At 44.0% G+C, this 72089-nt stretch overlaps 1 protein-coding gene across 1 annotated transcript; it reads left to right on the top strand.

The window, feature by feature from the left end:
- Positions 1–17178: 17178 nt before the first annotated feature.
- Positions 17179–63944, top strand: MC5R (melanocortin 5 receptor). The gene is made up of 2 exons (XM_063924976.1): positions 17179–17423; positions 62844–63944. The coding sequence occupies exon 2, from the start codon at positions 62929–62931 to the stop codon at positions 63904–63906; it is 978 nt and encodes a 325-aa protein (XP_063781046.1). The 5' UTR covers positions 17179–17423; positions 62844–62928; the 3' UTR covers positions 63907–63944.
- The last annotated feature ends 8145 nt before the right edge of the window (positions 63945–72089 follow it).

Here is a 72089-nt window from a genome sequence, read left to right as displayed (position 1 = left end):
CAGGCTTATGTCATTGTCTCAACAGTGATCTTTTTAATTAAGTACATCACTTGCCAGGATTTTAGTGTCACCTCATAGTGGCTGGACTGCCAAACAAATCAGTTTCATCTTTGCGGGATATTGAGGGATTGACCACCTTGATCACTCTAGCCGGTTATTATTCATCTGCGACACAACCATATTTGAACTATTTGAATGAAGTGGTTCTTGACTGGGCTAATTAGAATACATTTAACACTTTATGGTCACTTATGCCCATTTTTTATACATTGATACTTTCATATGAACTGTTTTGATATATTTGCATTATTGTTTGATATGTCTGACCCCTTATTATTTTTTTTATTATTGAGTATTATTTCTAGAGCAGCACTGCTAGTGTTGGTTTCATTCTTTATATATCAATTATATACATTGCCTCAATGGTTTTGCCTTATTTTTTTAATGCAAATGCAATGCTAGTAGATACAGCAATAGCTCTTATTTTACTGTGTATGACACTATAAAAGTATCATCTCGTGAGAATAAGGCAAGTGCTCACTCACATAAAATTTGCATTAAAATACAAATGCAAAAAGCATGTAAAATTGTATTTCTATTCTGATTTTATGTGTATTCTTTTGATATGCAATTTACATGCAATAAACACACAGCACCCTGTCTGTTATGTACACCCACTCTATGACCTGGTTATGTGCCCTTCATCTCTTCATTATTTTAGAAGACCCTCATCGCATACTTTACTATATGTGGCATTAGTATAGTGAATCATAGAATACTTTCTTGCATACCATATAAACCAAATTAGGATTCATGTGTCATATTTTAACCGAATAATAAAAATTGTATTTCCCATTATAAACTTTTTAATGGTTCTAATGTATAGTACACAAAATAGAAAATGTTGTTACTCTTACAAAACTGTCTTTCTCCTGAGATGATTATAATGGCATTATGGGGTCTATTTATTGAGGCTTGGAGAAAAATAAAGTGGATAAAGGTAAAGTACCAGCCAACCAGCTCCTGTCATTATCCAAACACAGCCTGCAACATGGCATTTCGGAGCTGATTGGCAAGTACTTTGTCTCTGTCCACTTTATCTCTCTCCAAGGCTTAGTACATAGACCCCATAATGCTATTATAATTATGTCAGGAATAAGGCAGCTTTGTAACAGTAACAACATTTTCTGTGTCTGTTATTTTGGACTGCACTGCATTGTGGTGTTTGCTGAGTGCGATAAGGAACCCTGTGACTTGTGACTCTCTTGAATACAAGAGAAAGAAAAGCCTGTCGGTGAACACAATTCTTAAATGACGTCCTTCTGATATCTAGAATGTTAGGAGGTATGAAAGATTGATGATTGCATTCATGTTTGAAAAGGACCATTCTGGTTAAGCATTTATATATTCACAATCATAGACTGCACAAAACGTATTCCACATGCACATTTTTTTATGCGTTTATTTATGGTTTCACAAATAAGGAACATACAGTGACATGCACACAAACCGACAGTTCCACAATAATATGCAGAATACCAAGAATAAAATTACATATAAACGTATAAAAACTAGAAATGTGTGGCTGGCACTTTTTCGCGTTTTGTGTTTTGGTAATGGTTCTAATTCCACTTTCGTCTTTTGGTTTTGGATCTGGATGATTTTTGATAAAAACAGCTATAATCACAGAATTTGGGGGTAATTTTGCTCCTACAGTATTAATAACCTCAATAACATTAATTTCCACTCATTTTCAGTCTGTTCTGAAAACCTCACACCACACAATATTGTTTTTAGTCACCAAGGTGGCTGAATTACCAAGCTAAGCGACACAGACCTGGCCTATCTAGGAGTGGCACTGCAGTGTCAGACAGTGTGGCACTTTTCAAAAACTAGGCCCCAAACAGCACCTCATGCAAAGATGTAGAAGAGATGCAATGAGGTAGCTGTATGACTAAGCTAAGTGACACAAACAATTCCCACTGGAATTATACGTCCAAATCACTGGAATTATATGTCCAAATCACTGGAATTAAATGGCAGAATCACTGGAATTATACGTCCAAATCACTGGAAAAATACGTCCAAATAACTGGAATTATAAGGCAAAATCACTGGAATTATATTCCCAAATCACTGGAATTATACGTCCAAATCACTGGAATTATACATCCAAATCACTGGAATTAAATGGCAAAATCACTGGAATTATACGTCCAAATCACTGGAATTAAATGGCAGAATCACTGGAATTATACTTCCAAATCACTGGAATTATACATCCAAATCACTAGAATTATACGGCAAAATCACTGGAATTATAAGGCAAAATCACTGTAATTATATCACTGGAATTATACATCCAAATCACTGGAATTATACATCCAAATCACTGGAATTAAATGGCATAATCACTGGAATTATACATCCAAATCACTGGAATTATACGTCCAAATCACTGGAATAAAATGGCAAAATCACTGGAATTATACGTTAAAATCACTGGAGTTATACGTTCTAATCACTTGAATTAAATGGCAAAATCACTGGAATTAAATGGCAAAATCACTGGAATTATATGTCCAAATCACTGGAATTAAATGGCAAAATCACTGGAATTATACGTCCAAATCACTGGAATTAAATGGCATAATCACTGGAATTATACTGCAAAATCACTGTAATAATACGGCAAAATCACTGTAATTATACATCCAAATCAGTGGAATTATACGTTCAAATCACTGGAATTAAATGGCAAAATCACTGGAATTAAATGGCAAAATCACTGGAATTATACATCCAAATCATTGGAATTAAATGGCAAAATCTCGGTATCGCCTGCTTAGTGAAGTATAATCTAGATGGGATTTGGTACCGGTGACACAATACCTCCATCAATTGTCTAAATCCCACTGCACTATTAGCGGATACCAGATGCACGTCTAACACCAACATAAGTGTTAAGGCCTCTGTTATGAGGGCTTCCATCATCACGTGAAGCTGAACCACTAGTCATGAACATAGGCCAGGGTCTCAGCTGTTCCTTGCCGCTCTGAATCGTAAATGGCATATTAGCAAGTTTACGTTTCGCCTCAGACCATTGAAATGTCTTTTTTTGTGTATTTTTACTGAACTTTGACTTTTTGGATTTTACATGCCCTCTACTATCACATTGGGTATCAACCTTGGCAGACGACGTTGATGGCATTTCATCGTCTATGTCATGGCTAGTGGCAGCAGCTTCAGCACTAGGAGAAAGTGGTTCTTGATCTTTCCCTATTTTATCCTCCAAATTTTTGTTCTCCATTATTTTTTTGGAGTTATATAACACAATATGCGGCACAGGAATGACTTATGGCTGATGGCCAGGACACTACCACTGGTCTGATGTAGCACAACACAGCAACACTGTAAGGTACTTGTTGTTGTTGTTGTTGTTGTTGTTGTTATTATTATTATTATTATAATACGGCAGCAGTGGACATATAGCAGCAGTGTATAACACTCTGACTGTCTGGTCACTGGAATGACTGATGGCCAGGACACTACCACTGGTCTGATGAAGCACAGCACAGCAACACTGTAAGGGACTTGTTGTTGTTGTTGTTATTATTATTATTATACGGCAGCAGTGGACATATTGCAGCAGTGTATACCACTGTGACTGCCTGGTCACTGGAATGACTGATGGTCAGGACACTACCACTGGTCTGATGCAGAACAACACAGCAACACTGAACTGATGCAGCACAACACAGCAGCAATGGACATATGGCAGCAAGAGGACACAAACACTGTGACTGGACAAATGCAGCACAAGACACTACCACAGAGGACACTGAGGACGGAGACACATCCTCTCTCTACACTCTCCAATGTCGGAGTGAAAATGGCAGAGACGCATGGCTCCTTATAAGGAATCCAAACCCTGCGAGAATCCGACAGCAGGATGATGACGTTTTTGCCTCGTTCTGGTTTCCGAGTCAGGCGGGAAAACCTGAGCCTGGCTCGGAACCGGACTTGAATGGTGACATTTGGTATGGTTCGGTTATCTGAGAACCGAACCTGCTCATCTCTAATAAAAACATATAATAAAGAACTAGACTAAAGTAGTTAAAAGAGCAGGGAAACAGGGAGAACCTGAAAATTAATGTACATGTTAATTATAATCCAGGACATTGAACATAATGGAAAGATGTGTAGAAAACACGGAGGACAGAGGAAAAGGAAATGAAAAGGCATAGGAATGGGAAAGAGGGATAGAAAAGGGGAGAGGCGGGGGTAAGTGGTAGAAAGAGAGAGTAGTTGGGTGGATAAGGATGAGAAAGCTAAAACAAGGTGGTTTTATCTTCTAGACATTGAACAAACCACCTATGTAGTTGTATTAAGGTCATTCTTTGAACCACAACAGGGAAGGCCTGGAAGAAGTAGAGCAGTCGTCAGGGTCAGTCTAGTCATCAGAGTTATATGGGAAACCCCCAGTGAGCCCCACTACCTCCGAGGGAACAGGCTACATATTGTGCATTTGAAATATACATTTTGCTTATGTTACAGTATAATGCACATGACTATGGTGTATTTTCTACAGTGCATTGCTGTTATAAATTTGGTACATTATCAAGGGGCCCAGACCATGCTATAATGGTTAGCCAAGCCAGTAAGAATGGGCCCCCACCACTGCATTTCCCTGATAGGCCCTTCAAGCCGTAGTCCGACACTGTCAGTCAGTGCATAAGATTCATCTTGTTTGTCACTATTCTACCTAAGAAAGTAATAAGAAGGTCTTGCCAATGAAGAAAATCCAGTTTAATGGTCTTAATCAAAGGTGTAAAGTTTGCCACATATAAAGATCTGCATCAGCTTGTAATATAGACTCTCAGATATTTAATTTCAGAGGGACGGTCAGTGAAAATTATATTTGAGGAGATTGAAGACTGAGGGCAGTATGTGAAGGGCAAGTGATTCTGTTTGAGAAAAGGTCTATCCTATAACAAATTTGAGCTTGAAGTGGCTCAATGACTAAAGCAGAGCTCAGGGATGACAAAGGGCACCCCTGTCTGGTACCATTACTTATTGAAAAAGGAGATAAGAGAAGCCTATTCACAGAGACCCTGGCTGAAGGGTTGGAGTATAGAGCCTGGATGCCATGGAGAGGCATGCAGTGTTTGTATCAGAAAAAGTAAACTGATTTGGTTAAATGTCTACTCGGCGTCCAGAGAGAGCACTAAGGCTAGATTGCAAGAACTGTTAATAAAGCCGATGAGGCTAATCCCCTGCCTGGTATTATCACAGGTCTTTCTCCCACTTATAAAGCTCACCTGATCATTTTGGATCAAACCAGGTAAAACCAAGTTCAGGCAATTAGGTTTAGAAGTGAGATGGGCCTGTAATGAGCACATTTGGAGGGGCCTTTCCCTTATTTGGGGATACTGATAATTCAAGCCCCTATGGAGATGGAGACCCTAGAATTCCCATAATTGAACACCTCAACGAGATAAGGGGAGAGTATGGGTTAAATGTTTTGTAATAGATGGAAGCCAATTGGGCCTGGGGCCTTATTAGCTTTTAGGCCCTTAAAACATCAGAGACCTCCTGCACCTCAGCATTGGCACAAGGAGATTCAAGGGCTGTGGAAGACAATTTAGGGAGATAGCATTCAGCCAGAAAGTTCTGTATAGAGTCCTTGGTTTGGGGTATGGTATTTGCTGAGAACATGATATTATACAGTGACACCTCTACCAAACTCTATCTGATATGTTCATTGTCAGTGATTAGTGTAGTAGGCTACTTCCTCAAAATGTGGAAAAGATGATCTTCATCAAAATGAACTGGAAATTCCATGAGGAAGACCTTTACTGGCAATTAAGTCAAAGTACAGAGAATTCTGAAATGGTGGATTCCAGCGGGGATGAATTAATATTGTGTGAGGATGATGTACATACTGATGAAGGTAAGGATGAGGATGATAATGACGATGACATCTTGGCACTGTAGAGCTATTAGCATAGCTGCCTTAAGTCGATTGGTAGCTTATTTTGTGGGGGGCCAAGCAAACCAAGCACTTCAGTCACAAAAGTGGCAGTCCCTTTTGCTGAAGTGCTTGATTTGTTAAACTGTGTCAGGAAACCCTGAGTCACAGATTAGATAATCTTGGATCCCAGAAGGTTCAGATTTCTGGTGCTCCAAATTGCTCTTCTCTTATATAAACTGAATAAACTTTCAAAAGCATTTTTTTATTCATTCTCTTCAGCATCGCTATTATGACATGGTGATAACAGGTGGAAGAATCTTGTTTCATATACCACCAGAACAGGGATGCCTTGACACAGCCTGGTGGCTTAAACATATTTTTGCAAATGGGTTGGGTTCAAAATGCCTGTGGTCAGGATGCCGGCAATCAGAATACAGGCCGCGGCATCCCAACAGTGAGGATCGAGACAGAAGAAAAGTAAGCATACTTACCATCCCCCAAGGTCCCCTTAAATATTACCCTCCCTTCCCACTGCCTAAACCTAACCCTGCCCTGTACAGCCTAACCCTCCCCGGTGGTGCATAAAGCTTATCCACCCTTCCCGTGCACTAAACCTAACCCTTCACTCCCTGAAGCCTTACCCTAACCTTCCTCAGGGGAGTGTGGCTAAACCTAGCCCCCCTCCCCACATCCCCACATCCTAAAGCAAACCCCTTACTGTGGTCTAACCCTAACTCTCCCCCACAACCTAAACCTAATATCCCCCTGCGTCTTACTTTTCCAGTTTCCTGGCAGTGTCTCATTCGGGATCCTGGGTGTCGGGATGCTGGCACTGGGATTGTGATCCCAGTTGTGATGCTGGTCCCAACATTCCAAGCTGTGTTGAGATTCCGGAATTGGCATTTCGACTGCCGAGAACCTGACCATCTAGATCCTGACCGGATGCCTTTGAAAATATATGCAATCTAAGATCTCAATATTTCTATTATCATGTAGTAGTAAAATCTCATTTCTGGTCCTTTGCAGTGTGCTGGGAAAATATGCTTTCCTTTATTTCTTGTCTAGATTAGCCTTTCCCTGTCATGCACCTGTGGAGGACGAATAAATTGTTTTAAACAATCACCATTTTATATTACTGTTCTGAGAGGTATGGATGAGATAAGCATTTGGACGGTGTACTAGTCCTTCTATTTGCATTTGGAGGATCTTGGGGAAGATCTTCTCCAGGGGAGTTGGCTCACAATTTAGGAATATAGTAATATACTGTATGTGCTACTATCATGCAGTATAACAAAATGCAATTATATAACTCAAAGTCAATGCTATTATTACATAGAAGATCAGAGAAGCCTTGACGCGACCTGGTGGCTTAAACATATTTTTGGAAATATATTCAAACTGAGATCTCTGTATTTCTATTATCATGTAGTATTCACATTTCATTTTGCTGGGGGAATATATATTTCCTTTTTTCTTGTCTGGATTAACCTTTCGCTTTCATGCACCTGTGAAGGACCAATACTGTAAAATTGATTTGAGCAAGCATCATTTTAATAAAAAACCCAGATTTTTCCCAAGTTTTCCAGGTTTGCCAAATAGACAAGAAAATCTCTCCTTTTGTCAAAACAAGCATTTCTTGATTTAATAAATAGGCCCATACAGTATACTGTAACTTAAAAGAGATTATAATCAATGCATTCTGGGTCCATGTAAATTCCTCTGATATAAAGTAGAATCTTGCTCTGATTCTGACCTAAATCTGATAATTTATAAACTTCCTGTCAAAATAGAATGGTCGTAATATTTATTTCTGAATAAAATTCACACAAAACAATAAAAGTCATGAGAAATCCTACATTTCACGGCAACGTTCTTTACAAGTGGGAATTTAGGATAGTGTAGTTGACTTACAATGAAAATGCATTATACCTGTATTTACTCTTTACAGTCATTTAATAAAGTATAAGACATCAGTAAATCTCTATATGAGTCATGAAAAACTCAGTCAGCAGCCAATTCTTCTTGAAACCCAGAAGGAGAAGATTTATGATTGTACACATCTGGGGAAAGAGGTGAAATTATGCACATATAGCTCTGTAAAGTACTCAATGGCTTAGAAAGGATGATATTTACTTTCTTCTCTGTGTCTATTTTTGTCACTGAAAAGCACTGATTAAACACATCCATGCCTCAGACACGCTGATCCTTCAATGATCACTTCTCCAGAGACATGCCGAGCACTGATTAAACTGTTCACTGCCACATGCTGGTGATCTGGTGATTAAGAGGTTAATTGATGGTGTGCAGGTGGTTGTTGTGCACAGACAGGAATGTTTTATTATTATTATTATTATTATTATTATTATCCATTTTTAGATGAGAATATTAATCTACTCAATTGTAAATCCACTGCAATACATTAATTTGTGAATATAGGAACATTATTATATGGCATGTAGCTACACAACAGCAAAATATAATAGCTACAGCCAGGGGTTTGGCCACAAGAATTAGCGGGACGATTCCCGGGAGGCCGGCTCCTCTGTGGGAGGCTCCTGTCAATAATTAAGTTGCTGCTCTGCAGCCGTGAATAGACGATGTCCGCATGCGAGCGCTGGTCATGCCCCCACGGTGATGAATATGGGAGGCAAGGCTTGAGATAGTGTAGTCCTGCTGTGCCACGCTACATTTTACAAAGGCCATGCTCCTTTTCGGGATGCACGCGCTACGTTCGCACAGGAGTCCTGCATCCGGCATTTAGATTGTTGGGAGGTATGTATGTCACATGTGTTTACTTAAACTTTCTGCCTGAGACTGAGTGAGTGCTGCCAGACAGAGGTGCAGAGCTGCAAAAGAGCTCAATATGGGATACAGCAAAAACGTACAATGATAGCTGGATTAGCGGAACACAGCCCAGTGTATAAAACACTTCTCCCCTATCTGTGTGTGTGACTGTGTGTGTGTGCGCACGTCAGCCCAGCCCTGTATGTGTGCCAGCCCCCTCTCCTGTACCCAGCCCTGTATGTGTGCCAGCCAACTCTCCTGTATCAGCCCTGTATGTGAGCAAGCTCCCTCTCCTGTACCCAGCCCTGTATGTATGTCAGCCCCCTCTTGTGTGCCAGCCCCTGCTCCTATACCCAGCCCCTGTACCCAGCCCTGTATGTGTGCCAGCCCCTGCTCCTGTATCCAGCCCTGTATTTGTGCCAGCCCCTGCTCCTATGTACAGCCCTGTATATGTTCCAGCCCGCTCTCCTGTACCCAGCCCTGTATGTGTGCCAGCCCCCTCTCATGTACCAGCCCCTGCTCCTGTAACCAGCCCCTTCTCCTTTACCCAACCCCTGCTCCTGTACCCAGCCCTGTATGTGTGCCAGCCCCTTCTCCTGTACCTAGCCCTGTGTGTGTGCCAGCTCCTGCTTCTCTACTCAGCTCTGTGTGTCAGCCCATGTACCCAACACTGTGTGTGCGCCAGCCCCTTCTCCTCTACCCAGCCCTGTATGTGTGCCAGCCCGTGCTCCTGTATCCAGCCCTGTATATGTGCCAGCACCCTCTCCTGTACCCAGCCCTATATATGTGCCAGCCCCCTCTCATGTACCAGCCCCTGCTCCTGTACCCAACCCCTTCTCCTTTACCCAACCCCTGCTCCTGTACCCTGTCCTATATGTGTGCCAGCCCCTGCTCCTATATCCAGCCCTCTATATGTTCCAGCCCCCTCTCCTGTGCCCAGCCCTGTATGTGTGCCAGCCCCCTCTCATGTACCAGCCCCTGCTAATCTACCCAGCCCCTTCTCCTTTACCCAACCCCTGCTCCTGTACCCAGCCCTGTATGTGCGCCAGCCCCTTCTCCTGTACCCAGCCCTGTGTGTGTGCCAGCTCCTGCTTCTCTACTCAGCTCTGTGTGTCAGCCCCTGCACCCAACACTGTGTGTGTGTGTGCCAGCCCCTTCTCCTTTACCCAGTCCTGTATGTGTGCCAGCCCCTGCTCCTGTATCCAGCCGTGTATGTGTGCCAGCCCCCTCTCATGTACCAGCCCCTGCTCCTGTAACCAGCCCCTTCTCCTTTACCCAACCCCTGCTCCTGTACCCAGCCCTGTATGTGTGCCAGCCCCTTCTCCTGTACCTAGCCCTGTGTGTGTGCCAGCTCCTGCTTCTCTACTCAGCTCTGTGTGTCAGCCCATGTACCCAACACTGTGTGTGCGCCAGCCCCTTCTCCTCTACCCAGCCCTGTATGTGTGCCAGCCCGTGCTCCTGTATCCAGCCCTGTATATGTGCCAGCACCCTCTCCTGTACCCAGCCCTATATATGTGCCAGCCCCCTCTCATGTACCAGCCCCTGCTCCTGTACCCAACCCCTTCTCCTTTACCCAACCCCTGCTCCTGTACCCTGTCCTATATGTGTGCCAGCCCCTGCTCCTATATCCAGCCCTCTATATGTTCCAGCCCCCTCTCCTGTGCCCAGCCCTGTATGTGTGCCAGCCCCCTCTCATGTACCAGCCCCTGCTAATCTACCCAGCCCCTTCTCCTTTACCCAACCCCTGCTCCTGTACCCAGCCCTGTATGTGCGCCAGCCCCTTCTCCTGTACCCAGCCCTGTGTGTGTGCCAGCTCCACGCTTCTCTACTCAGCTCTGTGTGTCAGCCCCTGCACCCAACACTGTGTGTGTGTGTGCCAGCCCCTTCTCCTTTACCCAGTCCTGTATGTGTGCCAGCCCCTGCTCCTGTATCCAGCCGTGTATGTGTGCCAGCCCCTGCTCCTCTACCCAGCCCTGTGTGTGTGCTAGCCCTGCTTCTCTACCCAGTCCTGTGTGTCAGCCCCTGCACCCAGCTCTGTGTGTGCCAGCCCCTGTTCCTCTACCCAGACTTATATACTGTGTGTGCCAGCCCCGGCTCATCTACCCAGTTCTGTGTGTGTGCCAGCCCCTGCTTCTCTACCCAGCCCTGTGTGTCAGCCCCTGCACCAAGCCCTGTGTGTGCCAGTCCTCTCCCTTATGCAGCCCTGTATGTGTGCCAGGCCCTGGCTATTCTTCCCAGCCCTGCGTGTGCCGGCCCCTGCTCCTGTACCCAGCCCTGTGTGTGTGCCAGCGCCCTCTCCTGTACCAGCCCTGTATGTGTGCCAGTTCCTGCTTTTCTACCCATCCCTGTGCATGTGCCAGCCCCTGCTCCTTTACCCAGCCATGTATGTGTGCCAGCCGCTGCTTCTTTACCCAGCCCTGTGTGTGTATCAGTCCCTGCTTCTCTACCCAGCCCTGTGTGTCAGCCCCTGCACCAAGCCCTGTGTGTGCCTGCCACCTCCATTACACAGCCCTGTATGTGTGCCATCCCCTGCTCCTCTACCCAGTCCTGTGTGTGTGTCAGCCCCTGATCCTCTACCCAGCCCTGTGAATGTGCCAGCCCCGGCTTCTCTTCCCAGTCCTATGTGCCAGCCCCTGCTCCTGTACCCAGCCTGGTGTGTGTGTGCCAGCTCACTCTCCTGTACCCAGCCCTGTGTGTGTGCCAGCTCACTCTCCTGTACCCAGCCCTGTGTGTGTGCCAGCCCCTGCTTTTCTACCCAGCCCTGTGTGTGTCAGACCCTGCACCCAGCCCTGTGTTTGTGCCAGACCCACTCCTGTACCCAGCCCTGTGTGTGTGTCAGCCCCTGTTTCTCTACCCAGCCTTGTGTGTGTTCCAGCCCCCACTCCTATACCAAGCTCTGTGTGTGCACGCCAGCCCTTGCGTCTCTAACCAGCCCTGTGTGTGTGCCAGCCCCCACTCCTATACCCAGCTCTGTGTGTGCATGCCAGTCCTTGCGTCTCTACCCAGCCCTGTGTGTGTGTCAGCCCCCACTCCTGTACCCAGTCCTGTGTGTGTGCCAGCCCCTGCTAGAGGGTCAGGAGGTGGTATTAACTGGATTTGTAACAATTTCTGGGGTGATTCCTGGCTCTACAGGTGGGAGGTGATGATATTTGTGATGTTTGGGCAATGAGTTTGAGCTCTCTGTTTTAATGATTGTGGGCTAGATGCGTTATCACTTGGAGAGTGATAAAATGGAGAAAGGAAAAGTACCAGCTAATCAGCTCCTAACTGCCATGTTACAGGCTGTGTTTGAAAAATGACAGCTATGAGCTGATTGGCTGATAATTTTTCTCTCTCCATTTGATCACTCTCTAACCGATGATGCATCTAACCCTGTGTGTTTATTTGCTGGAGGTTTTGGGGTCTGTGGTCTTGGTGGTGGTGTTATTTGGAATATGTAGGTTTGGTGTTTGTAACTGCAGGTTAAATGTCTTTGAATGTTGGGGCCATGACTACCAATAATATTGAAACCAACAACTTCCACACAAGTGTAGTGATGTACTAATCCCACCTATTTTGGTGTTGGTCCCGTCTACAGTTCATTTGGTTGCCGCCCATGGCCCTCATTCCGAGTTGTTCGCTCGCTAGATACTTTTAGCAGCATTGCAAACACTAGGCTGCCGCCCTCTGGGAGTGTATCTTAGCTTAGCAGAATAGCGAACGAAAGATTAGCAGAACTGCTACTAAATAATTCCCTGCAGTTTCTGAGTAGCTCCAGACCTACTCACAGATTGCGGTCACCTCAGTCCATTTAGTTCCTGGTTTGACGTCACAAACACGCCCTGCATTCGGCCAGCCACTCCCCCGTTTCTCCAGCTACTCCTGCGTTTTTACCTAGCACGCCTGCGTTTTTTTAGCACACTCCCTGAGAACGGCCAGTTTCCACCCAAAAACACTCACTTCCTGTCAATCACACTACGATCACTCGAGTGATGAGAAAACGTCACTCGAGCTTGTGTAAATCTCCAAAGTTTTGTGTAAAATTACTAAGCGCATGCGCGCTGCGTACCATGCGCATTCGCATTTTCCACCTAATCGCTCCGTTGCGAAAAACGGCAACGAGCGAACAACTTGGAATGACCACCCATGTGAGGCCACTTCTAGAAATTTTTCCAGGGCTACTTTTAGTTCCCAATCCACCCCTGGCTACAGTAGCTGAAGTTAATACTGTATTTGATTCATGTGGAGGTGCTTAGATCACAGGCAGAAGCTAAATGAGGAAAGAGTATTAAGGACTTTTGTGATATATTTTCTGGTAGGAACAAGATGCAAATAGACCACTAGGAGAATATTGCCAGTACTAGCCAACCAAAAAACTGACTTTAGAATATCAGACCACATAGTCATGAGAAGCACTTTTTACTAGGGTATGCATCATCGGAGAGGCATGGCTATAATCACCCCAACATATTGTGTGATGCTGTCGGTGAAGGTCAACCGCAGTGTGTAATTATATATATTTCGGACTCTTTTGTGCGACACTGTAACCGCTGGTGTGTGATATAAAAAATACTTCGACATATTTATGACTCATTTGTGCGATGCTTTCAGTGAAGTCATTCACAGTGTGTAATTATTATATATATTTCTGACTCATTTGTGCGACACTGTAACCGCCGATGTATGATATAAAAAATACTTCGACATATTTCTGACTCATTTGTGCTACGCTGTCAGTGAAGTCAACCGCAGTGTGTAATTATTATATATATTTTTGGCTCATTTGTCCGACACTGTAACCACCGGTGTATGATATAAAAAATACTTCTACATATTGGTCATGAGTACAATGTGGATGAATAGTCTTTATTTATAAAGGAAATAAATGTACCTTTTGCATATGGTAGAAAAATGTTAGAGTCATGCTACATGACATCATGAAGTTGACTTTAGAAATGGTTCAGTAGCAGTATACGCAGAATATCTGGACAGAGCTAAAGGTCATTGCACTTTTGCCTTTGAATGCAACAATGTTAAACCAAGTACTGTTGTGTTTTGTTTGAGTGGGCCAGTAGGGACAAGTAAAACCACTATGTTCTGAAGTATTACATCCCGCTGTCGGATTCTTGCGGGTATGTATTCCATATAAAGAGCCGTGTGTCACTGCCATTTTCACTCCGGACTTGGAGAGTGAGGGAGACAGACCTCTGTCCCTCTGTGGGTGGTGGCATTGGATGGGTCACTGTGTGCTCTTTAGGGGTCACTTGTTCCAGGCAAGAAAAATGTTGTGAACAGTTCACTTGTTGACTTTGGTAAAGTGTACCTTAGCTCTTTTAAACATCAAGTTTGGACTTAAGAATCACTTTGTTAAAGCAGTGGATAAAACGCAAAGTGGATTCACATACTGTACTTTAGAAATAAGTTTCCCTGGATCAATGATGCTAAGAATGAAAATGTATTTTTTGTCGGCCCTCAGATCAGAAATGGGAGATTTGAAGGAGAGTTGAATGAAGCTGAGAAAGCTGTGTGTCGGAGTGTCAGAATTGTTTACATAAACTTTCTGGGGTTCAGAAGGCCAAAAACTATTCTGAAATAGTGATTGACCTTTTTGCGTCTTATAAATCAATAGGGTGCTAAGTTTAATTTCTACTACAATTTTGTCTTTTTGATCAGATTTGAATTAGTATGTAAATACTGTATGTGGGTTTTTATTAATGAATCACATGTCACTCAAAGACCTTAGCTTATAGAAAAATGTCACAAGATATTTGAATTCAGCATTACAGCAGGCATAATTTCAATTATTCACATTTTCATAACAATTGTAATTTTGGGGTATTAGTAAGCTTTATTCTGGAAGATATGTGATTAGTGTATGTCAGCATGTTATTCTGGAAGATATGTGATTAGTGTATGTCAGCATGTTATTCTGGAAGATATGTGATTAGTGTATGTCAGCATGTTATTCTGGAAGATATGTGATTAGTGTATGTCAGCATGTTATTCTGGAAGATATGTGATTAGTGTATGTCAGCATGTTATTCTGGAAGATATGTGATTAGTGTATGTCAACATGTCATTCTGGAAGATATGTGATTAGTGTATGTCAGCATGTTATTCTGGAAGATATGTGATTAGTGTATGTCAGCATGTTATTCTGGAAGATATGTGATTAGTGTATGTCAGCATATTATTCTGGAAGATATGTGATTAGTGTATGTCAGAATGTTATTCTGGAAGATATGTGATTAGTGTATGTCAGAATGTTATTCTGGAAGATATGTGATTAGTGTATGTCAGCATGTTATTCTGGAAGATCTGTGATTAGTGTATGTCAGCATGTTATTCTGGAAGATCTGTGATTAGTGTATGTCAGCATGTTATTCTGGAAGATATGTGATTAGTGTATGTCAGCATGTTATTCTGGAAGATATGTGATTAGTGTATGTCAGCATGTTATAATTCACACCCTTAATGCGTTAATTGTAGTTGAACCTGATTTGGGTATAAATGTTCCCAAATCCTGAAATATGAGTTAGACTTTGTGGAAGGGTCATACAGTAGCTAGACCTATGCGGGCAGCAATGAGGAGGCAACCACCACCCCATAACACACAGCCACATGCTGCTGCTCTGAGCATAGGGTGAGCCTCAGATAGACAGACAGCAGTCAGTCAGTCAGTCAGTCAGTCAGTCAGTCAGCCAGTCAGCCATACATACTGTACATACATTCAAATAGAAAAGAGAACACAAACGTCTGCATACATACAATCTATCTGGAACAGTGTTAAATTAACCTGCATTACTTATAAAGCGAATGTATATCAATCTGGGGGCGCTGCCTAACGACAGCTAGCAGACTAACAAGACAATAAGAAGGTGCTGTCTTTGAGTGCTGCACTCTTTATGTAAAACTTCACTTTTATTGTTTGCATATAAACTAAATCCATATTGTGCATATTGGGCTCCATTCTATTGATCATACTGCATGTTGTGGCTACAACTCTTATATGATTCAAGCTGTTGGCCATGCCAGTGGTGTGTTTGGGCAATGGAAGCTCCTCCCCTTCTGTGTGTTTGCCTTTACAAGCAGAATCCAAGTTTAGCAGGAGGTGATGGAAGCTGAGATTATAGGCAGGAGAAAGCGAGACGGTATGCAAACAGTCCTGATTCTGGTAATCCTATCTGTAATGCATGCAACACTGTCTGCGTAACTCAAGTGGTTGTCAATGGTTTGGAAAGCCACCTAGCACTGGTTAATATTAGATCTGTGACCCTTGCATGATAGATATATTGTTAACAATTTTAAAATGTACTTATATAGTGTCAGCCAGGGATGTGAGGTGAGGTAAATGGCTAAGAAGCCACTGGCTAGCACCAGAGCCAGATTTACACACAATATATGAGCCAAAGGGTCCATTTGGGCATTATACACAGGTGTAGCAGTATAAACTCTTGGAAATTTGGTGAGTTTTGATCAGAGATGTGCGGACAAGATTAGAAGGTGAGGCACTGCCACACCTGCCATAAACTTTTTGCTCCAGAGTTTTGACTATAAAATGATTAGAATATACAAAGAAGATATTTATAACAAAAACTCTGGCATATACTGGGTATGACAGGAAAGGCTCTGCCTCACCTGCCTCACCTCAGCGCACGCCACTGGTGTCAGCATATTCCGTTGTGCTTTACAATTGGAAAATGGATAACTAGACATAAAACACTATCATCTATCTATCTATCTATCTATCTATCTATCTATCTATCTATCTATCTATCGTCCAATATAACAGTAAGAATATTTTCTTCTGAGGATGTGGATGTGTTGTGATAAAATTGTCCTAATCTGCAATGCGATAATTGATTGCATCGCTTGGATGTATCAATTATAGCATGCAGGGACAGAGCTTGTGAGAAAGCTCTGTCTCTGCGATGCCACTCTGCAGCCAAATCTGGGTATTTTCTTGAAAAATACGCCAATTATTTGCTTTTCAATTATTTATTTATTATATAAATATATGCTACAAGATCTGAGGGCGCAAATATACAACTTCCCAATTTAAGCCATTCAATATTGCCAACACTTTTTTTTTAAAACAATTTTACAATTAAAAGATACTTTCTTATACATAAAAAAATGTATACACAATAAAACAGATAAGAGTTGCAATGGATTCGGTTTACTTCCACACAGATCATTTGTCATTAGGATTTACAGCAGTGAAAGAGAGTACATCCACTTTAGATTCAGCTTTTAAGTTGTGTTAAATCTTAATACCGTGCAGATGTTGAATAAGTGTGATGTTACATTAGTAATACAGTTTTTGCCCAGACTCAGTAGAGCCCTCTGGTGGTGCTTGCAAGTTATATTAATCAATTTTAGAAGGCTTGGGTGATGAGAGGGAGGGAAGGAGGAGTCAAGAGCTCAGTACCAGTGTTCTTCGCTGCAAGAAGGTATAAAACCAACAGCTGCACAATGTGTATCTACAGATACTGCTCAGTGGATTAAAACATGTGACTACATCATCTATTCTGAAAAGAGACATCTGCCTGAAGTGAGCCAGCTTCTGGCTGCTGTATTGTACAACTAGAATGATGGACCATTCTCCAAGAAGTGTGAAAGCAGAAAAATCAAGAATTTGACATCAATACCATCAAAGATTATGAGGATTCCTACAGAGCTACAGGTAAAGGAGAGAGAGAGAGAGTGCAAAATTTAACTGGGAATGTACTGATTAGACATTGCAATTGTGTTACACAGTGCTTTTACCAAGTTCAGTAGCACTTAATCCTTTCTGTTATTTAATTAATTTAATGTAAATTGAAAATTCTTTAACAGTTTACTGGTGCCTAAATAATATGCACACTTTACAGTAACGCAAGCTGTGAAATACTGTAGTTTTTTTTTTGTGTATGATGAGATGACATAAAGCTACTGGAACTCATTATATCCTATTTGTTTGAATGATAGGTAATTAAAAATCTGTATTACATTTCTGTGTTCCTGTCACACATTTACTGCAACTCTTGTGCGCAATGATTCTTCATTTATTTAGCATACACAGCATTTTTAATGCTCATACTGTCTTATTTATATATTGGAATCTATTCCCTTTAGTTTTACCATATATAAAAAAGAATAATTTGTACTTTATATCTGCAGAGTATAATGTAATTGTGTAGAGTTCATGCATGGCAAAGTCCAAAGCAGCAGCATGTACTGTCTCCCAGAAATGTTGTTTGTTGTTACAGATGCTATAATTACTTGAAATCTCATATCTGTACCATCTCTCCATTCCATACGACAAGTGAGAAAACAGTGGAAGTTTCATTCCCACAAAACTTAATGCAATAAGTAATATTTGCCTGATTTTGTTCAGATTTGGGGTTAAAAACCATGAGAAAGTTATTTTTATTAGCAAAATGCCATGTTACCCACAATTCTAACTTCCTACATATAAATACTTGTTGAATGCCCTTTTAAGTCCTATTCAGTGTAATTTGATTATTGTGGCTATGTAAGGCATATGCAGAGTGTTTCTGACCATCTACTGTGCAACTAAAATTCACAGCAGGAACTCTATACAGTAGTTCTGCAAAAGCTGGAGAGAGCTTTGTTGTTCTCCAGTGAACCAGACACATTTAGGTATTGTTTTATACCTAAAATTGGAGCGGGTTATTATTACTATGTCTTTTTTTATGGTATGGGTTTTGCAATATTGCAAAATTACATTTAGTTCTTTTAAAATTCATTTTGAGAGTATAATGACAAGTATTTATTGCAATACGCAGGTCTGTTTCTCCAGATAAATTGGGATGCATATACTGTACCTTTTTAGTTTTTACAACAGTATATATTAATATTTGTATGTACCTGTAATAAAATGTTTGTTCAGTTTTTTATATTTTCTATATTTTATTGATATTAGGTTGTAAGCCTTGAATTAAAAGGTGTATTTTGGAATATTTGATTTGTTTGTATATACAGTAGTAAAGTGGTAGAAAGCTTGCAGATGAATTCTGTTTAGCTATGCTGGCAGCCAACAAAGGCTAGAACGTCTAAATTTTCTTCAATTTCCCTGCTTGTAGCAATAATTTTTGTGTATACAGTACACACACACACACACACACACACACACACACACACACACACACTAATAGATGTTTGTACTTAAAAACAATAAAGATTGCAAAGAGGAAATTTTTTGTGCAAAAATAAACTTTTGCAAGGTCAGCGAGTGCTTGCTTTGATGTGTCTCTGTAACACAACTCTTCAATTAGTCAAGATTTTTCTCTCCCCTTAAATAAAAGTTGGTGGTTTGTATATCCAGTTTGATCATAATTGTATAGACCCCTTCATGCAGTTTGACAGTTAGAAAACCTGTGGGGGGTTATTCAATTAGGGCTGTTTTTTTGCCTAGGCGAGAAAATATAAATTTTCTCTATTTTTTTAGGGCGAATGGAGGTTCACCATATTCAATGGCAGGGCCGTTATTTTGCCAAGGTGAAAAATTCGTCAGGAACGAAAAACACGTCTCCCCTTTTTTTAACAACTGCGCCAACGAAAACACGGGCCATTTTTTGCCGACTTTGAGGCATTTTTCACCAACGTCTTTTCACTAAAAAAAGTGAAAGTCATTGCCATAAATGCCTTAAAAATGGGTGAAAGACTTCTCTGTAATATTGCTAATTCATAGAAGTACCTCCTTTTCTTAAAATTGGTAATTTTTTATTTAATTCATACTGTATTCCTTAGTGCCCAGACGTACATTTACTCTCAATTGTCTTCTCCTCTCCTTCCTCCCTCAATCTCACACGCCTGTGTCTTATATATTTATTTGATTTGATTCTCTTTGGACTGATTTTCTTGGCATGCTCAAGCTCTCTTGAGGTATAATGTAATTTTCGGACCAAACACTTTAATGTACTAGTTCTAATGCTACTTACAAGGATATTTTGTCATATTGTATATTTGTAATGAGAATCGGAGCTATCCCTGATTGTTTTATACTTGTTTTTTTGGTATAATTAGAGCAATGTAACTTCTCCCCATTGATATATGAAGATTCTCACCTATATATTTTTATGCTCCTCACTCTACCTAACTTGATGTATATTGATATGTACTTGGCATTTATGTTGTATATCTGTCCTGATCTGATATATTGCTTATATTGTTTGTACTCAGTTTTCTTACTAAACTTGTATACACTTTTACAAAATCATAATAAAATTGTATATTAAACAAAAATGGTTGAAAAACGGCCCACAATTGAATACGCAGGGGGTGAAGTCAATAACCCTGAAATTGTCGGAGCTAATTGAACACCCTCTGAGTGTCCAAAGTTGTGACCATAGATTGTTTTAAGTCCATATCACCCAATCATTATGCACAGTGCATGCTACAGTATATGTTTAAGGCTTTGCATACACTGGAAGTTTTTAAAAATAAAATACATTTACATGCATTTCTAAAGTGTGTAAAATGCATATAAACTGTTCTTACACTAGAAATCATTAAATGTCACCATTCCCATTGCCCATTTTGACTTACATAAATTAATTGTATTAATATTTTTGGAAATGCCTCTTGTTTCATTTCTGTGTTTTCCATGCTTTGGTGTAATGCAAAGTCTAAAAAGACATAAAAAAAAATGCAGTAAAAATACACATCAACTGCAAATTGCACGTGTTTTTTAGCAATAAAAATGCAAATAAGATATTGATGAGATTGGAGCCTTAAGTCGATGAATATTTTACTTTTATATTCAATGCAGGTCTTCTGGCTTTTCCCAATTAAAAGAATTCCTGCGAATATCAATATTCAAAGGCATTTTAGCCTACATCACAGTAAAATGTTATGTGTTTATCAAAGAAATGGCAGTTACTGTATCTGTAAACTGAAGTATGATGCAGAACACTATGGATGAAACCCCAAAACGGGACAGCTTCTAGCTATTATGTTATAGAATGTACTTGAAAAATGATGGAAAAAGATTGTTTGCTTTGGGCAACTTTTCCACTTGTCCTCTGTAGAAAGTGTTATGCTGTACATTGCCTCCTAATAGATCTACATTTTAAGGCAAATAAGGAAGAAAGAAAGTGCCTGGGGGAGAGGTTGGGAGATGAAATGGTGTATTAGTTATATGAAATGAGTCCTCAATATTCATTATCATGTAGCATGTTGTGCTGCTTTCTTCTTACTCCATGTGGTGAAATTCTCTATTGTCTTGGTTGTGAAAGCTTATGAAAGTCAACTCTGTTCCATAAGCAGAACAAGACTGATGTGTCTAATGCCAAGCTTCTCTTTATAACTGAATAGAACCTGGAAGCACAAATGAAGGATGGAGGTAATGATTTCCCAACATGGACTGCACCAAAGAGAAGTTTAAATAGAAGGGCATACTTTACAAATAAAAATAAAGTACTTTCCATGGCATTAGGAGTTTGCTGATTCAACTGGGGCTAGATATATGGGGTGAAGTGTGAATGAAGCTGGATGAGTCAATACTGCTGCAAAAATGTGATGTCAAGCAATAATGAGGTAGGTTTTCTGGATAGCACTGAACCTGAATGCTGTGAAGAAATATTAGAGCAGGTTTTCTCGATAGCATTGGAGCAAAATGCTGTGAAGCAATACTGGAACAGGTTTTCTGGATAGTGCTGGAGTAGAATACTGTGAAGCAGTACTGGAGCTGATTTAATGGATAGCACTGGAACAGAATGCTGTGAAGCAATACTGGAGCAGATACTGAACCAAGAGTCAGGGTACTGATCCTCAAATAGAGCTGTTGTTCTTGCAATGAGCAGTCAGCAGTTCCTGGTTTAAAATAGGATGTCCATAGAACTGATAGTCTAGAAGAGTCATGTGACTAGTGTTCTGCAGACTTTCAGAGTGGATTATGTGATATTGTCCAAGATTGTGGCACCCGCAATGAAGAACAGCAGGAACTGCATGCTTACAGACAAGTGACCACAGTTCTAAGGGATGCTGCAGGTGGGCAGTAAGATGACACCGTAGGTAATAGGAACCCAGACCCCAATTTGTGACAGTAACAGTGCTTAGTTGAGGAGTAGGTGTAATGAACAATTATGGTTATAAAGGTTATTTTTGTTTCTCTATACTGTATTTTATTTCCACCTGCGACATAATGCAAATTGAGTAACTGACGCAAAGAAAACAAAAAATATCCCATGTCCAAGCTGTCAGTCAGTCACCTGTCTACTATTCATGGCCCCTTACCTCTGTCTCCAACACAGTTAGGTCGTTTGTGCAGTGCAAGTTAGTACATTTCTGATCCTACTCTTAATAATTTCAATTTGCCAGAAAGCGTGCCGATGAGCAAGAATGATCAGCTTGATTCTAAAGGTGCCCATACACCTAAATATTTATCTTCCAAACTGGCTGGTTGGAACGAAAATCTGGTAATGGATGGGAGCAAATGACAGTTGACCATTTGAAATGGTCAACTGTCATTTGCTCCCATCCATGTTATTTGCTCCCATCCATTACCAGATTTTCATTCCAACCAGACAGATTGGAAGTTAAATCTGAATGGGCCCCATAAAAGTTCCACAGAAAAGGTCCGTGTCAATGGATTTATATTTATTACTAAAGTCTACATCATCCAATTTTTCAACTGTTTACATCATCTTCATCGTATATTTTTCCCTCTGGTCTCCTTCTGATAAAAATGACAAACTTTGGAGGCAGAGAAATGAATTAATGACAGTGGTATCCACATCCCTTGGATATATTTAACTGGAAAGCCTGCTATTATCTACAAGTAAAGAGTGTCTTTGCAGCCAAGTTCTCCGTCCCATCTTGCTCACAAAGGCAAGCATCTATCAGACTGTGAGGAGACCAATCTGGTCATAGTCAGCTCGTTGGTCATAGAAGGAATGATCTGTATCTATACACACGGCGATGGCAACATACAAGATCTGGACCCCGGCTGGGGGTTGTGTCATCAGCTACCATCACATGGTGTTCTGCTTGAGCCTGGGACTACCTGCGGTGAGCTATTTCTATGCAGGCGAGGTTGAACAGAGCGTGGCTGCCAGATACTTTCGGCTAAATGCTATTAAGCTTCATTGTTCACAGAAAGCTGGAGTGGACAGAAAATATATACAATAACTTCAGTCTGAACTTTTTAAAGGAAAAATCTGTTGCTCAATAATTTATTAAAGCTATCTACTGTAGTAATATATTACTGATTTTTATTTATTTTGGAAAAAAAGGATTTTGTGGACTATACATGTTTTATGTGTAGTAACTGTAAGGGGGAATTCAATTGCCGTAAAAAAGCTGTAAATTCGCCAAATGCCTATTCTCTTGTCCATGAAAATGTTTTTGCGGTAACTTTACTACACATTTCAATTCACAATTCTGAGTAGGTGATAAACTTGGGGAAAATCCCTATTTTAAGTAAAAAATGTGGGGATTTTGTTCTGAACCCCTGAATGACTAATTAGGCACTTAGAAGTTTTTGATTATTTTTAATTGCCCAATAATGACATGGCATTTTTGGGGTAAAAAAGTGCAAAATGATTGAAATTTGGATACAAGGTATTGGACAGGTATAATTTTACCACTTGTTTTGTGGCAAAAAATAGTTTTCTATAATTTGTTTACATTTTTGCCAAAAAATTATATAACAAACATTTGACCCTATTTAAGTACTAGGAATACTTTAATGATAACCAATAAAACTTTTGTACTGTTATCCGATGTTAGTATAGCTTTTTTGGGGGTATGGACAGATTTACCCATTTTACACTTTTCACTTTCGGCACCAATTTTTAAAGCAATCCCATTTTCGCTAATTTGCTTATGAATAGGGCGAATCGTGAGAGCGTACATACCCGTGAAAAGTCAGTTTTTGCTGCAAACAGTTGGTATAGCACTAAATGTTATGAACATATTTTAATAGACACATAAGGCCGGTTTCCTCCTTCAGGCTGCTACTGTAAAGGGGGGTACCCACGGAGCGATCGCTGCTTAAAATCTAAGCAATCTTACAAGTTTGCTTAGATTTTTAAGCCTGATTGCTCCGTGTGTACCCCCTACAGCGATAGCGATGCGCAGCCCCGCGCATCGCTATCGCTGGTGCTAGAGTGGCCTGCCGTGCAGGCCAATCTAGCGGGTCGCTCATTTCACCCGCTGGGTGAAATGAGCGGCCCCCCGTCTACCCCCGCACGCTCAGCACACATCGCGCTATGCTGAGCGGCGGGAGAGATGTATGCTGAGCGGTTCGCTCAGCACACATCTCTCCCGCATCGGCCAGTGAGTACTGGCCTTAAATCTTGCACGTTTGCCTACAATCTGCAACTGTATTAATCTGCACAACGCAGACTGTAATTTACATACTGTTAGATCCGATGCAGCACTACCTATTATTTGCATGTCTAAATATCTGTAACAGTACTATAAATAGACACTGTGTGATTGACCTATATTTCTGCACTGGGTTACACTGTGTTCCAGAGGAAAACATTGGGGTGTAGAGTGGATCTTGATCCAGAGGCACCAACAGGCTAAAGCTTTAGGCTGTCCCAGGATGCATTGGGGCCTCATCTGCAACCCGGCCTCCAGGCACTGTGAGTTCAGTTTCGAGTTGGTGCCTGTAGCAGCAGGTCACTTAACAGGAGGGCTGCACTGGGCAGCCCTGAAAATGCTTTTCCTGGCAGAAAATGTATTCAAAACTGGTCTGTCAGCGCTGTACTGTATGTAATTTTGACACTTCAGTGCTGCAGCTCCATCACCACCCAAGCGGCGTGCATACTCCCGCGGCTATGTTCCCAGGTACTTGTGTCGGAGACACTACGGCTTTAGGCACACGGTCGCAGATGCTCTGTTGGTTCGCATGGCTGCTATGGGGAGGAGGTAAGAGGGTCACCCAGGCGGGACCCACCACTGAATCGCGTTCCTGATCGCAGTCTAGGGAGACAGACTGTGACGCTGGCGTCGACATTGTCACCGACTATGACCCCACTATATCCACCAGGCCAGGGCATAGGAGTACAGGTAGGGTGTACTAAAGCCCCTATTAATAAGGTCCAGCATAGGGGAGTCAGCGCTTGATCTGTAGCCACTCCGTGGCCCAGGGCGACATCTACTGCAGATTTTCCCACCCTGGAGCTTCCTCAAACTCTCCCGCACTCCCTGACTGAGACGCTGGGTGACATCTTAGGAGTATAGCTGCGGCTAGTCTCTGGGACTGTAGGGCAAAGTCTCCCTTCTAATGCCACCTGTATACAGCGCTGTGACTTTACAAACACTTGAGTATTCTACAAGTCTCTATACAGAGAGCGTTAGTTAAGAAAAATTGTAACAAATACAGTATATATAGTACGAGTAAATACAGTATATATTGTACGAGTATTCTGATATATACCTTTGGTCTAGGACCGCGCTGTGTTATATGTATAAATAAATAAATATATATATATATATATATATATTTATGTACATATATTAGTTCAGTGCAGTTTTATTGCCATACTAATAATTATCTGCATTGCTAATGTGACTGTGTGTGTCTATATCTGCTGTGAGGTTTCATTTTCAGTGTTTCCCAGAGATCTACAGTATCACTATATTCTGTACTCTAAGGGACTAGGTACGTCAGGGTAGTTTATATAGTGCGTCACCGTATTTACATATTCAGTGTATTCTACTGTGTGCTCGGTCACATAATACCTGATATATTCGCAGGTGTTGTGTACTGGGGACTCAGTCACATACTATCGGATTTATTCAAAGGTATTATACTCTGTCTGGCTTCATCGTACTAATCTGCTCTATGTTGCATTTGTGTACAATGTCTAACGGGAAGGGCAGGAAATCTGTGGACGCTCCTGCATCATGCAGAGTATGCGCCAAGGATTTACTAGAGGGGGAAGCTGTGTATGATGATCTGTGTACCATGTATCATACACCCTCCAGTCAGTCCGCAACTCCTGTGTCCAATCAGGAGCCACCCTGGGCCACATTCTTAAGCCTATTGGGTAATCTAGTGGAACGCCTAACGCCCCCTATGGGACCGCCTGTACCATTACAGCCTCAAATAGCCACCTTGGGCAGACAGCTTGTCTAACCAGTTGCAGCAGTTGACTCATTCCTTGGTCAGACAAAAATTTACCTCTGGTCAGTCCCATGTTGCTGGGTCATCTAAGCGGCTGCTTCCTCCTCACAATCCACAAATCTCTCAGATGTTTCATCTGAAGAGGAGGGGGAGCATACTGTCCTGTCAGACACTGAATCAGGTGTTTCTGATGAGGATTCTACAATGCAAATTGACGTCCCTGCTCTAGTGGTTGCTATTAAGCAAATCCTACAAATTATTGATGATGAGGAACCCACTACTGTCACCAAGAAAACTGATATGTTTAAATGGCAGAAGGTGACTAAAAATCTATTACCCCATTCTGACCATTTGGTGGATATCAGGCAGAAATTCCCTCTCTCTAAATGGGCCTTAGCTCGCTACCCTCTCCCTGCAGAGTTATGTAACAAGTGGGATAATTCACCGCCGGTGGATTCTCATGTCACCCGCCTAGTGGTGTCATCAACTCTGCCTGTCACCACTGTCACTTCACTGAAATAACTGACAGATAAGCATGTGGAGGGATGCCTGAAATCTATTTACTCCCTTACAGGTGCTGTACATAGACCCACTATTGCTGCCTCCTGGGCTGCTAAAGGTATTGAAACATGGGTTCAGGCATTAGAGGAAGAGCTGTCCAAGGATATATCTGACAATGCCAGACAGTACCTGTCTCACATGGAACTTTCTGCTGCCTTACGTATTCCCTCCAGTGTTACTCATGCCCAGGGTCCTGCGGAAGTTCCAGCAAGAAGGAGGAATACTACTGCTAGTCACTCCAGCGTGGACCAGACAGCATTGGTTCTCAGACCTGTAGGGTATATCAACAGAGCGTCCTCTTCTACTTCCTCAATGACCAGACCTCCATGTACAGGGCCCGTGTCTCTATCCAGACCTAGCCAGACTGGCTTTGATGACCTTGCTCTTGAAGCATCACTCCTGAGAGCCTAAGGATTCTCTGAGGTGGTCATCCAAACTATGTTGAAAGCCTGCAAACCGGCATCTGCCCGGATCTATTACAGGGTCTGGAATTCTTACTTCACCTGGTGTGCTTATAAGAACTATGATGTGTACAGATTCAAAACATCCAGAATCCTGGCTTTCCTGCAACAAGGCCTGGACTTAGGCCTTCGTCTGACCTCCCTCAAGGTTCCCATATCTGCCTTGTCGGTGTGGTTTCATAGAAAAATTGCATCTCTACCTGACATTCGTACATTCACTCAGGGTGTGTTAAGGATTCAGCCTCCCTATGTTGCTCCGGGGGCTCCATGGGATCTGTCTGTTGTCCTGTATGCCCTGTAAGAGTCTCCATTTGAACCTCTTGAGTAAGTGAACCTTACATGGCTCACAGCCAGGATCCTGTTTCTGTTGGCTATTGCCTCTGCTAGAAGAGTGTTCGACCTAGGCGCTTTGTCCTGTCGTCCACCCTTTCTAATATTACATCATGACCGGGCAGTTTTTAGAACTCACCCAGGTTATTTACCTAAGGTGGTGTCATCTTTTCACCTTAACCAAGAGATTGTGGTCCCAGCCTTTATCTCTTTGGATTTGTCCCCCAAAAAGTGGTCTTTGGATGTTGGAAGGGCTCTCCGTATATATGTGGAGAGGACAGCCTCTATCAGGAGGTCAGATACCCTTTTTGTACTGTTTGGTCTCCACAAACGTGGTTGGCCTGTGAATAAGCAAACCTTGGCCAGATGGATTAGAATAGTGATTGCACAAGATTATGCGCAGACTGGTCTCCCAGCTCCTGCTGTTATTAAAGCCCATTCTACTCGGACTGTTAGACTTCATTGGGCAGCCCATCGTGGTGCGTCCGCAGAACAATTGTGCAAGGCAGCTACGTGGTCCTCAGTGAACACGTTCATTAGGTTCTATGCCTTTGATACTTCCGCCTCCCAGGATGCTTCCTTTGGATGCCGGGTTCTCATATCTGCGAAGGCGCATACTCTTCCTTGAGGAACTGCTTTAGGACATCCCCGATGTTTTCCTGTGGAACACAGTACACCCCGCTACAGAAAAGGAGAGTTATGGTACACTTACCATTGTTAACTCTCTTTCTGCGAGGTACACTGGGTTCCACAAGGCGCCCACCCACACGCACCTAGCTTCTATGAGTTTGTATGGCATTAGTTGCTGGTCCCTTCTCCTGTCGTGAGAATGTGATTCTATGTGACTAACATCTGCCTCCTCTCTTACCTGCTGCTACATTGGACTGGTTAACAAAACTGAACTCAGAGTGCCTTGAGGCGGCGTTACAGAGGAGGCCTCAATGCATCCTGGGACAGCCTAAAGCTTTAGCCTTTTGGTGCCTCTGGATCAAGATCCACTCTACACCCCAATGTTTTCCTGTGGAACCCAGTGTACTTCGCAGAAAGAGAGTTAACCATAACTTTAATTTTTCTTATAGGTCATTTGGTACAGTTCTGCTTATAAACTGTGTGTTGAATAGTTGATACTGCACTGTTTGTAATTTACCTCTCTACACGCGTTGGGTATTGGATGCCGGCAGCCGGGATCCCGGCGGTCAGCATACCGATGACGGGATCCCAGTCACTAGAATGCTCACAGGGGGGCAAGCACAACAAAGTCCCTTGCGAGCTCACTGCACTCACCGACCTGCAGGCTCGGTGGCTCGCTGAACTTGCCACATGTTCTTTTCCCACTTTAGGGGTGTCATGGACACCCACAAGTAGGAATAGCCCCTGTTAGCTGGCTGGCGGCATTGTCAGTAGTCAGGATTCTGGCGTCGGTTTCCTGTCCGCCGGGATCCTGACTGCCAGCAATGTACAGTAACTACATCCCCTCTACACATATGTCCTTAGACACATACAGGTTGAAGGCAAATTATTATTTAACTATCTGTATCCACTCTCATTGTGTGATCAAACCTCTCCCTCTCCTGTGCGAGTTCATTTTGTTAAGAGGCTGAAAATTTGGGTTTCTGCAACAGCAAATACAATCTTTTCTACTAAGGTGAGGATTTTTCTTTGTGCTCTCCCTTACCTGCAGTATCCAAACTAGGAATGCTGCAAACAAGGCTAACAAGGTATTAGCATGCATAAAGCGGGGAATTGATGCAAGGGATGAGAATGTTATATTCCCATCATATAAATGACTAGTGAGGCCACATCTTGAATACTGTGCCCAATTAAGGGCACCATACTATAATAAGAATATCCTGGAACTAGAATAGGTTCATAGATGGGCGACCAAATTGATTAAGGGGATGGAGATGCTCGAATACGAGGATATGCTTGCTAGGCTAGGCATGTTTACATTGGAAAAAAAGAGATTAAGAGGGGACCTGATTAACATTTAGAAATATATGAGGACAATACACAGAGCTAGCGGGGGATTTGTTTTTGGTAAAACAATCACAAAGGACACGTGGACACCCACTTAGGTTAGCGGAGAGGAGATTTCGCACACAGAGGCGAAAAGGTTTCTTCACAGTAAGGACAATACACATTTGGAATTCACTGCCAGAGAGAGTAGTAATGCTGTACTCAGTCATTGCTTTTAAGAATGGTCTAGATAAATTCCTGTCGGATAAGTATATACAGGGTTATGCTTGCTAAATCATGCACAATAGTAAAACAAAAAAGGAATAGACATAACGAAAAAACATTCAGCACAGTTAAAATATTACAGTGTAGGAGATAACTAACAGGTTGAACTCAATGAACAAATTGTCTTTTTTCAACCTCAGAAACTATGGCCCTCATTCCGAGTTGTTCGCTCGCAAGCTACTTTTAGCAGCTTTGCACACGCTAAGCCGCTGCCTACTGGGAGTGAATCTTAGCTTAGCAAAATTGCGAATGAAAGATTCGCAATATTGCGAAAAGACTTCTCTGTGCAGTTTCTGAGTAGCTCGAGACTTACTCTGCCAGTGCGATCAGTTCAGTGCTTGTCGTTCCTGGTTTGACGTCACAAACACACCCAGCGTTCGCCCAGACACTCCTCCGTTTCTCCAGCCACTCCCGCATTTTCCCCAGAAACTGTAGCGTTTTTTCAAACACTCCCATAAAACGGCCAGTTTCCGCCCAGAAACACCCACTTCTTGTCAATCACATTATGATCACCAGAACGAAGAAAAAACCTTGTAATGCCGTGAGTAAAATACCTAACTGCATAGCAAATTTACTTGGCGCAGTCGCACTGCGGACATTGCGCATGCGCATTAGCGACTAATCGCTCCATTGCGAGAAAAAAATAACGGCCCTCATTCCGAGTTGTTCGCTCGCAAGCTGCTTTTAGCAGCTTTGCACACGCTAAGCCGCTGCCTACTGGGAGTGAATCTTAGCTTAGCAAAATTGCAAATGAAAGATTCGCAATATTGCGAAAAGACTTCTCTGTGCAGTTTCTGAGTAGCTCGAGACTTACTCTGCCAGTGCGATCAGTTCAGTGCTTGTCGTTCCTGGTTTGACGTCACAAACACACCCAGCGTTCGCCCAGACACTAGAGATGAGCGCCTGAAATTTTTCGGGTTTTGTGTTTTGGTTTTGGGTTCGGTTCCGCGGCCGTGTTTTGGGTTCGAACGCGTTTTGGCAAAACCTCACCGAATTTTTTTTGTCGGATTCGGGTGTGTTTTGGATTCGGGTGTTTTTTTCAAAAAACCCTAAAAAACAGCTTAAATCATAGAATTTGGGGGTAATTTTGATCCCAAAGTATTATTAACCTCAAAAAACATAATTTACACTCATTTTCAGCCTATTCTGAACACATCACACCTCACAATATTATTTTTAGTCCTAAAATTTGCACCGAGGTCGCTGTGTGAGTAAGATAAGCGACCCTAGTGGCCGACACAAACACCGGGCCCATCTAGGAGTGGCACTGCAGTGTCACGCAGGATGTCCCTTCCAAAAAACCCTCCCCAAACAGCACATGACGCAAAGAAAAAAAGAGGCGCAATGAGGTAGCTGACTGTGTGAGAAAGATAAGCGACCCTAGTGGCCGACACAAACACCGGGCCCATCTAGGAGTGGCACTGCAGTGTCACGCAGGATGTCCCTTCCAAAAAACCCTCCCCAAACAGCACATGACGCAAAGAAAAAAAGAGGCGCAATGAGGTAGCTGTGTGAGTAAGATTAGCGACCCTAGTGGCCGACACAAACACCGGGCCCATCTAGGAGTGGCACTGCAGTGTCACGCAGGATGGCCCTTCCAAAAAACCCTCCCCAAACAGCACATGACGCAAAGAAAAAAAGAGGCGCAATGAGGTAGCTGACTGTGTGAGTAAGATTAGCGACCCTAGTGGCCGACACAAACACCGGGCACATCTAGGAGTGGCACTGCAGTGTCACGCAGGATGTCCCTTCCAAAAAACCCTCCCCAAACAGCACATGACGCAAAGAAAAAAAGAGGCGCAATGAGGTAGCTGACTGTGTGAGAAAGATAAGCGACCCTAGTGGCCGACACAAACACCGGGCCCATCTAGGAGTGGCACTGCAGTGTCACGCAGGATGTCCCTTCCAAAAAACCCTCCCCAATCAGCACATGATGCAAAGAAAAAGAAAAGAAAAAAGAGGTGCAAGATGGAATTATCCTTGGGCCCTCCCACCCACCCTTATGTTGTATAAACAAAACAGGACATGCACACTTTAACCAACCCATCATTTCAGTGACAGGGTCTGCCACACGACTGTGACTGATATGACGGGTTGGTTTGGACCCCCCCCAAAAAAGAAGCAATTAATCTCTCCTTGCACAAACTGGCTCTACAGAGGCAAGATGTCCACCTCATCTTCACCCTCCGATATATCACCGTGTACATCCCCCTCCTCACAGATTATCAATTCGTCCCCACTGGAATCCACCATCTCAGCTCCCTGTGTACTTTGTGGAGGCAATTGCTGCTGGTCAATGTCTCCGCGGAGGAATTGATTATAATTCATTTTAATGAACATCATCTTCTCCACATTTTCTGGATGTAACCTCGTACGCCGATTGCTGACAAGGTGAGCGGCGGCACTAAACACTCTTTCGGAGTACACACTTGTGGGAGGGCAACTTAGGTAGAATAAAGCCAGTTTGTGCAAGGGCCTCCAAATTGCCTCTTTTTCCTGCCAGTATAAGTACGGACTGTGTGACGTGCCTACTTGGATGCGGTCACTCATATAATCCTCCACCATTCTATCAATGTTGAGAGAATCATATGCAGTGACAGTAGACGACATGTCCGTAATCGTTGTCAGGTCCTTCAGTCCGGACCAGATGTCAGCATCAGCAGTCGCTCCAGACTGCCCTGCATCACCGCCAGCGGGTGGGCTCGGAATTCTGAGCCTTTTCCTCGCACCCCCAGTTGCGGGAGAATGTGAAGGAGGAGATGTTGACAGGTCGCGTTCCGCTTGACTTGACAATTTTGTCACCAGCAGGTCTTTCAACCCCAGCAGACCTGTGTCTGCCGGAAAGAGAGATCCAAGGTAGGCTTTAAATCTAGGATCGAGCACGGTGGCCAAAATGTAGTGCTCTGATTTCAACAGATTGACCACCCGTGAATCCTTGTTAAGCGAATTAAGGGCTGCATCCACAAGTCCCACATGCCTAGCGGAATCGCTCCGTGTTAGCTCCTTCTTCAATGCCTCCAGCTTCTTCTGCAAAAGCCTGATGAGGGGAATGACCTGACTCAGGCTGGCAGTGTCTGAACTGACTTCACGTGTGGCAAGTTCAAAGGGCATCAGAACCTTGCACAACGTTGAAATCATTCTCCACTGCACTTGAGACAGGTGCATTCCATCTCCTATATCGTGCTCAATTGTATAGGCTTGAATGGCCTTTTGCTGCTCCTCCAACCTCTGAAGCATATAGAGGGTTGAATTCCACCTCGTTACCACTTCTTGCTTCAGATGATGGCAGGGCAGGTTCAGTAGTTTTTGGTGGTGCTCCAGTCTTCTGTACGTGGTGCCTGTACGCCGAAAGTGTCCCGCAATTTTTCTGGCCACCGACAGCATCTCTTGCACGCCCCTGTCGTTTTTTAAAAAATTCTGCACCACCAAATTCAAGGTATGTGCAAAACATGGGACGTGCTGGAATTTGCCCATATTTAATGCACACACAATATTGCTGGCGTTGTCCGATGCCACAAATCCACAGGAGAGTCCAATTGGGGTAAGCCATTCCGCGATGATCTTCCTCAGTTGCCGTAAGAGGTTTTCAGCTGTGTGCGTATTCTGGAAAGTGGTGATACAAAGCGTAGCCTGCCTAGGAAAGAGTTGGCGTTTGCGAGATGCTGCTACTGGTGCCGCCGCTGCTGTTCTTGCGGCGGGAGTCCATACATCTACCCAGTGGGCTGTCACAGTCATATAGTCCTGACCCTGCCCTGCTCCACTTGTCCACATGTCCGTGGTTAAGTGGACATTGGGTACAACTGCATTTTTTAGGACACTGGTGAGTCTTTTTCTGACGTCCGTGTACATTCTCGGTATCGCCTGCCTAGAGAAGTGGAACCTAGATGGTATTTGGTAACGGGGGCACACTGCCTCAATAAATTGTCTAGTTCCCTGTGAACTAACGGCGGATACCGGACGCACGTCTAACACCAACATAGTTGTCAAGGACTCAGTTATCCGCTTTGCAGTAGGATGACTGCTGTGATATTTCATCTTCCTCGCAAAGGACTGTTGAACAGTCAATTGCTTACTGGAAGTAGTACAAGTGGGCTTACGACTTCCCCTCTGGGATGACCATCGACTCCCAGCGGCAACAACAGCAGCGCCAGCAGCAGTAGGCGTTACACGCAAGGATGCATCGGAGGAATCCCAGGCAGGAGAGGACTCGTCAGACTTGCCAGTGACATGGCCTGCAGGACTATTGGCATTCCTGGGGAAGGAGGAAATTGACACTGAGGGAGTTGGTGGGGTGGTTTGCGTGAGCTTGGTTACAAGAGGAAGGGATTTACTGGTCAGTGGACTGCTTCCGCTGTCACCCAAAGTTTTTGAACTTGTCACTGACTTATTATGAATGCGCTGCAGGTGACGTATAAGGGAGGATGTTCCGAGGTGGTTAACGTCCTTACCCCTACTTATTACAGCTTGACAAAGGGAACACACGGCTTGACACCTGTTGTCCGCATTTCTGGTGAAATACCTCCACACCGAAGAGCTGATTTTTTTGGTATTTTCACCTGGCATGTCAACGGCCATATTCCTCCCACGGACAACAGGTGTCTCCCCGGGTGCCTGACTTAAACAAACCACCTCACCATCAGAATCCTCCTGGTCAATTTCCTCCCCAGCGCCAGCAACACCCATATCCTCCTCATCCTGGTGTACTTCAACACTGACATCTTCAATCTGACTATCAGGAACTGGACTGCGGGTGCTCCTTCCAGCACTTGCAGGGGGCATGCAAATAGTGGAAGGCGCATGCTCTTCACGTCCAGTGTTGGGAAGGTCAGGCATCGCAAACGACACAATTGGACTCTCCTTGTGGATTTGGGATTTCAAAGAACGCACAGTTCTTTGCGGTGCTTTTGCCAGCTTGAGTCTTTTCAGTTTTCTAGCGAGAGGCTGAGTGCTTCCATCCTCATGTGAAGCTGAACCACTAGCCATGAACATAGGCCAGGGCCTCAGCCGTTCCTTGCCACTCCGTGTGGTAAATGGCATATTGGCAAGTTTACGCTTCTCCTCCGACAATTTTATTTTAGGTTTTGGAGTCCTTTTTTTTCTGATATTTGGTGTTTTGGATTTGACATGCTCTGTACTATGACATTGGGCATCGGCCTTGGCAGACGACGTTGCTGGCATTTCATCGTCTCGGCCATGACTAGTGGCAGCAGCTTCAGCACGAGGTGGAAGTGGATCTTGATCTTTCCCTAATTTTGGAACCTCAACTTTTTTGTTCTCCATATTTTATAGGCAGAACTAAAAGGCACCTCAGGTAAACAATGGAGATGGATGGATTGGATACTAGTATACAATTATGGACGGACTGCCACGGTTAGGTGGTATAAAAAAACCACGGTTAGGTGGTATATATTATAATAATAATACAATTATGGATGGACGGACTGCCTGCCGACTGCCGACACAGAGGTAGCCACAGCCGTGAACTACCGCACTGTACACTGGTTGATAAAGAGATAGTAGTATACTCGTAACAACTAGTATGACACTATGACGACGGTATAAAGAAAGAAAAAAAAATACCACAGTTAGGTGGTATATATTATAATAATAATACAATTATGGATGGACGGACTGCCTGCCGACTGCCGACACAGAGGTAGCCACAGCCGTGAACTACCGCACTGTACACTGGTTGATAAAGAGATAGTAGTATACTCGTAACAACTAGTATGACACTATGACGACGGTATAAAGAAAGAAAAAAAAATACCACAGTTAGGTGGTATATATTATAATAATAATACAATTATGGATGGACGGACTGCCTGCCGACTGCCGACACAGAGGTAGCCACAGCCGTGAACTACCGCACTGTACACTGGTTGATAAAGAGATAGTAGTATACTCGTAACAACTAGTATGGCACTATGACGACGGTATAAAGAAAGAAAAAAAAATACCACAGTTAGGTGGTATATATTATAATAATAATACAATTATGGATGGACGGACTGCCTGCCGACTGCCGACACAGAGGTAGCCACAGCCGTGAACTACCGCACTGTACACTGGTTGATAAAGAGATAGTAGTATACTCGTAACAACTAGTATGACACTATGACGACGGTATAAAGAAAGAAAAAAAAATACCACAGTTAGGTGGTATATATTATAATAATAATACAATTATGGATGGACGGACTGCCTGCCGACTGCCGACACAGAGGTAGCCACAGCCGTGAACTACCGCACTGTACACTGGTTGATAAAGAGATAGTAGTATACTCGTAACAACTAGTATGACACTATGACGACGGTATAAAGAAAGAAAAAAAAATACCACAGTTAGGTGGTATATATTATAATAATAATACAATTATGGATGGACGGACTGCCTGCCGACTGCCGACACAGAGGTAGCCACAGCCGTGAACTACCGCACTGTACACTGGTTGATAAAGAGATAGTAGTATACTCGTAACAACTAGTATGACACTATGACGACGGTATAAAGAATGAAAAAAAAACCACGGTTAGGTGGTATATATTATAATAATAATACAATTATGGATGGACGGACTGCCTGCCGACTGCCGACACAGAGGTAGCCACAGCCGTGAACTACCGCACTGTACACTGGATGATAAAGAGATAGTAGTATACTCGTAACAACTAGTATGACACTATGACGGTATAAAGAATGAAAAAAAAACCACGGTTAGGTGGTATATATTATAATAATAATACAATTATGGATGGACGGACTGCCTGCCGACTGCCGACACAGAGGTAGCCACAGCCGTGAACTACCGCACTGTACACTGGTTGATAAAGAGATAGTAGTATACTCGTAACAACTAGTATGACACTATGACGACGGTATAAAGAAAGAAAAAAAAATACCACAGTTAGGTGGTATATATTATAATAATAATACAATTATGGATGGACGGACTGCCTGCCGACTGCCGACACAGAGGTAGCCACAGCCGTGAACTACCGCACTGTACACTGGTTGATAAAGAGATAGTAGTATACTCGTAACAACTAGTATGACACTATGACGACGGTATAAAGAATGAAAAAAAAACCACGGTTAGGTGGTATATATTATAATAATAATACAATTATGGATGGACGGACTGCCTGCCGACTGCCGACACAGAGGTAGCCACAGCCGTGAACTACCGCACTGTACACTGGTTGATAAAGAGATAGTAGTATACTCGTAACAACTAGTATGACACTATGACGACGGTATAAAGAAAGAAAAAAAATACCACAGTTAGGTGGTATATATTATAATAATAATACAATTATGGATGGACGGACTGCCTGCCGACTGCCGACACAGAGGTAGCCACAGCCGTGAACTACCGCACTGTACACTGGTTGATAAAGAGATAGTAGTATACTCGTAACAACTAGTATGACACTATGACGACGGTATAAAGAAAGAAAAAAAAATACCACAGTTAGGTGGTATATATTATAATAATAATACAATTATGGATGGACGGACTGCCTGCCGACTGCCGACACAGAGGTAGCCACAGCCGTGAACTACCGCACTGTACACTGGTTGATAAAGAGATAGTAGTATACTCGTAACAACTAGTATGACACTATGACGACGGTATAAAGAATGAAAAAAAAACCACGGTTAGGTGGTATATATTATAATAATAATACAATTATGGATGGACGGACTGCCTGCCGACTGCCGACACAGAGGTAGCCACAGCCGTGAACTACCGCACTGTACACTGGTTGATAAAGAGATAGTAGTATACTCGTAACAACTAGTATGACACTATGACGGTATAAAGAATGAAAAAAAAACCACGGTTAGGTGGTATATATTATAATAATAATACAATTATGGATGGACGGACTGCCTGCCGACTGCCGACACAGAGGTAGCCACAGCCGTGAACTACCGCACTGTACACTGGTTGATAAAGAGATAGTAGTATACTCGTAACAACTAGTATGACACTATGACGACGGTATAAAGAAAGAAAAAAAAATACCACGGTTAGGTGGTATATATTGTAATACAATTATGGATGGACGGACTGCCTGCCGAGTTCCGACTGCCGACACAGAGGTAGCCACAGCCGTGAACTACCGCACTGTACTGTGTCTGCTGCTAATATAGACTGGTTGATAAAGAGATAGTATACAATACATACAACAATATACTACTATACTGGTGGTCAGGCACTGGTCACCACTAGTCACACTGGCAGTGGCACTCCTGCAGCAAAAGTGTGCACTGTTTAATTTTAAATTAATATAATATTATGTACTCCTGGGGGCTCCTGCTATAACAACCTGCAGTGCTCCCCAGTCTCCCCCACAATTATTATAAGCTTTGCCTTTTATACATTGATGTGCAGCACACTGGGCTGAGCTGAGTGCACACAGACTGAGTCACACTGTGTGACTGGCTGCTGCTGTGTATCGTTTTTTTTCAGGCAGAGAACGGATATAGCAGAGAACGGATATATTATATTAAAATAAATAAAAGTTAACTAACAACAACTGCACTGGTCACTGTGGTAAACTCTGTCTGACTCTGCACAATCTCTCTCTCTCTTCTAATCTAATTTCTAATGGAGAGGACGCCAGCCACGTCCTCTCCCTATCAATCTCAATGCACGTGTGAAAATGGCGGCGACGCGCGGCTCCTTATATAGAATCCGAGTCTCGCGAGAATCCGACAGCGTCATGATGACGTTCGGGCGCGCTCGGGTTAACCGAGCAAGGCGGGAGGATCCGAGTCTGCTCGGACCCGTAAAAAAAACATGAAGTTCGTGCGGGTTCGGTTTCAGAGAAACCGAACCCGCTCATCTCTACCAGACACTCCTCCATTTCTCCAGCCACTCCCGCGTTTTTCCCAGAAACTGTAGCGTTTTTTCAAACACTCCCATAAAACGGCCAGTTTCCGCCCGGAAACACCCACTTCCTGTCAATCACATTACGATCACCAGAACGAAGAAAAAACCTCGTAATGCCGTGAGTAAAATACCTAACTGCATAGCAAATTTACTTGGCGCAGTCGCACTGCGGACATTGCGCATGCGCATTAGCGAATAATCGCTCCGTTGCGAGAAAAAAACAACTCGGAATGACCCCCAACGAGCGAACAACTCAGAATGACCCCCTATGTTACTATGTAATGCTTACCTGGCACACAGGTGAGAAGTAGAAGTAGAGAGATAACCATAGTGACCCTGATATTGTTCTCTTTTGCGTTCAATGTTGATGCTCTGCGGAGCTCTGCCAGAGCAGCCTAGACTTTGTTACAAATTGTGGTACTATTGTTGATACATTGATAAGAAACACAGTTTATTTTTAGCATTGGAAACTTTGAGATTGTGGTACTGTGGTTGACATACAGATATGAAATGCACTTAATTACTATATCAAGTAACATCTAATTGTGTGGCATGTAATTAAATATTTCTTTTACAACATGCTGCTAATTCAGATGCTTAGACTGTACACAAGGTCTGTGTAACACCAAATGTCTATGATGTGAAGCAAATAATATATTTTTATTAGATGTGTCTAACCATTTTTGGCTAACATACTTAATTACTTTGATGTTTGCACAGAAAATAGTAGTGAGCTTACATCAGATCCTTGCATGGTGTTCAAAGATTCAAATAATAAGATTTTAAACCTACCAGTAAATCTTTTTCTCCTAGTCCGTAGAGGATGCTGGGGACTCCGTAAGGACCATGGGGAATAGACGGGCTCCGCAGGAGACATGGGCACTAAAAAGAACTTTAGGTATGGGTGTGCACTGGCTCCTCCCTCTATGCCCCTCCTCCAGACCTCAGTTAGATAAACTGTGCCCAGAGGAGACGGACAGTGCGAGTAAAGGATTTTGGAAATCCAAGAGCAAGATTCATACCAGCCACACCATCCACACCGTATAACTTGGACTATTCGAACCAGTCAACAGTATGAAACAAAACATCATCAAAGACCGATCAGAACTGCAACAAAAAACCCTTGTGCAAACAATAACCATATACAAGTCTTGCAGAATGAAGTCCGCACTGGGACGGGCACCCAGCATCCTCTACGGACTAGGAGAAAAAGATTTACCGGTAGGTTTAAAATCTTATTTTCTCTTACGTCCTAGAGGATGCTGGGGACTCCGTAAGGACCATGGGGATTATACCAAAGCTCCAGACCGGGCGGGAGAGTGCGGATGACTCTGCAGCACCGATTGAGCAAACATGAGGTCCTCATCAGCCAGGGTATCAAACTTGTAGAACTTAGCAAAGGTGTTTGAACCCGACCAAGTAGCTGCTCGGCAAAGCTGTAATGCCGAGACACCTCGGGCAGCCGCCCAAGAAGAGCCCACCTTCCTAGTGGAATGGGCCTTTATCGAATTTGGCAACAGCAATCCAGCCGTAGCATGAGCCTGCTGAATCGTGTTACAGATCCAGCGAGCAATAGTCTGCTTAGAAGCAGGAGCGCCAACCTTGTTGGCTGCATACAGGACAAACAGGGCCTCTGTTTTCCTAACCCGAGCCTTTCTGGCCACATAAATTTTCAATGCCCTGACCACATCCAGGGACGCGGAATCCTCCACGTCCCTTGTAGCCACAGGCACCACAATAGGTTGGTTCATATGAAAGGAAGAAACCACCTTAGGCAAAAATTGAGGACGAGTCCGCAACTCAGCCCTATCCACATGGAAAATCAGATAAGGGCTTTTGTGAGACAAAGCCGCCAACTCAGACACTCGCCGTGCCGAGGCCAAGGCCAACTACATGACCACTTTCCAAGTGAGATACTTCAATTCAACTGTTTGAAGAGGTTCAAACCAGTGAGACTTAAGAAAACGTAACACCACGTTAAGGTCCCATGGTGCCACCGGAGGCACAAAAGGTGGCTGGATATGCAGCACCACTTTCACAAAAGTCTGGACTTCCGGAAGAGAAGCCAATTCCTTTTGAAAGAAAATGGATAGGGCCGAAATCTGAACCTTAATGGAGCCTAATTTTAGGTCCAAATTCACTCCAGTTTGTAGGAAGTGAAGAAAACGGCCCAGATGGAATTCTTCTGGAGGAGCAGTCCTGGCTTCGCACCAAGACACATACTTTCTCCATATACGGTGATAATGTTTCGCTGTCACCTCCTTCCTAGCCTTTATCAGAGTAGGAATGACCTCATCCGCAATGCCCTTCTCCGCTAGGATCCTGCATTCAACCGCCATGCTGTCAAACGCAGACGCGGTAAGTCCTGGAACAGACAAGGCCCTTTTTGTAACAGGTCTTCCCTGAGAGGAAGAAGCCACGGATCCTCTGTGAGCATTTCCTGCAGATCCGGATACCAGGCCCTGCGAGGCCAATCTAGAACAATGAGAATTGTCTGTACACCTCTTCGTCTTATGATTCTCAGTATTTTTGAGATGAGAGGAAGAGGAGGGAACACATAGACCGACTGAAACACCCACGGTGTCACCAGTGCGTCCACTGCAACCGCCTGAGGGTCCCTTGACCTGGTGCAATATCTCAGAAGTTTCCTGTTGAGGCGTGATGCCATCATGTCTATTTGAGGCAGACCCCACTGACTTACAATTTCTGCGAAGACTTCCTGATGAAGTCCCCACTCTCTGGGATGCAGATCGTGTCTGCTTGGGAAGTCTGCTTCCCAGTTGTCCACTCCCGGAATGAAGACTGCTGTCAGCGCTGACATGACTCTCCGCCCATCGAAGAATCTTTGAGGCTTCTGCCATTGCGACTCTGCTCCTTGTGCCACCTTGGCGGTTTACATGAGCCACTGCTGTTATGTTGTCTGACTGAATCAGAACCGGTAGACCTCGAAGTAAGATCTCTGCTTGCCGAAGGCCGTTGTATATGACCCTTAATTCCAGCACATTTATGTGCAGACAAGCTTCCTGGCTTGACCACAGACCCTGGAAGTTTCTTCCCTGCGTGAGATGCTCCCCAGCCTCGGAGGCTCGCGTCCGTGGTTACCAGAACCCAGTCCTGAATGCCGAACCTGCGACCCTCTAGAAGGTGAGCACTCTGCAGCCACCGCAGGAGAGATACCCTGGCCATGGGGGACAGGCTGATCATTTGATGAATCTGTAGATGTGATCCGGATCACTTGTCCAGAAGGTCCCATTGAAAAGTCCTCGCATGGCACCTGCCGAAAGGAATGGCCTCGTAAGACGCCACCATTTTCCCCAGAACTCAAGTGCAATGATGCACCGACACCCTTTCTGGCTTCAACAGGTCCCTGACCAAGACCTGAAGTTCATGGGCCTTTTCCATCGGGAGAAAGACCCTCTTTTGTTCCGTGTCCAGAATCATGCCTAAGAAAGGCAATCAGGTTGTTGGGACTAACTGTGACTTCGGGAGATTTAGAATCCAGCCGTGCTGTTGCAACACCCTCAGGGAGAGTGATACACTGTCCTGCAACTGTTCTCTTGATCTCGCTTTTATCAGGAGATCTTCCAAGTATGGGATAATTGTGACACCCTGCTTGCGCAGGAGCACCATCATTTCTGCCATTAATTTGGTAAAAATCCTCGGGGCCGTGGAAAGCCCAAACGGCAATGTCTGAAATTGGTAATGACAATCCTGCACTACAAACCTCAGGAACGCCTGATGAGGTGGATATATGGGGACATGAAGGTATGCATCCTTTATGTCTAGGGACACCATATAATCTCCCCCTTCCAGGCTGGCGATGACCGCTCTGAGCGATTCCATCTTGAACTTGAACCTCTTTAAGTATAGGTTTAAGGATTTTAAATTTAGAATGGGTCTGACCGAACCATCCAGCTTCGGGACCACAAACAGGGTTGAATAATAGCCCATCCCTTGCTGAAGCAGGGGAACTTTGACCACCACTTGTTGAAGGCACAATTTTTGAATTGCCGCCAAAACTACCTCCCTCTCCGGGGAAGAAGCCGGCAGTGCCGATTTGAAAAACCGGCGAGTAGGCACCTCTTCGAATTCCAGCCTGTACCCCTGAGAAACAATGTCTATTGCCTAGGGATCCACCTGAGAGTGAACCCAGACATGGCTGAAAAGTCGAAGACGTGCCCCCACTGGGGCGGGCTCCCTCAACGAAGCCCCAGCGTCATGCGGTGGATTTAGTAGTAGCCGCGGAGGACTTCTGTTCCTGGGAACTGGCTGTAGCTGGCAGCTTTTTCCCCTTGCCCTTACCTCTGGCAAGAAAGGAAGATCCCCGAGCTCTCTTGGATTTATGCGACCAAAAGGACTGCATCTGATAATGTGGCGCTTTCTTCGGCTGTGAGGAAACATAAGGCAAAAAATTTGATTTACCTGCAGCAGCTGTGGAAACTAGGTCCGTGAGACCTTCCCCAAACAATTCCTCACCTTTGTAAGGCAAAACCTCGATATGCCTTTTCGAGTCGGCATCACCCGTCCACTGTCGGGTCCACAGGGCTCGCCTGGCGGAAATTGCCATAGCGTTCGCTCTAGAACCCAGTATGCCCACATCCCTCTGAGCATCTCTCATATAAAGGACCGCATCCTTAATATGACCCAGGGTCAATAAAATAGTTTCCTTATCCATCGTATCCATATCAGCAGATAAGGTATCAGTCCACGCTATTACAGCACTACAAACCCAAGCCGACGCTATTGCCGGTCTGAGTAATGTACCAGTATGTGTGTAAATTGACTTCAAGGTAGTCTCCTGCTTGCGATCAGCAGGATCCCTGAGGGTTGCGGTATCCTGAGACGGCAGCGCCACCTTTTTGGAAAGGCGTGTCAACGCTTTGTCCACCCTTGGGGAGGATTCCCACCGTATCCTGTCCTTAATCGGGAAAGGATACGCCATAAGAATCCTTTTGGGAATCTGCAGTTTCTTGTCTGGAGTTTCCCAAGCACTCTCAAATAACTCATTTAGTTCATATGAAGGTGGAAAAGTAACCTCAGGCTTCTTTTCTTTAAGCATGTGGACCCTCGTGTTAGGTGTTAGGGGTCATCTGTGATATGTAGCACATCCCTTATAGCCATAATCATATAATGAATACTTTTAGCCAATTTTGGCTGCAACCTCGCATCATATAGTCGACACTGGAGTCAGAATCCGTGTCGGTATCCGTGTCTACTACTGGAGAAAGTGGACGTTTTTGAGACCCAGACGGCCCCTGTGACATAGGAAAAGTATGACCTTCTGTACATTCCCTGTACTCTGCTTTGTCCAACCATTTGTGCAATAAATTCACATTTGCATTTAAAAATTCCACATATCCAACCAGTCAGGTGTCGGCGTTGCCGACGGGGACACCACACTCATGCGCTCCACCTCATCCCTAGAAGAGCCTTCCGCTTCAGACATGCCGACACGTACGTACCGACACCCCACACACTCAGGGAAATCTCTAATCTGGAGACAGTTCCCCCCACCAGGCCCTATGGAGAGACAGAGAGAGAGTCTGCCAGCACACACCCAGCGCCAATAACCCTGGTAAAAAATACCCAGATAAAGCGCTTTTTATTATATATATATATATATATACTGTGCCAAATAAGTGCCCCCCCTTCTTTAAAACCCTCTGTCACCGGTGATCAGCAGGGGAGAGTCCGGGGAGCCAGCTTCTCAGCGTGTGCTGTGGAGGAAAATGGCGCTGGTGAGTGCTGAGGGACAAGCTCCGCCCCCTCAGCGGCGGGCTTCGGTCCCACTCTATTTTAAACAAACTGGCGGGGATCTCTTAAATATACCACAACCAAGTGTATATACAGTATTTAGCCAGACCTAGAGGTTTTAACATTGCTGCCCAGGGCGCCCCCCCTGCGCCCTGCACCCAACAGTGTGCGCTGTGTGATTTCTGTGTGGGAGCAATGGCGCGCAGCGTTACCGCTGCGCGTTACCTCAGTGAAGCTCTGAAGTCTTCTGCCTCCTCTGAAGTCTTCTATCTTCTCATACTCACCCGGCCTCTATCTTCCGGCTCTGCGAGGAGGACGGCGGCGCGGCTCCAGGACGAACCGCGAGGGGAGACCTGCGTTCTGACTCCCTCTGGAGCTAATGGTGTCCAGTAGCCTAAGAAGCAGAGCATAGTTGCCTACCCTCCCGCATCCTGCGGGAGCCTCCCGTTTCAGCCATAAATCTCCTGATCCCCTGCTTTATAGATCAATTCTCCCGGATTCTTCAGATTCTGTCAGGGGTGACACTAAGGAGTTTCTTTGCAAGAACAGTGAGTTGCTGTAGTTGCTCAGGAATCACTGCTGACGGCTCTCATTACCCCCCTTGTGTATCCCCTGAGAGAGAGAGAGAGAGAGAGAGAGAGAGAAAGAAAGAGAAAGAGACAGCAGTACCTGATCACACACTCCTCTTATCTGTCTGGAGTGCACTGACCCATAGCATGCCTCTGCTGCTGCTGCTGCTGCTGCTGGTGTAAGAATTGTTGTTAGTATAATCTTTCTGTAGTTAAACACATTTGTTTAATTAGAGCAGCTGGTATCTGTAATGATTTGGTTAATGCTGCAATGGAATGGAAAATAGCACATGCAATAAATATAGGTCATGCCTACAAGATGCAGACAATCCAGTGTTCCCAATAAAAATAACATCTACAACACCAAAATAATCATTTACTTATATGTTTAGGGATGAATTCACACACGGTCAACTTGCATTTGGAATTTATTGCATACAGTAGGCATCACATTTACCATGCATATTGTGCTGAGTGAGAAGAAAAGAAATATCACAATGAAAACATATTGCAAATAAGAAACCCTGTATTTCAGGCAGTAATGTTAGTATCAATACTTGCAAAACTTCCAAAAATATATTGTTACTAATGTTATATAGAAATATCTTGCAACAACAAGCATTTAAGCATAGGCACGCCTATTTGTGGAACTAGACACGCCCTTTGGATAGAGTTTGACACGCCCCCATGGCGGCACGCCGCGCTTTGCACGGCACATGCTACTGTAATCTCCCTGATTTTAGTTTTCAAAAGTAGGCAAGTATGAAGCAGAGCCTAACAATTAAGTAGGTCTGCTTCTCTCTCCTCAGTCCCACGATGCAGGGAGCCTGTTGCCAGCAGGTCTCCCTGAACATAAAAAACCTAACAAAATACTTTTATTCCAGGAAGCTCAGGAGAGCTCCCTGTAGTGCACCCAGTCTCCTCTGGGCACAGTATTAAACTGAGGTCTGGAGGAGGGGCATAGAGGGAGGAGCCAGTGCACACCCATACCTAAAGTTCTTTTTAGTGCCCATGTCTCCTGCGGAGCCCGTCTATTCCCCATGGTCCTTACGGAGTCCCCAGCATCCTCTAGGACGTAAGAGAAATACAATATTTTGCCCATATTTTCAAAAACCTCATTAATTTGTGTGGAGGGTGTGTCCGTCTCTCAGTATTGGACTGTCAGGAAACGTACGAAAAATTATTTTTGTCTGAGATCCATAATCGCCCCTTATTGCCCCTGTTTACTGGAACAGAAATCACAAATTTACTAACAATCATGTTGGCTTCCATTTTGTCTTTTGGTTGTGTATTTTGACATTTTGTGGAGTGCTGTGAGGTGCAAAGAAAAAACAACATGTTTGGTGGTATGTCTGCATGTATCAGTGAGATTCATGCAGGCTTTTCTGTTTTCAGTGAGCTGAAGTTTTAAAAAAATGGTGTGGGCTCCCCCCCAAAAGCAATACCAGCACAGGCTCTGGTCCTGGTTATGGAAATATTGGGGGGAAATGCATAGGGGTCCTTCTTATTTCCAACAGTCAGCTCTGGTCTAATTCTTTAGGGGGGGGCTAATGCCACAGGTAGGGGACACATTTGATGTAGCTCCCTGGCCAAAGCATTCAGTCCCCCCAACTAGTAACACCAGCCTTAGGATTCCTTGAAAAGTGGGGCCCCCTAATAAACAGGTCCTCCCTGCTGAGGATCTCCCAGGGCTAGAGTGAAGCCTGGCACTATCCCTGGAACCTCTGTATGGTGGGTGCTGAATTGAGTTCAGTTAATGTTAGAATGATATTGTCTTTTACAGGAGGACTACATGTCCCAGCAAAGCTTCCCTACATGCTGGTACTTGGAGAATGAGCATGCAGGTCATTAAGGGCCTGCTGGTGTCTACACACACGGTTGACAGTATAGCTTTAATAAACACACTCAACACTCAAAAATACTCACTGTATCTGTGGTGCTGCTCTTGTCCAATTAGAATCCACTACATGGGGGGAATCCATATTCACTTATCCGTGTGCTGATCAGTCCTCTTCTCCAGTAGCATCCAGGGTGTTACAAATGAAAAAATAACTACCTGAATCAGGCCGGACCTAGAGGTGCTATATGACAGAATCCATGTGGTTTCCTTTATATGCCGTGCAGCCAGCCATTCAGTGGCCTTACCATGGGAACAGGCCGCTGACTGCCTGTGACTGCCTAGCTGTCAATCAGTAGCCAGGCTGCTGTTGACTGATAGTTGTTTTGACTGTCTTTTGTATCTTAAGATACTGGAAAACCCATGTTTTAAAAGTTTGTTTTAACATATACACAGATTTTCTGCTTAAAAGTATGCCCCCAAAAAAGGGTTTACTTTCTCTCTATTTTGACTTGCAACATAGTATTTGCAAGTGGCATGATGGCTAAATGCTCAACAAGCACATACACTCTTTTTTCTCTCATTTTAAATTTGTTGTAACTTATACCCCTTTGACACTGAGCATTTGACCCAGGAATACAACCTGGGTAGCTTGCTTGGTTAGTCCTGGGAAGGACCCAGGTTAGGTGTCCATGTGAATGAGTAACCAAGGTAATCCGACCCAGGTCCCGTTCAAAGCACTGGGAGAGCTGCTTGCAAGGTGATGATGTCATCTCCATGCACTTACACTGTACCCATGTGCAATGTGACCATTGAAGACCCAGGAATAACCTGTACCAACACTACAGTGAGAAAAGGGATCTGTCCTGCGTCTGACTGTTTGCAACAGTGTCCCAAATCCTGGGTCAGACTTAAAAGGGATGTTAGTAGGTTGTGTCCTGCACTAGAAAAGCAGCCTCTTCGGGGTAACTGTAATAGAATACAAGAAGCCAGAGGTGTGGTAGTTTGTTCGAGAATGCCTGTATTTTTAAAGTGGAAATTATTTACAAGTCAAAACCAGGTTGGTTCATACTTCCGGATTCTCGCACCCTATTACAATCAAATTTTTAAAAGCTTTGCCTGTATACAAAATCATCGCATCTGCCTACAGTCTATTACTTCTGCTTAGAGAAGGTTATCAAGAGAAGAGACTTGAAGCCCTCCTCGTTCAATACATTGAATTTAAAAGCTGCCAATTTATCATCACTGTTTATTCTTAATTTGCCCTCAAACAAGAGCTGTATATCATCATGCACCCATAGTGGGCCATTCTGGAATTCAAGAGACAATAGACATCATCTCCTGATCCTTTTGGTGGCCTCATCTGTCAATATAAATAAACCCATCATCCATAACATTAAAACCACATGCCTTTGCCTTATATTGTTTAGGTCTCCCTAGTGCCACCAAAACAGCTCTGACCCTTTAAGGTATAGTATGGACTCTACAAGACGTCTGAAGATGTCCTGTGGTATCTAGCACAAAAACTTTACACAGAAATGTTAGCAGCTGATCCTTTATGTCCTGTTAAATTGTGACTTGGGGCCTTTATGGCTTAGGGTATATTCAATAAGAATCGGATCCATTCCGACATGCAGTTGTCAACCTCTATTCACAGGGTCCTGTACTGCCGCTACTGTCATTGGCTATGGATGCGCTGACAGCAGTGGCCAGGGGTGCAGATGGCGGCGGCCGGCTTGGGGATTAACGACAGTGGGCGTGAGCAGGGGGAGCAGAAATTGTTGGCCGGCGGGAGGAGCTGGCTGCGGGGGGACATGTCTGCGGCGGTGGGGGGAGGTGCTGCAGGGAGAGAGGTGCCTGGCCGGGGGACGGCTAGGCACCTATATACCTACAGCGCCTCCCCCCGCCACCGCAGACATGTCCCCCTGCATCCAGCTCCTCCAGCCGGCTGCTGATCTCAACTCCCCCAGCCGCCCACAACACTGCTCGTCTCCTCACCTCAATCTGACTTGTTTTCTAGTCGGATTGATTTTGTCGGAAAGGGGGCCAAAACCTGTCGGATTTGGCCCCATGTCCATCAGAAGCACTTGGATTGGTGGCTATTCCGCCGATCCACGTGTTTTCCGACAAGCCGGGAATCCCCGAGTTGTCAGAAAAAATCAGCCCCTATTGAATAGGTCGGAACCCCTTCTGACCTATTTCTGTCAGAAGCTGCCGTCTTTCCGACAAGACGGCAGCTTCCGACAGTTATTGAATACACCCCTTAGACATGTATTTACATCACTTTTAACATATGCTTGATCGGATTAAAATCTGGGAAATTTGGAGGCAAAATGAACAATTTTTGCTGTGTGGCAGGGCACATTATCCTGCTGAAAGAGCCCACTTTCTTTAGGGAATACCATTGCCAGGAAGAGGTGTACTTTGTCTGCAAAACATGTTTAGGTAAGTGGTACATGTCTAAATAACATCCACATGAATTTCAGGACCCATGGTTCCCAGCAGAACATTTCCGAGAGCATCACACTGTCTCCATCAGTTTGCCTTCTTCCCATGGTATATACTGGTGTTATCTCTCCAAGGTACAGTAAATAACACACACTCCCAGCCACATAAACATAATGTAAATCATGATAAATCAGTGCAGGTCACCTTCTTCCATTGCTCCATGGTTTTGGCCATGGATAGGGGTCAGCATTGGCACTATAAATGGTCTGTGGCTACTCATCCCCACTTTTGGAGATGCTCTGACCCAGTTGTCTACCCATCACAATTTGTCTCTTATTAAAGTCTCTCATATACTTACGCGTGTCCATTTTTCCTGCTTCCAACACATATACATCAAGATCTTACTGTTCACTTGCTGCCTAATATATTCCAACCCTTGTTCGGTGCCATTGTATCTAGATAATCAATGTCATTCACTTCACCTGTCAGTGGTTTTAAAGTTATGGCTGATGGTTGACTGTACAGTACCAAACATGTGCATCAGAGTCTTGAGCAGTTTCCAGGAATATAACATCAACATGATGACTACTGTATCTACCCTCTATACAATCCACACATAATTGTACATATGTTCTCTATCTACACTCCCACAACCCACTGAACCCAGGCTAGCATAGTTGTGTGACTGTATCTTTGCAATCTCACTGGAGCATCTGCAATATATATACGTAGCTGTTATCCTGTTATCCTCATGAATCAAATTCCTCTGTCCCTATAGATTGTAAGTTACATTTTAAGCTTGAGAGCAGGGTATTCTTATCTCTCTGTCTGTTATTATCCAGCCTTCTTTTATTACTGTTTTATTCCAAACTGTGCAAAGGAATATACTGATGTCACATAAGTAAATGTAAATAATAAAAAAAACATAATCCTTTGGTTGAATTCACATATTACAATGGAATTCATTCATCTAGCAAATTCAGTCCATTCTTTTCTAATTATGGGTTTCACCCACAACCTATTCCAACTCCATTAGATGAGTCAGATATTCCTGATATAGAGAAAATACATAAAAATCTGCAAGATATTAAAAGTCATTAGTGGTTAGCTAACAGTAAGTTCAAAGGAAATATTGTAGACTACTCTGTATTTTTGCAATGTGCAATAATGTATAGCTATATACAAGATAACTAAGTATCAAGTGACCATCACAAAGTGACAGATCAGTTTATTGGATCATTCCGTGTGGCATCTACTCCCACTCCTACTAGTCAAACTTCACTTACCAAGCAATATGTAACAAGTTTATTTAGTATTCCAAGCTTCTCAAATTAAGATAGCAATGTCAATATATTGAACTGAAGCCACTAGTTACATAGAAGTGGTCTAGTTGGAGTAACGTTCGTGGGAACCTTTTGAGAATTTACATGCCCCCAGACTTTCGCAAAGTTCCTTTCATGAATATCCTGACATGCCTAGCGTGCCTGGAAGTTGCCCTCTTTGGTTGGGGCTGATATGCCAGTGGTCGGGTTCCCGCTGCGCTCATCACAGGTTCTATTCACACGCTATGGGTGTCATGGACACCCAGAGTGAGAATAGCCCCCGTTAGCCGGCATTCTGGCTGGCGGCATTGGCAGTGGTCGGGATTCCGGCGTCTGTATCCTGACCGCCAGGATCCTGACTGCAACTGCTTTGCGCCCTCATACTTGTCTCTTCATGTCATTGTTGCTCATACCCTGAGCTGAAGACTTGTTTCCAGCAGCTGGGGGACTGATATGGATCGCAACTACTGTTTTACCACTATTGTCCACTAGCGACTTTAGAAACTCTGCCTGCAAATTGGGTGTCTGGTACCGCACCTCCTGGATTCTGCTTGCCTGCCGCTCAGTCCAATATATAGATACAAGGGCCCTCATTCCGAGTTGATCGCTAGCTAGCTACTTTTAGCAGCCGTTCAAACGCATAGTCGCTGCCCATGGGGAAGTGTATTTTCGCTTTGCAGGAGTGCGAACGCCTTTGCAGCAGAGCGGCTGCAAACACATTTTGGGAGTTGATCGCAGCAGCAAGTTTGTTAGCAATTGGGCAAAGCCATGTGCACTGCAGGGGGGACAGATATAACATTTGCAGAGAGAGTTAGATTTGGGTGGGTTATTTTGTTTCTGTGCAGGGTAAATACTGGCTGCTTCATTTTTACACTGCAATTTAGATATCAGTTTGAACACACCCCACCCAAATCTAACTCTCTCTGCACATGTTATATCTGCCCCTCCTGCAGTGCACATGGTTTTTCCCAACTGCTAACAAAATTGCTGCTGCGATCAACTCAGAATTAGGCCCTTTGTGCAGAACAAGACCAGCCCTGTAGTTAGTTATTCTGTGGACACGCCTCCAAAATGATGAAAACGGGGGTCGCGGCAATAAGCCATGTCCCCTTGTCACGAGGCTCCATCCCTTTGCCCGAAGCTCTACCCCCTTTTAAGCCACGGCCGCGGCTCTGGCGCGGCATGTCCCAATTCAAGAGGGACAGAAGTTGGGAGGTATGGAACGATGTTCACTTAATTTCTAAGCAATCTGACTACTGTAGATTGCTTAGAAATTAAAAACACATTGCTCCGTGTGTAGGGGGGCATGCAGGCACAATCTAGCATGTCGCCCATTTCACAGCTGGGTGAAATGAGTGTTCCCCCCGCCCCCCTCGCTCAGCAGACATCGCGCTGTGTGCTGAGCAGGGAAGAGATGTGTGCTGAACGGTCACTAATTGATCGCTCAGCACACATCTTCCCAGTGTGTACTGGACTTTACTCTCTCTGCACATGTTATATCTGCCCCCTGCAGTGTGCATGGTTTTGCCCATTAGCTAACAAATTTGCTGCTGCGATCAGATCTGAATTAGGCCCTATGTCCTTTGCTGTAATCTTCATGCATACGGCATTAACAAATGCCAGTATGCATGTGATGAGTGACAGGATGCATTGCATTCGAAATGTGTTGCTTGATGAATCCTGCCCAATATGGACCTCTCTCCCGGATTTCACTGTTCCCACTTCTCTCCTCTTACTACATGTAGAGGGATGGACAGGGACTATATTTCACATGTATATTACCATAGCCTGCTCCATCTTTCCCCTAACTATATGTAGGGAAGCTGACAGGAATCTACCTGTCCAGTCAGTTACATAAGACCAACTGTCTTCTCCTTTCCTTAAGTCTATTTATACAGGGTGATTCAAAAGTTGCAGTACACCCTTTTGTTTTCAAAAACTGTGCAGGAAATGGGAAAACTGAATACTCCAGTAAGGTATGGGTAAGGTGGGCTATCTTTAGGGTATATACCGAACATGGGCGCCATCTTGAAATAGGCCATCTTGAATCTAAGTCAGTTTTTTCAAATGGAAAGGGGGTCTGGTAACATGTCAAACAACATCAGAATTTGCTGAAAAGTTTGCATTTCCTTCACAGATTTTGAAACAAAAGGGTGTGCTGCGACTTTTGAATCTTCCTGTACAGTAGTTCCTCTTGGGTTGCCATTGAAACCTTCAGATCACCCCACAGCTAACTACACTGTTCTATATTAACCCTTTATTGTTTATTAATACTACATTAAAAATAAAACACATACATATATATTTAATTATTATTTACAACGTTAAAATCCATCTCTTTTCCATATAACAAAGATAACCCAGACAAAAGGGGGTCACAATAACATAAAACGGGTTCAGTATGTTTGACTGGCAGACGGGATGCCGGTAGTCACAATACTGATGCCGACACCCCGATCTTTGAAATCCTGGTAGGGGCAAGGTAATGTATGTTCTCCCCTAACCCTATCCCTCCCTCCCTGCAGCCTAACCTTAACCTCCCCCTTAGTGCCTAACTCTAAGTTTCGCTCTGGTCATGCCTAACCCCCCCCCCTTCCCTGCAGCCTAACCCTCTCCCCCCCACCACCCCCCTTAGTGCCTAAATCTAACATCCCCCAGTGGTGCCTGACTATAACAACTAGAGATGAGCGGGTTCGGTTCCTCGGAATCCGAACCCGCCCGAACTTCATGTTTTTTTTCACGGGTCCGAGCGACTCGGATCTTCCCGCCTTGCTCGGTTAACCCGAGCGCGCCCGAACGTCATCATGACGCTGTCGGATTCTCGCGAGGCTCGGATTCTATCGCGAGACTCGGATTCTATATAAGGAGCCGCGCGTCGCCGCCATTTTCACTCGTGCATTGAGATTGATAGGGAGAGGACGTGTCTGGCGTCCTCTCCATTAGAATAGAGATAGATTAGATAGAGAGAGAGAGATTGTGCAGAGTCGCAGACAGAGTTAGTTTACCACAGTCAGTGACCAGTGCAGTTGCTAGTTAACTTTTATTTAATATAATATATCCGTTCACTTCTCTCTGCTATATCCGTTCTCTGCCTGAAAAAAAAAACGATACACAGCACAGTCAGTCACACAGTGTGACTCAGTCTGTGTGCACTCAGCTCAGCCCAGTGTGCTGCACAGTCATCAATGTATAAATTAAAAGCTTATAATTAATTGTGGGGGAGACTGGGGAGCACTGCAGGTTGTTAGCAGGAGCCAGGAGTACAATTATATTAATTAACAGTGCACACTTTTGCTGCAGGAGTGGTGACCAGTGCCTGACCACCAGTATAGTATTGTTGTATACTACTAATATCTCTTTAAATATCAACCAGTCTATATTAGCAGCAGACACAGTACAGTGCGGTAGTTCACGGCTGTGGCTACCTCTGTGTCGGCACACGGCAGGCAGTCCGTCCGACCAGAATTGTATTATTTATTATTATATACCTACCACCTAACCGTGGTTTTTTTTTCATTCTTTATACCGTCATAGTGTCATCCTAATTGTTACGAGTATACTACTATCTCTTTATCAACCAGTGTACAGTGCGGTAGTTCACGGCTGTGGCTACCTCTGTGTCGGCACATGGCAGGCAGTCCGTCCGACCAGAATTGTATTATTTATTATTATATACCTACCACCTAACCGTGGTTTTTTTTTCATTCTTTATACCGTCATAGTGTCATCCTAATTGTTACGAGTATACTACTATCTCTTTATCAACCAGTGTACAGTGCGGTAGTTCACGGCTGTGGCTACCTCTGTGTCGGCACACGGCAGGCAGTCCGTCCGACCAGAATTGTATTATTTATTATTATATACCTACCACCTAACCGTGGTTTTTTTTTTCATTCTTTATACCGTCATAGTGTCATCCTAATTGTTACGAGTATACTACTATCTCTTTATCAACCAGTGTACAGTGCGGTAGTTCACGGCTGTGGCTACCTCTGTGTCGGCACACGGCAGGCAGTCCGTCCGACCAGAATTGTATTATTTATTATTATATACCTACCACCTAACCGTGGTTTTTTTTTTCATTCTTTATACCGTCATAGTGTCATCCTAATTGTTACGAGTATACTACTATCTCTTTATCAACCAGTGTACAGTGCGGTAGTTCACGGCTGTGGCTACCTCTGTGTCGGCACACGGCAGGCAGTCCGTCCGACCAGAATTGTATTATTTATTATTATATACCTACCACCTAACCGTGGTTTTTTTTTCATTCTTTATACCGTCATAGTGTCATCCTAATTGTTACGAGTATACTACTATCTCTTTATCAACCAGTGTACAGTGCGGTAGTTCACGGCTGTGGCTACCTCTGTGTCGGCACACGGCAGGCAGTCCGTCCGACCAGAATTGTATTATTTATTATTATATACCTACCACCTAACCGTGGTTTTTTTTTCATTCTTTATACCGTCATAGTGTCATCCTAATTGTTACGAGTATACTACTATCTCTTTATCAACCAGTGTACAGTGCGGTAGTTCACGGCTGTGGCTACCTCTGTGTCGGCACACGGCAGGCAGTCCGTCCGACCAGAATTGTATTATTTATTATTATATACCTACCACCTAACCGTGGTTTTTTTTTCATTCTTTATACCGTCATAGTGTCATCCTAATTGTTACGAGTATACTACTATCTCTTTATCAACCAGTGTACAGTGCGGTAGTTCACGGCTGTGGCTACCTCTGTGTCGGCACACGGCAGGCAGTCCGTCCGACCAGAATTGTATTATTTATTATTATATACCTACCACCTAACCGTGGTTTTTTTTTCCATTCTTTATACCGTCATAGTGTCATCCTAATTGTTACGAGTATACTACTATCTCTTTATCAACCAGTGTACAGTGCGGTAGTTCACGGCTGTGGCTACCTCTGTGTCGGCACACGGCAGGCAGTCCGTCCGACCAGAATTGTATTATTTATTATTATATACCTACCACCTAACCGTGGTTTTTTTTTCATTCTTTATACCGTCATAGTGTCATCCTAATTGTTACGAGTATACTACTATCTCTTTATCAACCAGTGTACAGTGCGGTAGTTCACGGCTGTGGCTACCTCTGTGTCGGCAGTCGGCAGGCAGTCCGTCCATCCATAATTGTATTATTATTATAATATATACCACCTAACCGTGGTATTTTTATACCACCTAACCGTGGCAGTCCGTCCATTATTGTATACTAGTATCCAATCCATCCATCTCCATTGTTTACCTGAGGTGCCTTTTAGTTCTGCCTATAAAATATGGAGAACAAAAAAGTTGAGGTTCCAAAATTAGGGAAAGATCAAGATCCACTTCCACCTCGTGCTGAAGCTGCTGCCACTAGTCATGGCCGAGACGATGAAATGCCAGCAACGTCGTCTGCCAAGGCCGATGCCCAATGTCATAGTACAGAGCATGTCAAATCCAAAACACCAAATATCAGAAAAAAAAGGACTCCAAAACCTAAAATAAAATTGTCGGAGGAGAAGCGTAAACTTGCCAATATGCCATTTACCACACGGAGTGGCAAGGAACGGCTGAGGCCCTGGCCTATGTTCATGGCTAGTGGTTCAGCTTCACATGAGGATGGAAGCACTCAGCCTCTCGCTAGAAAACTGAAAAGACTCAAGCTGGCAAAAGCACCGCAAAGAACTGTGCGTTCTTTGAAATCCCAAATCCACAAGGAGAGTCCAATTGTGTCGTTTGCGATGCCTGACCTTCCCAACACTGGACGTGAAGAGCATGCGCCTTCCACTATTTGCATGCCCCCTGCAAGTGCTGGAAGGAGCACCCGCAGTCCAGTTCCTGATAGTCAGATTGAAGATGTCAGTGTTGAAGTACACCAGGATGAGGAGGATATGGGTGTTGCTGGCGCTGGGGAGGAAATTGACCAGGAGGATTCTGATGGTGAGGTGGTTTGTTTAAGTCAGGCACCCGGGGAGACACCTGTTGTCCGTGGGAGGAATATGGCCGTTGACATGCCAGGTGAAAATACCAAAAAAATCAGCTCTTCGGTGTGGAGGTATTTCACCACAAATGCGGACAACAGGTGTCAAGCCGTGTGTTCCCTTTGTCAAGCTGTAATAAGTAGGGGTAAGGACGTTAACCACCTCGGAACATCCTCCCTTATACGTCACCTGCAGCGCATTCATAATAAGTCAGTGACAAGTTCAAAAACTTTGGGTGACAGCGGAAGCAGTCCACTGACCAGTAAATCCCTTCCTCTTGTAACCAAGCTCACGCAAACCACCCCACCAACTCCCTCAGTGTCAATTTCCTCCTTCCCCAGGAATGCCAATAGTCCTGCAGGCCATGTCACTGGCAAGTCTGACGAGTCCTCTCCTGCCTGGGATTCCTCCGATGCATCCTTGCGTGTAACGCCTACTGCTGCTGGCGCTGCTGTTGTTGCCGCTGGGAGTCGATGGTCATCCCAGAGGGGAAGTCGTAAGCCCACTTGTACTACTTCCAGTAAGCAATTGACTGTTCAACAGTCCTTTGCGAGGAAGATGAAATATCACAGCAGTCATCCTACTGCAAAGCGGATAACTGAGGCCTTGGCATCCTGGGTGGTGAGAAACGTGGTTCCGGTATCCATCATTACTGCAGAGCCAACTAGAGACTTGTTGGAGGTACTGTGTCCCCGGTACCAAATACCATCTAGGTTCCATTTCTCTAGGCAGGCGATACCGAAAATGTACACAGACCTCAGAAAAAGAGTCACCAGTGTCCTAAAAAATGCAGCTGTACCCAATGTCCACTTAACCACGGACATGTGGACAAGTGGAGCAGGGCAGGGTCAGGACTATATGACTGTGACAGCCCACTGGGTAGATGTATGGACTCCCGCCGCAAGAACAGCAGCGGCGGCACCAGTAGCAGCATCTCGCAAACGCCAACTCTTTCCTAGGCAGGCTACGCTTTGTATCACCGCTTTCCAGAATACGCACACAGCTGAAAACCTCTTACGGCAACTGAGGAAGATCATCGCGGAATGGCTTACCCCAATTGGACTCTCCTGTGGATTTGTGGCATCGGACAACGCCAGCAATATTGTGTGTGCATTAAATCTGGGCCAATTCCAGCACGTCCCATGTTTTGCACATACCTTGAATTTGGTGGTGCAGAATTTTTTAAAAAACGACAGGGCCGTGCAAGAGATGCTGTCGGTGGCCAGAAGAATTGCGGGACACTTTCGGCGTACAGGCACCACGTACAGAAAACTGGAGCACCACCAAAAACTACTGAACCTGCCCTGCCATCATCTGAAGCAAGAAGTGGTAACGAGGTGGAATTCAACCCTCTATATGCTTCAGAGGTTGGAGGAGCAGCAAAAGGCCATTCAAGCCTATACAATTGAGCACGATATAGTAGGTGGAATGCACCTGTCTCAAGTGCAGTGGAGAATGATTTCAACGTTGTGCAAGGTTCTGATGCCCTTTGAACTTGCCACACGTGAAGTCAGTTCAGACACTGCCAGCCTGAGTCAGGTCATTCCCCTCATCAGGCTTTTGCAGAAGAAGCTGGAGGCATTGAAGGAGGAGCTAACACGGAGCGATTCCGCTAGGCATGTGGGACTTGTGGATGCAGCCCTTAATTCGCTTAACAAGGATTCACGGGTGGTCAATCTGTTGAAATCAGAGCACTACATTTTGGCCACCGTGCTCGATCCTAGATTTAAAGCCTACCTTGGATCTCTCTTTCCGGCAGACACAGGTCTGCTGGGGTTGAAAGACCTGCTGGTGACAAAATTGTCAAGTCAAGCGGAACGCGACCTGTCAACATCTCCTCCTTCACATTCTCCCGCAACTGGGGGTGCGAGGAAAAGGCTCAGAATTCCGAGCCCACCCGCTGGCGGTGATGCAGGGCAGTCTGGAGCGACTGCTGATGCTGACATCTGGTCCGGACTGAAGGACCTGACAACGATTACGGACATGTCGTCTACTGTCACTGCATATGATTCTCTCAACATTGATAGAATGGTGGAGGATTATATGAGTGACCGCATCCAAGTAGGCACGTCACACAGTCCGTACTTATACTGGCAGGAAAAAGAGGCAATTTGGAGGCCCTTGCACAAACTGGCTTTATTCTACCTAAGTTGCCCTCCCACAAGTGTGTACTCCGAAAGAGTGTTTAGTGCCGCCGCTCACCTTGTCAGCAATCGGCGTACGAGGTTACATCCAGAAAATGTGGAGAAGATGATGTTCATTAAAATGAATTATAATCAATTCCTCCGCGGAGACATTGACCAGCAGCAATTGCCTCCACAAAGTACACAGGGAGCTGAGATGGTGGATTCCAGTGGGGACGAATTGATAATCTGTGAGGAGGGGGATGTACACGGTGATATATCGGAGGGTGAAGATGAGGTGGACATCTTGCCTCTGTAGAGCCAGTTTGTGCAAGGAGAGATTAATTGCTTCTTTTTTGGGGGGGGTCCAAACCAACCCGTCATATCAGTCACAGTCGTGTGGCAGACCCTGTCACTGAAATGATGGGTTGGTTAAAGTGTGCATGTCCTGTTTTGTTTATACAACATAAGGGTGGGTGGGAGGGCCCAAGGATAATTCCATCTTGCACCTCTTTTTTCTTTTCTTTTTCTTTGCATCATGTGCTGATTGGGGTGGGTTTTTTGGAAGGGACACCCTGCGTGACACTGCAGTGCCACTCCTAGATGGGCCCGGTGTTTGTGTCGGCCACTAGGGTCGCTAATCTTACTCACACAGCTACCTCATTGCGCCTCTTTTTTTCTTTGCGTCATGTGCTGTTTGGGGAGGGTTTTTTGGAAGGGACATCCTGCGTGACACTGCAGTGCCACTCCTAGATGTGCCCGGTGTTTGTGTCGGCCACTAGGGTCGCTAATCTTACTCACACAGTCAGCTACCTCATTGCGCCTCTTTTTTTCTTTGCGTCATGTGCTGTTTGGGGAGGGTTTTTTGGAAGGGCCATCCTGCGTGACACTGCAGTGCCACTCCTAGATGGGCCCGGTGTTTGTGTCGGCCACTAGGGTCGCTAATCTTACTCACACAGCTACCTCATTGCGCCTCTTTTTTTCTTTGCGTCATGTGCTGTTTGGGGAGGGTTTTTTGGAAGGGACATCCTGCGTGACACTGCAGTGCCACTCCTAGATGGGCCCGGTGTTTGTGTCGGCCACTAGGGTCGCTTATCTTACTCACACAGCGACCTCGGTGCAAATTTTAGGACTAAAAATAATATTGTGAGGTGTGAGGTATTCAGAATAGACTGAAAATGAGTGTAAATTATGGTTTTTGAGGTTAATAATACTTTGGGATCAAAATGACCCCCAAATTCTATGATTTAAGCTGTTTTTTAGTGTTTTTTGAAAAAAACACCCGAATCCAAAACACACCCGAATCCGACAAAAAAAATTCGGTGAGGTTTTGCCAAAACGCGTTCGAACCCAAAACACGGCCGCGGAACCGAACCCAAAACCAAAACACAAAACCCGAAAAATTTCAGGCGCTCATCTCTAATAACAACCCAACCTCCCCCTTCCCCGGGTGGTGCCTAAACCTAACAAGAAGCCCGCTATACTTGTGGGCCCTCATTCTGAGTTGTACGCTCGCAAGCTGCTTTTAGCAGCATTGCACACGCTAAGCCGCCGCCTACTGGGAGTGAATCTTAGCTTAGCAGAATTGCGATCAAAAGATTCTCAAAATTGCGAATAGAAATTTCTTAGCAATTTCTGAGTAGCTCCAGACTTACTCTGCCACTGCGATCAGTTCAGTCAGTTTCGTTCCTGGTTTGACGTCACAAACACACCCAGCGTTCGCCCAGACACTCCCCCGTTTCTCCAGCCACTCCTGCGTTTTTCCCAGAAACGGCAGCGTTTTTTCACACACACCCATAAAACGGCCAGTTTCCGCCCAGAAACACCTACTTCCTGTCAATCACACTCCGATCACCAGAACGAAGAAAAATCCTCGTAATGCTGTGAGCAAAATACCAAACTTCTTAGCAAATTTACTTGACGCAGCCGCAGTGCGAACATTGCGCATGTGCAGTTAGCGGAAAATCGCACCGATGCGAAGAAAAATAACGAGCGAACAACTCGGAATGAGGGCCATGGTTGGGATGCCGGTTCCCAGGATTCCAGTGTTGGTCTCCCGAACTTGACAGCATTCTAGGCGTTGGTATTCCAACTGCCGAGATCCCGAAAGCCGGCATTTTAATTGCATCCCCATAAAACAGTATTAAATAAAGATATTAATAATGGAATTATAACTTATTTCACTTATATCTAAAACCCAAATCACATTGTTAACATTTCTCTTTATATAGTAGTGTTGTTCATGCAACATATATCAAAGAGCTTGTGCCTCATTTTTTGCTTAGATCTTTCGTCATTCCGCAGTGATGTTCTGAATGTTCATTAATTTTAAATATTAAATTGTTAAATATCTTTCTGTAGCATAGTGATGCATACTTTAGAGATCAAAATCTGTCTCCCTACTGCTAATACCTGCTGAAGCTGTATTAAAAGTAAATGGATAATCATCATAAAATTCCCATAACATCACCATTTTATGTTCTTCAGTGAGTTCACACAGCCCTGATTGCACAATATGTGACTGCCGTATAAGGAAACCTACAATCAATTTAAAGCGTTAATGCAAATGAAACTGCGTATTCATGCCAGTTTTTCATTACTGGTATATGTTATGTTTTGTTAACCAATTTCCACCCTGAGGTTTTTATATGCAACTATCTAAATGTGAACATTTATGCAGAGACAGGTGCCATAAAATACCTGTGAAAAAACATCTTTATTATGTATGGCATATAATTCCTGTCATGTTTAGATTTGCTAGATGCAAGAGAAAATGAGTAACACAAATTGTCTTCTATTATATACTGTCTTAAAATAAATATTGAAGATTTAATATAATAATGTCATCTGTTTTATAACTAACCTAACTGAAATGTGTAAATTTGCTAGTAGAAGGCATGATATACTAATGTAAATCAAACATTAATATTCTAATTACCATTAGCATAAGATCCCATATCCACTGGCACATACTGTAAGTAACTATTTTACCTGTTTCTTTTCTTCTTCAAATAATGCAAGTAAAGAGTTATGAGGCTCTTTAGTTCCAAGAGCCACTTATCTAGTAGCATTTACACTAGCTGCCTGGAGCAGTTTTCCAGATGCTACCAGCTCCATTTACTTGCATTCACCCCAAGTGAAAACATTACAAACAACAGCCATGCTTAGCATTACCGCTGAGGCAAAGCAGGCACGAGTAGTGTGCCCTCGACTATGTTGTGTATGCATGCACACGGCCGTAAGAATGAATGGGCGGCATACCTAGTCACAACTCGGTGTACTAAGCTGCTCTTGCGGCTCAGCGCAGCAAGTGCATCCATGCCTTGGGTAAGATGAGCATAGCTACATTGTATATTCATAAATAACATTTATTTTAGTCATAGGTACTGGATTGGGGGGAAGCAAGGGGGTGGCTCACCTTCCCAAATATTTGAGAGGTGCCAGTTAAAGTACTGGGTCGTGGGGCACTGTGTGACCTCCATCTGCAGTTAATATGGGCAGTGTCAGGATAGAGATAATCCCCTTTCTGGCTGCTCCACCTCCTCTTCCCCACATACCTACTCCACCTGCCTCCAGGGCCCTACTGCTGCCCTCTCCCTACATTGTGTGGCCAGTTATTATGGGCAGGCCCCTCCTCTGTGCCCTTCCCACCTCCAATTCCATATGTTCCTCACCTCTTCCGCCTCAGCTCCCCTTTGTACTCCACTTCCTTTCTTCATGGAATCCCCTGACCTCCACCCATTTTCAAGCAGGTTCAGGTGAAAATGTACCCTATATAGTCTCATTACCTACCATGCACAGCCTCAGCCAGGGTGTGAGCTATAAGTGGATCCGGTCTCTTCGTCTTCCACATAAAGTCACTCACAGGTTTTAGTTATGTTTTTGGGGCATATTTATTAGACACATATTTTGTGGGAAATCACCCGATAAATCTGAATATCCTTAAAATGTAAGTACTGTATTCCCTGAAAATATTACAGAGGTTCTGCAGCAGATTTCTTTGATATATGCTGCACTTTCCCTGTTTCCCTTCTCTGTCATCGGGTAAGTGGTGTGGCAGGTAAGTCTAGCTGCTCTTGAGTCAGTGATTTTTATATATATTTTATATATATAAAATGTTACCCTGTCACTGCTCTCCCCCCTCACCTAGCTCTTCCCACCTTCGCACAGTTTACCCATTACAAAGCTCTCCCACCTCACACAAATACCTTTTCACATAGATTCCCTCCTCAAATAGCTTTTCCACGTGGTAGCCTCTACAGCTTTGTGGATATTCCGGACGCAAGCTTAACTAATGATGTTGGGCAACCACTTTAAGCTTTTGGAATGATAATACTGTATAATTATAAATGTCTTTATGTATACTGTGCATGTAACATTTTAAGGAACACATACCTTGTTTATTACAAATAATAACACATCTGTAGTAAAAACGGCATTAATAATTGACTTAACTGTATCTCTATTATTCTTGACAGAATATTCAGCTGTTGTGACAATGGGCTCAGAGCAAACAATTGCAGACCAAGTATTTGAAGAAAGGAACTTCATATTCTTTTAGTGATGAACTCATCTGTGCAGCAAAGTATACTGGAACTTAACATCAGCAACTTGGATGGCAATAACACAATGCCAACAAGCAAGACTAAATTCTCATCATGTGATCAAGTGGCAATAGCCGCTGAGGTATTTTTAACTCTTGGCATTGTAAGTCTCCTGGAAAATATACTCGTCATCACTGCAATTATAAAGAACAAGAATCTCCATTCCCCTATGTATTTCTTTGTATGTAGCTTAGCAGTGGCTGATATGTTAGTCAGCGTGTCCAATGCTTGGGAGACCATCGCAATAAACCTTATCAATAATAAACATCTAGTTATGGAAGATGCTTTTGTACGTCATATTGACAACGCTTTTGACTCCATGATCTGTATATCAGTGGTGGCTTCAATGTGCAGCTTGCTTGCCATAGCAGTCGATAGATACATCACCATTTTTTATGCTTTACGATACCATAACATCATGACTGTGAAGAGAGCTGGAGCCATCATTGCATGCATTTGGACATTCTGCACTGGATGTGGTATTGTCTTTATTAACTACTATGAATCAACGTATGTCATAATATGTCTTATTGCCATGTTTTTCACTATGCTTTTTCTCATGGTATCTTTATATATCCATATGTTCTTGCTGGCCCGCACTCATGTAAAGAGGATAGCTGCTTTGCCAGGCTACAATTCAGTCCACCAGAGAACAAGCATGAAAGGAGCTATTACCCTAACAATATTGATTGGTATATTTATTGTATGTTGGGCGCCATTCTTTCTCCACCTCATTCTGATGATTTCGTGTCCACAGAATCTTTACTGTGTCTGTTTTATGTCCCACTTTAATATGTACCTCATTCTAATAATGTGTAATTCTGTCATTGATCCTCTAATATATGCATTCCGCAGTCAAGAAATGCGAAAGACATTCAAAGAAATCATTTGTTACTGCAATCTGAGATTCATTTGTGAACTACCTAGTAAATATTAATAAAGTACTTGATGAAGTCACATTCTGCTTGTCTCCTAATAAAAATATGTGTCATGATATGTGATCATTTGTACAGAGGTAACAAATAGTGACTGAACGGTATAACAAATATTGAAATGCAATTTACATTTTTTTTTTTTTAATCTTTCGATTAAATACAGTAAGGAGACAAGAACGGCAGTCAGAAAAAAAGGAGTTGTTCATATGGAGGGTGTTAATATCCAAAATAAAGGAACAGCATTAATATAGGTGTAGCATGGCGCAAAAGGTATTACTAATATTAGAAGATTCACCTTTGGATGTCATCTTCCAGCACGTGTTTGCCATCAGTCATCGACCATGAGATCCTTTAGTTGAATCACCTGCATGGACTATACCATCTTCACCAGTGCAGGGGATTAATATTAGCAGCTTGATGAAGATCTGTGCAATTGAGGTTCAGCAATAGAATCCAGATAACCTTCCTATTTATGCATGTCATAGACTGACAAATTTGACACTTAAAGTGACTGAATTCATAGTGGCCTTCTTGATACCCCTTACAAATGGGTTTTTGCAATATCCCACGGTGTCCGACTTAGAAATACATTTGTAATCATTTATATTTGTGTTGTATTATGTATATACCTTTTTTAATTTAATAAGTTTGACAGTTTCACTCAACCAAGCCATTTACATTAATATTTACATTAATAATACCCTTTTGCTATATGCTACACCTATATCTGCACTGTTTTTATACCTAATCCTGTTGATGTTTAGATTGCCTTAATGTATTGATTTGTGTAATTTATACAAAAATATCACTTAATATTCCTAACTTCATTCAGCCATGTATTTACATTATCAGGTATATTTGTTTATTTATCTGTGCCCTGAGATACTATACCAAACAGTTCTGCTGTACACTCTGTTGTAAAAACTGTGCAGTCTTTTATAGTAAAAGAAGATAATGAAAATAAATAATTGCCATTACTGAAGGCTACAGAAAGAAGAGGAAACAGAAGTTACAGAAGAGACATGTATGCAAACTGATGCAACTGGAAACTGTTCTGGTGCCCATAGTAAATAACCAAATTCTATTATTCTACTGCTAATCAGAAATATAAAGCAATATTCTGATTGGATGTCACGGGAAACAGGTTGTTTTTGTTTTACATCTATTTTTATAAACGTACCTCAGACGATATAGGAAAAGTAACAATAAAGCAATTACAGTTCACTACATTTAACTCATCTCTTAGTGGAAATATTTTTTAGTAAAGAAATAAACTAACCAAGGCTGTCTAGAGTTTTAAATAATGTTTGTACTTTTAATTAAGTTGCAAATGGAGAATCATAAAATGCTTAAATCTGAAATTGTGGAGAATGAGAAAAAGCTTCAAAGAAACATCTATGACCAAAAGGATAAGGATATTGCAAACATCTGCACCTTAAATGCCCACAAAGTTCAAGAACAATGCTGTGTCTAGATCCAGCTGCCTACATCTGAATTGTTTTCTATCCTCATTAACTTAATTACTATGGTACTGTATGTCAGTTATACTGATCACTTAAATGTGGTTCTTTTATTAAGCATGTACTATACTTTCAGTAAGCACAACAAAGTGTTTTTCTAAAGAGAAACCCCACGCTTAGAATCACCAATACATTGCTGATATACTACAGCGCACCTAATTGTTATACAGTAGGTAGCAATAATGTGATCACATAAATATATGAATTACATGGCAGCACACTAGGCACCGTCAAGGATTTCAATTTATGTTTTTACCATGTAGTTACTACTGATTTCTTTTCTTGCAGATTAACATACCTCCCGACTTTGATGATGGAGGAAGAGGGACTTCTGCGCGGCGAAACCGTGCATGACCTAAAAAGGGGGTGTAAAGGGCGTGGCTTCAGTTGAGTGGGTATGGCCGAGCGTCACGGACCCGTCTTTGACATTTTGAGGACGTGCCCATCGCTCCCCAAGCAGTTGGCCAGCCCCCTGCTCCCCTTCCAGCATTGAATAGATGCTGTGCGTGCGCAAGGCATCTATTCAGAGATCATTCACTGCTTTACAAAGCAGAGCAGCAGGTGATCAAAGCCCCCCCCCCCCCTCCCGCGCATGCCCGCGGGACACTGCGACCCATGGGAGGGACAGCGGGACAGTGTCTGAATAGCGGGACTGTCCCACTGAAATCAGTAAAGTTGGGAGGTATGGATTAAAGATTTTAGAGTAACTAAAAGTGCTGTCATCATTTCTTCATTTCAGGGGCTGATTCTGATTTTCATGGATATCTGCTTAACGTTTTGAATGCAGCCATGCACTTATGCCAATATACATCTGTCCTACAGTTAGTCTTTCTGTGAAATAAAGTGTTTAGATGTGGGGAGCTGGTGGTGACAATGTGATCACAGGTGACCAGCCTAACTTGTTGTAGAATCATGTGCATGCACATAAGCTGTGTACAATTCTGAGCCATGTGTAAGGGGAAGGGAAGCCTGTTTCTGTGACACCCATGTAAGAATGGATGAATAGTGTTGTGAGGTAAGTATACAGGTGAGTTGATAACTTATAGGGTTTCTGCTTCCTTTTACCTGGTAGTCTGGCTCTCCGTCATAGGTACAGGTTTCGTAAACTCACTTCAGAGAGGTAAGGAGTATGAGTCCATGCTAAGCGTTGTTCAAAGGGCCGGAGGTGGCTTGGGGGGTTGGTTTACACTTTCCCAGTGGCTGCTATTGTCTGCAGCCACTGGGTGGAGGATCCTGCCGTGCTGACCGATCAGCAGTGATCAGCAGCACGGCAAACACTGGGGGAGGGTGCAGGGAGGCAGAGGGATCTTCCGGTCCCTCTGAGAGCAGCAGAAGAGGGAAGTTTACCTTCCCTGCCACTGCTAACACTTTTTATCTGACTAGTCGCATCCTGTGCGACCAGGTCAGATAAAACACTTGCTGGTGTGGTCGCATCTGATGCGACCATGCCAGGCAAGTGGTTAATGGTGAATGGGCTAGCAGCGTAGGCAAATGCAGGGGGGTTTCCAGTTGACCAGATATCCCCCTCCTCTTGGCAGATGGTTCAAATTATGACAACAATAGATATGATATATAATGTGATTATTAGAGCTGCCACCACATCATGCAGTTTCAGGGACAGAGCTGATGCACATGCCCAGGGGTACAATAGCATCTTCTTCTACCATGTTTGCTGTGTGTGTTGATCGGAGTCCTCAATTAGTGCACTGGACCAGAGAGTAGCTACCAGGAAGATGAGCAGTGGTGCAAAAAGAAAATATGTCTTACAGGTGCTTCTACGCGCGCATCAACAATGGGTGTGGCCAAATGCCACATGGGGTGTGGCCAATGAAAATGGGGGCGTGATACACATATGGGGGGAAGGGCAGATACACGTTGCCCCACAGTGCCAGATATACACTTTGCTTCACAGTGCCAGATATACATTACCCCACTGTGCCAGATACACAAATGCCCCCAGAGTGCCAGATACACATTGCCTCACTGTGCCAGATACACAAATGCCCCCAGAGTGCCATATATACATTGCCTCACAGTGCCAGATACACATTGCCCCACAGTGTCAGATACACAAATGCCCCCAGATTGCCAGATATACTGTACATTGCCTCACAGTGCCAGAAACACAAATGCCCCCACTGTGTCAGATATACATTGCCCCCCAGTGCCAGATACAGAAATGTCCCCACAGTGCCAGATATGCCCCCAGTGCCAGATACATAAATGCCCCAGTGCCAGATACACATGTCCCCCCCAGTGCCAGTTATGCCCTCAGTGTCAGATATGCCCCCAGTGCCAGATACACATGTCCCCACAGTGCCAGATATGGCTACAGTGCCAGATACACATGTCCCCCCAGTGCCAGATATGCCCCCAGTGCCAGATATGATCCCAGTGCCAGATACACATGTCTCCCCTAGTGCAAGATATGCCCCCAGTGCCAGATATGCCCCCAGTGCCAGATACACATGTCCTCCCAATGCAAGATATGCCCCCAGTGCCAGATACATGCCCCCCCAGTGTAAGATATGCCCACAGTGCCAGGTACACATGCCCCCCCCCAGTGCCAGATACACATGTCCCCCCAGTGCCAGATATGCCCCCAGTGCCAGATACACATGTCCCCCCCAGTGCCAGATATGCCCGCAGTGCCAGATATGCCCCCAGTGCCAGGTACACATGCCCCCCCCCTTCCCCTGCTGCTCACCGCTGCTGCCGTCCTGTGTGTGTGTGTCTTCGTTCAATTCAGTGCCAATCCATGAGCCAATCAATGCTTGCGGTCCGGCAGCTTTGGCTGCCGGTCTGCGAGCTCTGATTGGCTCACAGGTGGTGCTGAATTGAACGAAGACACTGAGGGGCAAGAGAGACGCAGGCTGCGCTCTCCTCCCCTCGCATTAGCGGCGGTCAGCAGTGGAGGGAGGGACGGGGCGTTGAGGAGCGGTGGCCCATCGGCTTGGGTATGGCATACCCATGGCTAAATTCTTAAGGGTACGCCGTACCCACCCGTACCCGCACACTTACACTGCTAAAGATGAGACAAGAGCCTTACCATAAGGTGGGAGAATGTGTGCTTAAAAAGTGCAGTACTGATTCTATTATGTTTGTGTATTTAGTATTATGGTATGTTTAACCTTTTCCTGACCATTTTTTATATTATTTAAATACGTTTAAAACAGCATATCCTATAGACCATCTATAGTGTTAAATATTAATACTCTTCCATACAGTATACAGTGTATAAAAACATAAGTCCATTGTTTACATTAATGTCCAGGTGTCAGGACCTACTGTTTTTGTGAATCCGTTAACCTCGGACCAACCGAAGGTGTTGGTGCCGGAGTATGGTGGAAATAGGGAGGACGAAGAAAGTTCCATTTCATATATTTATTTAAAAGCTACAATTCCAGTAAGGAGTTAAATGACAATCATTAAACACCATATATAAACTGACGTAATGCAATGAATGGCATAACGATAAGCAGGATCTGTATTAAAGATGCATTGAAGAAATGTTCATATGAATAAGATAAAACAGTACGGATGGTGTACTGGTTAGCATTACTACCTCACAGCACTGAGGTCATGGGTTTGATTCCCACCATGGCCCTAACTGTGTGGAGTTTGTATATTCTCCCCGTACTTGCGTGGGTTTCCTCCCACAATCCAAAAACATACTGGTAGGTTAATTGGCTTCCAACAAAAATTAACCCTAGTGTGAATGTGTCTGTGTGTATATGTGATAGGGAATATAGATTGTAAGCTCCACTGGGGCAGGGGCTGATGTGAAAAATATTCTCTGTAAAGTGCTGCGGAATATGTGTGCACTATATAAATAACTGGTAATAAATAAATAATAATAAATAAATAAAATAAAATGTGCCTGAAGATTAGTGAAGCATTGTCCAATATGAAGCAAAGATTGGTGCCAAACTGTAAAGAAGTGTTAACTGGATATTGTAGACAAAGATGAATAACTGTGCAGACTTGTTACTGACGCTTAATGGCTGAACTGGAGAAATGTGTAGAATTGTCTTTGAATGATGCAAAAACGTAGATACAATACTGAAAGAAGTTCTTGCGGGTTGTGAAGATTATACTTGAAACACTTGTGAAGAGCTGCAGCAGAAGACAACAGTGCGGAATGGGTTAACTGAGATATGAGTAAATGAGGACCAGGATTAAGTAGAAACTTCCACAGGCTGTGTGATTAGAGCAGGCAGTCACTGAGCAAACAGGGTAATCTCTCACAGGACTCTGGGAATCCACTTGGTGCCACTTGGAGAGCGATTGACTGACAGCAATGCAGGGAGCTGGTGGATCACTTGCGGTGAAGGCTGCAGGCAGACCTCTGAGAGTGAAGGCGATATCAGGACCACTGGAATCACACAGAAATACACAGGGAGAGCACAGAGCTAGGGTACAGAGTAGCTACAATAAAGCACTGGCCAAGAGTGAAATAACCCCAGCCTACTTATAGGCAGCACAAGCACGGGATTGGCTAACACTTACCCATGGATGCTCATTTGGTCTCCAACATGGCCACCTCCTATACTGCAGACACACAGAGGCACCTCCGGCCATTAGGTCCCCACACTCCTGACTCCCAGAACCTGCATCACCTCTGCCACCGACCCCCATGCATCCCCACATGGCCGCACAGCACCACGAGCAACCACGTCAGCAACGGACGGACCGCAGAACCCGCAGCGGTGAGTGACCGGTTTGTGACACCAGTGTCGTTACTAGGTACTTCTACCGCTCCCCCAGACTCACACACTTTGCCTTAGTATTCCACAGAGTGGGAGATTGTGGACTGCATTTGGAAACCTCCATCTACAAATCCTGCGTTTGCCACTGAGCAGTATTCAATAATAGCAAGGGAGATTTTATCAAGTTGCTCCTTCTAACTCAGTGGTGAATAGACAGCGTCTATTCAGTGAAGATAAAGGGAGAGGGGGCATGCCAGTGGCTCACAGATCGCTGGCCATGCCCCCTTTAGTGACGAAAATGGGGGCTTGACTCGCGATCTCTGCGCTGCCTTGAGTCCATGCCCCCTTTTATTTAGGTCACGCCCCCTTTTCGGACGGCCACGCTACACGCGCATAGGAGTCCCTCTTCTTCAATTGGCAATGTTGGGAAGTATGGTTAAACTGTGCTTCTAAAAAAAACCTTTGCCATCATTTACCATTCTTTTTTTGTCCTTAAGTATTGTTTCATGTGATATTTAGGGTTAATTTTGATTAATCATTCTCCCTTAGTGCTGTTTTTCGGCAGCAATTTTTTTTTTCCTCTAACAGAATGCATGTCTAATCTCATTTATCAAATGTTAGAAGGTCCGTATTAGCGTTTGCTGAGCTATTTGCAACACGCTCGCACTTCTCATCTTTTTAATAGCGCTGAATGTAGCTATGTACTGGGACACTGTCCTGAAGCTTCCTGCTTTGCTCCCATAATGCTCAATGGAAACCTTGTTTCTATAGCAACAAACACACTGAAGACTCCAGCTTCAGACCTTGCCTTGCTGAGAGTCCCGAAATGTCTGCGGCATTCGGAAGAAGCTACTGCGCATGTGCAGGGAATATGCCTAAGACGGCGCATGCGCACTATCTGCAGAGTGTGTGTCTGGGTGCTGCTCGAGTGTTAGTAGTGAATGCTAGCGGAGGAGAGTGTTTGTCTGGGTGCTGCTGGGGTGATGGAAGTGAATGTAAAAAGGGTTAATGCGATCTACAAGATGCGCCCTGTAGTGCTGTTGGGACTGGGGTATTGATTGTAAATGCAAGTGAAGTCAGTGGCATAATTAGAAATTTTGCGCCCCCCTCCCATTGGCATTTTAAAAAGTAAAGAATTTACATGCGTGCACTCCAAAAATGGGGCGTGGCCTCAATGCAAGGGGTGTGGCATTGCAGGAAAAGACTACCTTATATCCTAGTTTTGCAACCTGCATTCCCAGACATTGGTCACCACAGGAAAAAAAAAATATCCTGATTCATGCCCCTTACATTATTTGTAATTTTTCCTCCTTACATTAATGCCACTTACATAATATGCCACACACCACAATGCCCATTACACATTGTACAACACACTGTAGTGCCCCTTACACATTATGCCACAAACTGTAATTCCCATTACACAATATGCCACACAATGTAATGCCCCTTGACACATTATGAAACATACCTATTGACTGTGACACATAATGCCACACACCATAATGCCCATTACACAATATTACACACACTGTAATGCCTGTGACACATTAAGCCACACACCACCATGCTTCTGACACATTATGCCACACACTACAATGCCTCTGACACATCATGCCACACACCGCAATGCCTGTAACACATTAAGCCATACACCTCAATGTCCCTGACACATTATTCCACACACCACAATGCCCATGATACAGTATGCCACACACCGTAACGCCTGTGACACTTTATGTCACACATTTCAATGACCCTGAAACATTATGCCACACACCACAATGCCCCTGACATATTATGCCACATATTGCAATGCCTGGGATACAATATACCACACACCATAATGCCTGTGATGCAGTATGCCACACACTGCAATGGCCCTGGCACATTGTGCCCCACAGTAAGGCATCTAATTACTTTTAAATTACCTGCTCATTGCCAAGGGTTTTATGC

Source organism: Pseudophryne corroboree, chromosome 5 (assembly GCF_028390025.1).
Source record: "Pseudophryne corroboree isolate aPseCor3 chromosome 5, aPseCor3.hap2, whole genome shotgun sequence".
Taxonomy (NCBI): Eukaryota; Metazoa; Chordata; class Amphibia; order Anura; family Myobatrachidae; genus Pseudophryne; species Pseudophryne corroboree.
Note: the sequence above shows the minus strand (reverse complement) of the source record. Positions and strands in the feature narration are given on the sequence as shown.

What these genes read in the sequence shown, in the direction of transcription:
- MC5R (XM_063924976.1), top strand. Translation starts at nt 62,929, where the DNA reads ATGAACTCATCTGTGCAGCAAAGTATACTGGAACTTAACATCAGCAAC.